General features: G+C 39.7%; 2 protein-coding genes across 2 annotated transcripts; both read right to left on the bottom strand.

Annotated features, from left to right (window-relative positions):
* Positions 1 to 416: 416 nt before the first annotated feature.
* On the bottom strand, positions 417 to 1,484 carry LOC119811875 (POU domain, class 5, transcription factor 1-like). Its single transcript, XM_038326020.1, has one exon. It carries the CDS (start codon positions 1,482 to 1,484, stop codon positions 417 to 419), a length of 1,068 nt encoding a protein of 355 aa, XP_038181948.1.
* Positions 1,485 to 20,360: 18,876 nt separating this feature from the next.
* Positions 20,361 to 52,422, bottom strand: LOC119811870 (zinc finger protein 431-like). Its single transcript, XM_038326016.1, has 7 exons — positions 52,315 to 52,422; positions 27,277 to 27,403; positions 25,275 to 25,335; positions 23,257 to 24,167; positions 23,074 to 23,178; positions 22,645 to 22,993; positions 20,361 to 21,495 (listed from the first exon to the last, which is right to left on the bottom strand). The coding sequence occupies exons 1-7, from the start codon at positions 52,360 to 52,362 to the stop codon at positions 21,486 to 21,488; spliced, it is 1,611 nt and encodes a 536-aa protein (XP_038181944.1). The 5' UTR covers positions 52,363 to 52,422; the 3' UTR covers positions 20,361 to 21,485.
* Positions 52,423 to 72,089: the final 19,667 nt, after the last annotated feature.

The raw sequence follows: 72,089 nt of genomic DNA, 5'->3' as shown, positions 1-72,089 counted from the left end.
TTTACCTATAAAAAGGCACAGGCTAAGAGATTGGATACGAAAACAGGATCAAACATTCTGCTGTTTACAAGAAACATACCTCAACCACAAAGACAGACATCTACTCAGAGTAAAGGGTTGGGAAAAGGTTTATCAAGCAAATGGACCTAAGAAACAAGCAGGTGTGGCCATACTAATTTCTTTTTTTTTTTTTTTTCATGTGTCCCAGGCTTTATTTATTATTTAAGAATAATGATGAGTGAGTGACAGGCTCACGATCAAAACAGCATCACTGAACTTCATCTTCCCCACCCTTTTTGTGCTTGCGACCCCTCGGTAAAGGAGCTTCACCCCAAAGCTGTGGTGGCTCCAGGTTCTATTTACTACCTCTCTCCCCCTTGCCTCAGCTCACCTCATTCCCAGGCAGGGCTGGCGCCTCAGTTTGAATGCATGGGAGAGCCCAGAGCAGCGATGGGAACAGTAGGAAAGGCCTCGCCCTCAGGAAACGGGACTGGAGAGTAGAGTGTGGTAAAGTGGGGGCTCCCATAGCTTGGGGCACCAAAATGGGGTCCTGGAGGTAGAGGAAAAGATACAGGACCCCCTGGGAAAGGGGACCCGGCAGCCTCATACTCTTCTCTTTGGGCATAATCAGCGCTTGATCGTTTGCCCTTCTGGCAACGGTTACAGAACCACACTCGGACCACATCCTTCTCCAGGCCGAGCTGCTTGGCGATAATGCTTATCTGCTGTAGGGTGGGCTTCGGGCACTGCAGAAACATGCTCTCCAGGTTCCCCCTCACGCGGTTCTCAATGCTCGTCCGCTTTCTCTTTCGAGCCTGCACCAGGGTCTCCGTTTTGCATATCTCCTGAAGGTTCTCGTTGTTGTCGGCTTCCTCTACCCACTTCTCCAGCAGGGGGCGCAGCTTGCACATGTTCTTGAAACTCAGCTGCAGAGCTTCAAAGCGGCAGATGGTGGTCTGGCTGAACACCTTTCCAAAGAGAACACCCAGGGTGAGCCCCACGTCGGCCTGGGTGTACCCCAAGGTGATCCTCTTCTGCTTCAGCACCTTGGCAAACTGCTCCAGTTCCTTCTGCAGATCTTTCATGTCCTGGGACTCCTCGGGACTTGGTTCCACCTTCTCCAACTTCATGGCACCCGGGCGGACAGTGCTGGGCTCAGGGGAGGCCCCCTCCGAGTTGCTCTCCGCTCCTGCCTGATCATCGGGCTGCGAAGTTTCCAGGCCAACTTGGGGCACTAGGCTCAGTCCAACCTGAGGTCCACAGTATGCCATCCCTCCACAGAATTCATATGGCGGGAGACAAGGGGAGATCCCCAACACCTCTGAGCCTGGCCCAACCCCTGGCCCGATTCCAGGCCCACCTGGAGGCCCTTGGAAGCTTATCCAAGTCCGAGGGTCCACCCAGCCTGGCTCCAGCCCTCCCGACCCATCACCACCACCAGGTGGGGGTGAGAAGGCAAAGTCTGAAGCCAGGTGTCCAGCCATAGGGAAGGCAGGCACCCCAAGCCAGGGGCCTGACAGAAGGAGGGCTCACCTAGGGACTGCTTAAACCTCTCTCCCTCCCTCCTTCCCCATCCCACCCGCCGGCCATACTAATTTCTAACAAAGTTGACTTCAAACTAAAATCAATCAGAAGAGATGGAAAGGGACACTTTATACTCATTACAGGAAAAATCTATCAGAATGAAGTCTCAATCCTGAATATCTATTCCCCTAATATAAAAGCACCCACTTATGTAAAAGAAACATTACTAGAACTCAAGAGAGCAATCAAACCACACACTCTGATAGTAGGAGACTTCAACACTCCTCTCTCACCAATGGACAGGTCAATCAGACAGAAACCTAACAGAGAATTAAGAGACTTAATGGAGGTAATGAACCAAATGGACTTAACAGACATCTATAGAACATTCCACCCAAATAGGAATGATTATACCTTCTTCTCTGCGGCTCATGGAACCTTTTCGAAAACTGACCACATACTCGGTAGCAAAGAAAACTTCCACAGTTACAAAAACATATTAGTAACCACCTGCATCTTATCGGATCACCATGGATTAAAATTAGAATTTAACAACAATGTTACCCCCAGAAAGCCTACAATCTCATGGAAACTGAACAGTCAACTACTGACCCACACCTGGGTCAAGGAAGAAATAAAGAAAGAAATTAAAGTCTTCCTTGAATTTAATGAAAATAAAGACACAACATACTCAAACCTATGGGACACTATGAAAGCAGTGCTAAGAGGAAAATTCATAGCACTAAGTGCCCACTTTAAAAAAAATGGAGAAAGCACACATTGGAGACTTAACAGCACACCTGGAAACTCTAGAAAAGAAAGAAGCAGACTCACCTAGGAGGAGTAGAAGACTGGAAATAATCAAACTGAGGGTGGAAATCAACAAAATAGAAACACAGGAAACAATCCAAAGAATCAATGAAACAAAAAGCTGGTTCTTGGAGAAAATCAACAAGATTGACAAACCCTTAGCCAAACGAATCAAACGACAGAGGGAGAACACACAAATTAATAAGATCAGAAATGAAAAGGGGGACATAACCACAGACACAGGGGAAATTCAGAGAATCATTAGATCTTACTACAAAAGCCTGTATGCCACAAAATTGGAAAATGTAAAAGAAATGGACACTTTTTTAGATAAGTACCATATACTAAAGTTAAACCAGGACCAGGTGAACAATCTAAATAGTCCTGTTAGTCGCGAAGAATTAGAAACTGTTATCAGAAACCTCCCTATCAAAAAAAAGCCCAGGACCAGACGGTTTCAATGCAGAATTCTACCAGAACTTCCAAGAAGACCTAACACCTATACTCCTTAAGGTATTTCATAATATAGAAACAGAACAGTCATTGCCAAATTCCTTTTATGAAGCTACAATTACCCTGATACCTAAACCACACAAAGACTCAACCAAGAAAGAGAATTACAGACCAATCTCACTCATGAACATTGATGCAAAAATTCTCAACAAAATACTGGCAAACCGAATCCAAGAACACATTAGAAAAATTATCCACTATGATCAAGTAGGCTTCATCCCAGAGATGCAGGGCTGGTTCAACATATGAAAATCTATCAATGTAATCCATCATATAAATAAACTGAAGGATAAAAACCATATGATCATTTCATTAGATGCTGAAAAAGCATTTGACAAAATTCAACACCCCTTTATGATAAAGGTCGTGGAAAGATTAGGGATACAAGGGTCATTCCTAAATATAATAAAGGCTATTTACAGCAAGCCAACAGCTAACATCAAGTTAAACGGAGAGAAACTCAAGGCCATCCCACTAAATTCAGGAACATGACAAGGCTGTCCACTCTCTCCTTATCTCTTCAATATAGTGCTTGAAGTTCTAGCAATAGCAATAAGACAACATAAGAGGATCAAGGGGATTCGAATTGGAAAGGAAGAAATTAAACTTTTGTTATTTGCAGATGATATGATAGTGTACATAAACGACCCGAAAAACTCCACCAAAGAACTCCTACAGCTGATAAACTCCTTTAGTAATGTGGCTGGATACAAGATCAACTCCAAAAAATCAGTTGCCCTCCTATATACAAAGGATAAGGAAGCTGAGAAGGAAATCAGAGAAGCGTCACCTTTCACGATAGCCACAAATAGCATAAAATATCTTGGGGTAACTCTAACCAAGGAAGTGAAAGATCTATTTGACAAGAACTTTAAGACATTGAAGAAAGAAATTGAAGAGGATACCAGAAAATGGAAAGATCTCCCTTGCTCTTGGATTGGGAGGACCAACATAGTAAAAATGGCAATTCTACCAAAGGCAATCTATAGATTCAATGCAATCCCCTTAAAGGTCCCATCAAAATTCTTCACAGATCTTGAGAGGACAATATCAACTTTATATGGAAGAACAAGAAACCCAGGATAGCCCAAACAATCTTATACAATAAAGGAACTTCCGGAGGCATTACCATCCCTGACTTCAAACTCTATTACAGAGCTACAGTATTGAAAACAGCTCGGTACTGGCATAAAAACAGAGAAGTAGACCAATGGAATCGAATAGAAGACCCGGATCTTAACCCACAAACCTATGAATACCTGATTTTCGATAAAGGAGCTAAAAGTACACAATGGAAGAAAGAAAGCATCTTCAACAAATGGTGCTGGCATAACTGGATGTCAACGTGTAGAAGAATGAAAGTAGATCCATATCTATCACCATGCACAAAACTCAAGTCCAAATGGATTGAAGACCTCAATATCAATCTGAACACACTGAACCTGCTAGAGGAGAAAGTGGGAAGTACTCTACAACATTTGGGCACAGGAGATCGCTTCCTATGTATAGCCCCAGCAGCATAAATATTAAGGTCAACATTGCATAAATGGGACCTCCTGAAGCTGAGCAGCTTCTGTAAAGCAAAGGACACTGTCACTAAGACAAAAAGGCAGCCTACTGACTGGGAAAAGATCTTCATCAACCCCGCAACAGACAAAAGTCTGATCTCTAAAATATATAAGGAACTCAAGAGACTAGACTTTAAAATGCTAATTAACCCAATTAAAAAATGGGGCACTGAACTGAACAGAGAATTCTCAACAGAAGAAGTTCGAATGGCCAAAAGACACTTAAGGGCATGCTCAACCTCCTTAGCTATCAGGGAAATGCAAATCAAAGCAACTTTGAGATACCATTTTACACCTGTCAGATTGGCTAAAATCAAAAACACCAATGATAGTCTTTGCTGGAGAGGTTGTGGGGTAAGGGGAACACTCATCCATTGCTGGTGGGAATGCAAACTTGTGCAACCACTTTGGAAAGCAGTGTGGAGGTTTCTCAGGAAATTTGGGATCAACCTACCCCAGGACCCAGCAATCCCACTTTTGGGAATTTACCCAAGAGATGCCCAATCATATTACAAAAGCATTTGTTCAACTATGTTTATAGCAGCATTATTTGTAATAGTCAGAACCTGGAAACAACCTAGATGCCCTTCAGTGGAAGAATGGATGAAGAAACTGAGGAATATATACATATTAGAGTACTACTCGGCGGTAAAAAACAATGACATCTTGAATTTTGCATGCAAATGGATGGAAATAGAAAACACCATCCTGAGTGAGGTAACCCAGGCCCAAAAAGATGAACATGGGATGTACTCACTCATAATCGGTTTCTAGCCATAAATAAAGGACATCGTGACTATAATTCATGATCCTAGAGAAGCTAAATAAGAAGGTAAATCCAAAGAAAAACATATAGTTATCCTCCTGAATATTGGAAGTAGACAAGATTGCCAGGCAAAAATTGGGAACTTGGGGGTGGGGTGGGATGGGGGGATGGGGAGAGAAAAGTGTGAAGTGGAGGATGGGGTGAGCTTGGTGGAATGGGATGGTTGGGATATAGGAAGGGTGGATGTGGGAACAGGGAATTATATATGTTAATTAAGGGAGCCATTCTTGGTTTTGCAGAGACTTGACTCTAGAGGGGTTCCCAGGTGTCCAGGAAGATGCCCCCAGCTGGTTCCTTGGGCAGCTGAGGAGAGGGAGCCAGAAATGTCCAGATCCTATTGCCATACTCATGAATATCTTGCATATCACCATAGAACCTTCACCTGGCGATGGAAGGAGAAAATGACAGAGCCCCACATTGGAGCACTGGACTGAGCTCCCAAGGTCCTGATGAGGAGCATAAGGAGGGAGATCATGAGCAAGGAAGTCAGGACCATGAGGGGTGCGTTCACCCATTGAGACAGTGGGAAAGAACTAACGGTAGATCACCAAGTCCAGTTGGAATGGGACTGATGGAACAGGTGACCAAACCGGACTCTCTGAATGTGACTGATGGTGGAGGAGGACTGAGAAACCAAGGACAATGGCAATGGGCTTGGATTCTACAACATGGACGGGCTCACTGTGAGCCTTGTCAGTTTGGTTGCTCACCTTCCTGGACTTAGGGGGAGTTGGGAGGACCTTGGACTTAACATAGTGAAGGGAACCCTGATGGCTCTTTGGCCTGGAGAGGGAGGGAGTGGGGGTATGGGTGGAAGGGAGGGGAGGGAAGGGGGAGGAGGGGGGAGGAGATGGAAATTTTTAATAAAAAAATGAGAAAAAAAACCTATTCAAAAATAATTTATCCATAAACATCATTAACTTTATTACTAACCAAAGAGGAGTAGTTTCAAAAGTAAAGATAGGAATGGATCCTGAGATTGTAGAGAATTAGCAACTTTATCATATATACTCACTAAGGTCTATCTATCTATCTATCTATCTATCTATCTATCTATCTATCTATCTATCTATCATCTTTTATCTCTTTTATCTACATAAACACAAGTGTGTACATATATATGTACATGTGTATGTGCTTGCATATGCACATATATATTAATATATATGTGCATATACATTTGTACATATACCTGTATATATATATATGTGTGTGTGTGTGTGTGTGTATCTAGTAGTATCCTTACTGAAATAAATAAAGTTGTGAATACTTGAAGTTACATGTTTGCTAAAAATGGTGATGTACTTTCAGAGGAGAGTATAGAAAAAGATATTAATTGGTCTACCAAAGCCAGGGGGAAATTATTTCATAACCTTCAGTCCCACGAGACAGCTGGCATAATAAAATAGTGCAGTGTTCAGGCAACTAAGAACAGCTCTTCTCAGGTGGGTTTCTACATGTCTGTATGCTCAGAAACAGGGTAAAAATGAAGCAGTTTCAATTTTGCTTAGTTAGAAACATTTTTTTAGTGATGATTTTATTGCCTGCTCAATTTAACAGACTATTAAAGCCAATGAATAAATATTAATTTTTAGTCAGAATCAAGATTCTCCTAAAACTTTTTAGTATCAGCAACATAGAATTTTCACTATCTTATTCTAACCTCACAACATAAGATAGAACTACTTCTATTATTTTATGGCCATTGATGTGGATTCAAGTGATTTAAATATCAAATAAATGTTATTGGCTTATGTGTCACAAATAATGCTTGCAATGTTTCTACATAATGAAATACTCTTCGTATTATTTACACAATCTAAATAATGCAAAATATCTGTCTTTGAAATTCTATTGCTCACTAAAAACGTAGAAATATGCACATACATATAAGAAAAACATACATGAAAGTGCACATATGCATATAAGAAAGCATCCTGATTGCATTTTTTAATGTTAAGAAAATGTAAATAGTTAAACCGAGCTGTATGTAATAAATTTTTTGGATGCTGCTTGGTTTTAGCCATCTAACTTGTCAAAAGAATTATGCTTTGGTACCATACCACTGCTAATGATGGGTAAGGAGTCCTATTGCAATCATACCATATTCTAATAGCAATGATCAAATAAATGTTATGTTGTGTCTCAGTTAGTTATAACATACGATAGCATAGACCAAGAAAAATGACTAGTCTTAAACTATATATATACAACCAACAACAAAGTCAATAGATTGTATATTTATGTATATTTGAAATGCACTTGCACACACACACATAATATAGTAAAATTCTGCTCTCAATTAGAGAGTTGGGGCATGGAGTGGGGTAAACAGGGAGAGTAAATAGGGTTGGTGTAGCTTGAGAAAAGGGAGGAGGAACTGGTGTAATTTTATTTCAATTAAAAACATTAAAAAATAAAACAAAAAAGCTGTCTTAGTTGTTACTAAAAATATTTTTTTTTCATTTCTACAACTAAACCTATTTATTCATTATTAAAGTTATTGTCAATGACTGTTTATAAATCAATGAAATGAAAAAAAAGAAAAAAATATATCTTGATTGAAGAAGCCATTATGGGGCTAACAAGAAAACTGGCATTAGAGAAATTCCTAGGAATCCACAAGGATGACCCCAGCTAAGACCCTAAGCAATACTGGAGAGGGTGCCTGAACTGGCCTTGCCCTGCAGTCTGATAGATGACTATCTTAAATGTCATTATAGAACCTTCATCCCACAACTGATGGAAGCAGATGTAGAGAGCACTGGGCTGAGGTCCCAAAGTCCAGTCAAAGAGTGGGAGGAGTGAGAATATGAGCAAAGAGGTCAAGACCATGATGGGGACACCCACTGAAACAGCTTTTGAGCTAATGGGAGCCCACCAACTCTGGCCTGACAGTGAGGGAACCAGCATAGGATGAAAATAGGCCCTCTGAATGTAGGTGGCAGTTTTATGGCTGGGGCAGACTGGCAGTGAGACTAGGATTTATTTCTACTTCTTGTACTGGCATTTTAGGACTAATTCTCTCTGGACGGATACTTTGATCAGCCTAAATATGGTGGGGAGGGCCTTAGAGTCACTGCCTCTTGGTTTTTTTTTGACACATTCTTTCTATATGTCCCTGGCTGTCCTGGAACTTGCTATGAATGATTCTTAATTATTCTAGATAAATTTTGTGTTGGGAATGAAACCCAGGCAAGGCTCATTTTAGGTAGCTGCTCAACCACATAGCTTCTCCCTTCCTTAGAAATATTTGATGTCTGAAAATATTCTTTTTTGGTATGATTTCAGTAAATAGATAAAGCCTTTTACTTAAAATACTTCTGTATTAGTATTTACTTCATCTGTGGGTTTTCTCACAGCAGGATAATTGTGCAGTTTGATTGTAAGGTTAAACTTCATTTCTAGTTTTTAGTGTTTGTTGATTTTATATATCCTATCTTTGTTTTTTTTTTTTTTTTCCTCATGGTTTATTTTTTTTATATTTAAAAATTTCCATCTCCTCCCCTCCTCCTCCCCCTTCCCTCCCCTCCTCCTCCCCCTTCCCTCCCCTCCTTCTCCCCCTTCCCTCCCCTCCCCTCCACCCATACCTCCCCTCCCTCCCTCTCAAGTCCAAGGAGCCATCAGGGTTCCCCACTCTATGCTAAGACCAAGGTCCTCCCAACTCCCACCAGGTCCAGGAAGGTGATCGGCCAAGCTGAGAAGGCTCCCACAGAGCCCGTCCATGCAGAAGAATCAGAGCCCAGAGCCATTGTCCTTTGCTTCTCAGTCAGCCCCCGCTGTTGGCCACATTCAGAAGGACGGGTTTGGTCGCATGATCCATCAGTCCCATTCCAACTGGAGTTGGTGATCTCCCATTAGTTCTGTCCCACCGTCTCCATGAGTGAACGCACCCCTCACGGTCCTGACTTTCTTTCTCATGTTCTCTCTCCTTCTGCTCCTCATCAGGACCTTGGGAGCTCAGTTCAGTGCTCCAATGTGGGGCTCTGTCATTTTCTTCATCTATCGTCAGGTGGAGGTTCTTCAAATACGTGGCACAATCAGTAGGAACTCTGTCAACAAATGATGCTGATGCTGAGATTCACCAATAGCCTGGTGCCTTCACAATGAACACGACTGGGGTGAACCTGACAATTCCAGTAGTTAAGACACTGGCAACTTGGTCGTGTGCACAGACTCCTGGGAAATTCAGCAACATTCTCAACCTTCCAATAGCCAAGTGAAATCTCGTTGGCTTCATTGCTTCTTCTTCTTTCCCCTCTCGTTCCTGACTTTCTCCCTCATGTTCTCGCTCCTTCTGCTCCTCATCAGGACCTTGGGAGCTCAGTCCAGTGCGCCAATGTGGGGCTCAGTCACCTTCCCCATCTGTCGCCAGATGGAGGTTCCCTCACGGTCCTGACTTTCTTTCTCATGTTCTCTCTCCTTCTGCTCCTCATCCGGACCTTGGGGGCTCAGTCCGGTGCTCCAATGTGGGGCTCTGTCATTTTCTTCATCTATCGTCAGATGGAGGTTCTATGGTGATATGCAAGAAATTCATCAGTATGGCTATAGGAACTGGCCTTTTCAGGCTCCCTCTCCTCAGCTGCCCAAGGAACTAGCTGGGGGCGTCTCCCTGGAAACCTGGGATCCCCTCTAGGGTCAAGTCTCTTGACAACCCTCAGGTAGCTCCTTAAATTAAGATATATGCTTCCCTGCTCCCATATCTACCCTTCCTATATCCCAAGCACCCCATTCCTCCGAGCTCCCCCCGTTCTCCCCTTCACACTTTTCTCTCCCCATCTTCCCTTGGCCCAGTCTTGCCCAACCCTCAAGTTCCCAATTTTGCCTGGCAATCGTGTCTACTTCCAATATCCAGGAGGATTACTATATCTTTTTTTGGGAGTTCACCTTCTTATTATCTTCTCAAGGATCCCAAATTTATAGGCTCAATGTCCTTTAATTATGGCTAGAAACCGACTATGAGTGAGTACATCCCATGTTCATCTTTATGGGTCTGGGTTACCTCACTCAGAATAGTGTTTTCTATTTCCATCCATTTGCCTGCAAAATTCAAGATGTCATTGTTTTTTACCGCTGAGTAGTATTCTAGCATGTATATATTCCACAGTTTCTTCATCCATTCTTCCACTGAAGGGCATCTAGGTTGTTTCCAGGATCTGGCTATTACAAATAATGCTGCTATGAAGATAGATGAGCATATGCTTTTGTTGTATGATTGGGCATCTCTTGGGTAGATTCCCAAGAGTGGAATTGCTGGGTCCTGGGGTAGGTTGATCCCGAATTTCCTGAGAAACCGCCACACTGCTTTCCAAAGTGGTTGCACAAGTTTGCATTCCCACCAGCAATGGATGAGTGTACCCCTTACCCCACAACCTCTCCAGCAAAGGTTATTATTGGTGTTTTGGATTTTAGCCAATCTGACAGGTGTAAGATGATATCTCAAAGTTGTTTTGATTTGCATTTCCCTGATAGCTAGGGAGGTTGAGCATGACCTTAAGTGTCTTTTGGCCATTCGAACTTCTTCTGTTGAGAATTCTCTGTTCAATTCAGCACCCCATTTTTTAATTGGGTTAATTGGCATTTTGCCGTCTAGTCTCTTGAGTTCCTTATATATTTTAGAGATCAGACCTTTGTCAGTTGCAGGGTTGGTGAAGATCTTTTCCCAGTCAGTAGGCTGCCTTTGTGTCTTAGTGACAATGTCCTTTGCTTTACAGAAGCTGCTCAACTTCAGGAGGTCCCATTTATTCAATGTTGCCCTTAAAGTCTGTGCAGCTGGGGTTATGCGTAGGAAACGGTTCCCTGTGCCCATTTGTTGTAGAGTACTTCCCACTTTCTCCTCTATCAAGCTCAATGTGTTCAAATTAATATTGAGGTCTTTAATCCATTTGGACTTGAGTTTTGTGCATGGTGATAGATATGGATCTACTTTCATTCTTCTACAGGTTGACATCCAGTTATGCCAGCACCATTTGTTGAAGATGCCCTCTTTCTTCCATTGTGTACTTTTGGCTCCTTTATCAAAAATCAGGTGTTCATAGGTTTGTGGTTTAAGATCCGGGTCTTCTATACGATTCCATTTGTCAACTTCTCTGTTTTTATGCCAATACCAAGCTGTTTTCAATACTGTAGCTTTGTAATAGAGTTTGAAGTCAGGGATGGTAATGCCTCCAGAAGAACCTTTATTGTATAAGATTTTTTTGGCTATCCTGGGTTTCTTGTTTTTCCATATAAAGTTGATTATTGTCCTCTCAATCTCTGTGAAGAATTTTAATGGGACCTTGATTGGGATTGCATTGAATCTATAGATTGCTTTTGGAAGAATTGCCATTTTTACTATGTTGATCCTCCCAATCCACGAGCAGGGGAGATCCTTCCATTTTCTGGTATCCTCTTCAATTTCTTTCTTCAAAGACTTAAAGTTCTTGTCAAATAAATCCTTCAGTTCCTTGGTTAGCGAAACTCCCAGATATCTTATGCTATTTGTGGCTATTGTGAAAGGTGATACTTCTCTGATTTCCCTCTCTGCTTCCTTATCCTTTGTGTATAAAAGGGCGACTGATTTTTTGGAGTTGATCTTGTAACCTGCCACGTTACTGAAGGAGTTTATCAGCTGTAGGAGTTCTTTGGTGGAGTTTTTGGGGTCGCTTATGTATACTATCATATCATCTGCAAATAATGAAAGTTTAACTTCTTCCTTTCCAAATTGAATCCCCTTGATTCCCTTATGTTGTCTTATTGCTATTGCTAGAACTTCAAGCACTATATTGAAGAGATAAGGAGAGAGTGGACAGCCTTGTCGTGTTCCTGAATTTAGTGGGATAGCCTTGAGTTTCTCTCCATTTAATTTGATGTTAGCTGTCGGCTTGCTGTAAATAGCTTTTATTATATTTAGGAATGACCCTTGTATCCCTAATCTCTCCAAGACCTTTATCATAAAAGGGTGCTGAATTTTGTCAAATGCTTTTTCAGCATCTAATGAGATGACCATATGGTTTTTTTCCTTCAGTTTATTTATATGATGGATTACATTGATAGATTTTCGTATGTTGAACCAGCCCTGCATCTCTGGGATGAAGCCTACTTGATCGTAATGGATAATTTTTCTAATGTGTTCTTGGATTCGGTTTGCCAGTATTTTATTGAGAATTTTTGCATCAATGTTCATGAGTGAGATTGGCCTGTAATTCTCTTTCTTGGTTGAGTCTTTGTGTGGTTTAGGTATCAGGGTAACTGTAGCTTCATAGAAGGAATTTGGCAGTGACTCTTGCGTTTCTATATTATGAAATACCTTAAGGAGTATAGGTATTAGGTCTTCTTGGAAGTTCTGGTAGAATTCCGCATTGAAACCATCTGGTCCTGGGCTCTTTTTGGTAGGGAGGTTTCTGATAACAGTTTCTAATTCTTCGCGACTTACAGGACGATTTAGAGCATTTACCTGGTCCTGGTTTAACTTTGGTATATGGTATTTATCTAAAAAACTGTCCATTTCTTTTACATTTTCCAATTTTGTGGCATACAGGCTTTTGTAGTAAGATCTAATGATTCTCTGAATTTCCTCTGTGTCTGTGGTTATGTCCCCCTTTTCATTTCTGATCTTATTAATTTGCGTGTTCTCCCTCTGCTGTTTGATTAGTTTGGCTAAGGGTTTGTCAATCTTGTTGATTTTCTCCAAGAACCAGCTTCTTGTTTCATTGATTCTTTGGATTGTTTTCTGTGTTTCTATTTTGTTAATTTCTGCCCTCAATTTGATTATTTCCAGTCTTCTACTTCTCCTAGGTGAGTCTGCTTCTTTTTTTTCCAGAGCTTTCAGGTGTGCTGTTAAGTCACCAATGAGCGCTTTCTCCGTTTTCTTTAAGTGGGCACTTAGGGCTATGAACTTTCCTCTTAGCACTGCTTTCATTGTGTCCCATAGGTTTGAGTATGTTGTGTCTTTGTTTTCATTAAATTCAAGAAAGACTTTAATTTCTTTCTTTATTTCTTCCTTGACCCAGGTGTGGGTCAGTAGTTGACTGTTCAGTTTCCATGAGTTTGTGGGCTTTCTGGGGGTAGCATTGTTGTTGAATTCTAATTTTAATCCATGGTGATCCGATAAGACACAGGTGGTTACTAATATTTTTTTGTAACTGTGGAAGTTTGCTTTGTTACCAAGTATATGGTCAATTTTCGAAAAGGTTCCATGAGCCGCGGAGAAGAAGGTATATTCTTTCCTATTTGGGTGGAATGTTCTATAGATGTCTGTTAAGTCCATTTGGTTCATTACCTCCATTAAGTCTTTCAATTCTCTGTTAGGTTTCTGTCTGATTGACCTGTCCATTGGTGAGAGAGGAGTGTTGAAGTCTCCAACTATTAGTGTGTGTGGTTTGATGGCTGCCTTGAGTTCTAGAAGTGTTTCTTTTACATAAGTGGGAGCTTTTATATTAGGGGCATAGATATTCAGGATTGAGACTTCATTCTGATGGATTTTTCCTGTTATGAGTATAAAGTGTCCCTTTCCATCTCTTCTGATTGATTTTAGTTTGAAGTCAAGTTTGTTGGAAATTAGTATGGCCACACCCGCTTGTTTCTTAGGGCCATTTGCTTGATAAACCTTTTCCCAACCCTTTACTCTGAGTAGGTGTCTGTCTTTGTGGTTGAGGTGTGTTTCTTGTAAACAGCAAAATGTTGGATTCTGTTTTCGTATCCAGTCTCTTAGCCTGTGCCTTTTTATAGGTGAATTGAGTCCATTGATATTAAGTGATATTAATGACCAGTGGTTGTTAACTTCAGTCATTTTTAGTAGTAGAGTTTGTGTGTTTCCCTTCTTCTAGTTGTGCTGGTGAAGGGTCGCTAGATGCCTGAGTTATTGTGGGCATTGTTGGACTCCTTGGTTTGTGATTTTCCTTCTATTACTTTCTGCAAGGCTGGATTTGTGGCTGCGTTTTGTTTAAATCTGTTTTTGTCCTGGAATATCTTGTTTTCTCCATCAATGGTGAATGCAAGCTTTGCTGGGTATAATAGTCTAGGCTTGCATCCATGTTCCCTTAGTGTCTGTAGCACATCTATCCAAGCTCTTCTGGCTTTCATGGTTTCCATTGAGAAATCAGGTGTAATTCTGATAGGTTTCCCTTTATATGTTACTTGACCTTTTTCCTTTGCAGCTCTTAATATCTGTTCTTTATTCTGTATGTTTTGTGTTTTGATTATTATATGGCGTGGGGATGCTTTCTTTTGATCCAGTCTATTTGGTGTTCTGTAGGCTTCTTGTACCTTCATAGGAACATCCTTCTTTAGGTTGGGGAAGTTTTCTTCTATAATTTTGTTGAATATGTTTTCTGGGCCTTTGAGTTGTAATTCTTCTCCTTCTTCTACCCCAATTATTCTTAGGTTTGGTCTTTTCATGGTGTCCCAGATTTCCTGAATGTTTTGTGTTAAGAATTTGTTAGATTTGTTTAATTCTTTAATCTGTGAGTTTATTTCCTCTATAGTATCTTCAGAGTCCAAGATTCTTTCTTCCATCTCTTGTATTCGGTTGGAAATACTTGTCTCTGAAGTTTCTGTTCGTTTACTCAGAGTTTCCATTTCCAGTCGTCCCTCAGATTGTGTTTTCTTCAGTACCTCCATTTCATTTATCAGGTCTTGTACTGTTTCCCTTACCTGTTTGATTGCTTTTTCTTGTTTTTCTTGTTTTTCTTGGGTATCTTTGAGCGATTTATTTATTTCGTCTACCTTTTTGTTTGTCATCTCCATTTCTTTATGGCAGTTTTTTACCTCCTGTTTAAGGTCCTCTACTATTTTCATAAAGTACTGTTTAAGGTCGGTTTCTTCTATATCTTCTGGGGTAGGGTGTTCAATTCTTGTTGTTTCGGGATGTCTGGCTTGTGGTGATGTCATATTGCCTCTCATGTTGTTGGAGGAGCTCCTGCATTGGCGTCTGCCCATCTCTTCCTTCAAAAGGAGCCCGGAGGCGTTTGGTGTCCTAGACCAATCTTTGCTGTGACTGAAACTGGTTGGATCTCCCCAGTGCCAGAGGAGGACCTATTCCTTGCGTCACAATCTGAAGAAGCCCGCACTCCCTTAAAGGAATCCTCAGACCTGCCTGGAGGCCAGAGTCTGACCCCTTTGGGTGGATGGCCTTAGAACAGGAGCAGGACACCTGAGAACACTAAGGAAAACTTGGGAGACACAGGGACCGGAGAACCTACACAAGCCTGCAGAGGGAAGTGGGGGTAGGGGGGTCTGTGCTCTCTTCCAGGGCAGGTTGCCCCAGGGTCCGCATTCACTCACCAGTTCAGATGGAATGTCAGGGCACAGGATCAGGGATTCCAGGCAGCCCAGGGTCGCAGCCCAGACAAAAGGGCCAAGGTGGGGGCAGGGCGGGATGGAATACCACACAGCGAACCCGGCAGCACAATCTGAAGGAGCCCGCACCCCTCCGCAGGAATCCTCAGACCTGCCTGGAGGCCAGAGTCTGACCCCTTTGGGTGGATGGCCTTAGAACAGGAGCAGGACACCTGAGAACACTAAGGAAAACTTGGGAGACACAGGGACCGGGGAACCTACACAAGCCTGCAGAGGGAAGTGGGGGTAGGAGGGTCTGTGCTCTCTTCCAGGGCAGGTGGCCCCAGGGTCCGCATTCACTCACCAGTTCAGATGGAATGTCAGGGCACAGGATCAGGGATCCCAGGCAGCCCAGGGTCGCAGCCCAGACAAAAGGGCCAAGGTGGGGGCAGGGCGGGATGGAATACCACACAGCGAACCCGGCAGCACAATCTGAAGGAGCCCGCACCCCTCCGCAGGAATCCTCAGACCTGCCTGGGGGCCAGAGTCTGACCCCTTTGGGTGGATGGCCTTAGAACAGGAGCAGGACACCTGAGAACACTAAGGAAAACTTGGGAGACACAGGGACCGGAGAACCTACACAAGCCTGCAGAGGGAAGTGGGGGTAGGGGGGTCTGTGCTCTCTTCCAGGGCAGGTTGCCCCAGGGTCCGCATTCACTCACCAGTTCAGATGGAATGTCAGGGCACAGGATCCTATATCCTATCTTTGAAAGAGGACTCAAACTCTTCTTGTGAATAGTAATGAGAATGAGGGAAAGGAAGTGTCTTTCTTTTTATCATCCAACCTAAGAAGTGTTTTAGCTAAAATACATTCTTTCTGTTTTAAGATATTAACTAATGATAAATTTTCTGAACTAATTTTGCTGGATTTCCTGAAAGTCATCTATGGAGACCACACTGGCCCCACACTTGGGATTATTCTGTTCCCTTCAAGAGTTGAGATTACAAGTGGGTGCCTAGTAAAATATCATTTATCTTCAAGTTATTATCACCACCTATATATGCCTAAATTATTGTGCATTGTAGCAAATGAGACATCTGCCTTCAGCTGTAGATCTTGCTTACAAGTAGACAACCATTGGGATAGATGTTTCCTACTCTTTACTTGCAAATTAGGATTCTTGAGTTCAGATTACTTCAGTGCAGAATACATTTTAGTCCTATAGAAGTATGGAGACATTATGTGTGTTTATGTTAAGTGAAGCTATTATTACTTTTCTCCAACAGTAACAATGTACCAAGAAGGTCCAGACAAATACAAATTACGGAATAAAGTTTTCCTACAGTCTGAGACTATTTTCCTTTAGGGCACTGAAAACAGGTTGTGCTCCTTGTAGGGACCATCAGTGCCCTGTGTGGTCACAGCAGTAGACCTGCTTAGACAGTTTGGCTTTTAGGATCAGCTTGCTGTTTCTTGCGAATGTAGGGGTCCGGGGTTAACAAAGAGGTAAGAGACTGAGCATAGAGGAGTCCCTTTTCTCTAATTCGGCTGAGTCACACTATGTATGCAATCCTGGTGTTTATTTTTGTACTCTTCCCTCTTTATGCTTAGAGCCCGATCCATCATGTAGCCACTACTACCCCATTTTTTCTTGGCAAATTTCTTGGTATAGTAGGTTTTATTTAGGTTTGCCTATGTTTGTACTTTGCCTACATGTATGTCTCTGCACCACATGCATATCTGGTACCTATGGGGACCACAAGTGGATGTCAGAGTTCCTGCAACTGGAATTAAAGATGGTTATGAGCTGCTTTGTGGGTGTTGATAATCATATCCAGGCCCTATAGAAAAGCAACCAGTGTTTTTAATTGCCGAGCATCTGCTCCAGTCCCTCCTCAGTTTGTCCCCATTGTAGGACAATCTTGTTTGATCTTGTCAGACTTTATAGCTGTTGTTTGGTTGCTCATTTGTTTGTTTAGTTTTGTGAGACAGATTCTAAGATGGCCTAGACTGATCTTGACCTCATTGAGAATCCTTGTCCTTTTGATCCTTTTCTATGTTTCAAGAAGTTCTGGCCGTACAAGTGAGCACCTCTACCATAGCTGTTACACCTGTTGGTAACATGAATGCAGGGCAGACACACCCCCAACTAGGAGCTCCATCTCCAGCCCCTATCATAATGCTTTAACAGCAATCAGTGGTTTACATATGGGGTTAAAATACAATACCATAGGCTTCTGGTAATCACAGATTTTTGCCATATGTTGTTCATCCCTAAGAATGCTGACACACTGCTTGAGCAAACTTTACTCTTGTACATTTTTACAATAAACTGAATTTTGAAAGTAAACCCATGAAAGCATTAAAGTGTTCCTCATTCAGCAGTAGCTCAGTGTTTAAAAGTCACGGAGGCTAATTGACTTATTTGGCAAAGGCAATTCACATATAAGCCAATGTCTCTTTAGTCACATCTGATTTTCACTTGAAACATGAAGGGATGCAGTGTGCTGACACTGGCAGCTAGACTGTCATTGCCAAGAATAAGTAATGAAAGGAAGAAGGGTGGTGACTAACCCATCACAGGTGAGCGAACACATAGAGCATAGCAGGAGCCAGCTTGTCCTCAGGTACACCCTGAGCAGTGTTCTCTGGCCATCTGACCCTCTGGATTTCACACACAAAGTTCCCTCTGTGTACCTTCCTCCATATTACACAGCTCTTTTTAAATATCAGTAGCCTTAGAATGACTTTTTTTTTTTGAGTTTCAGGATCTCCAGACAACCTGGATGCCAACTGAAGTCACCATCACATAGGCTTCCTGAGGGTTTTGCAGGCACCAGGGAAGCAGAATCCCACCCCTTTCAAACATGTAGTTCTTTATAGGAGACATAATTTTCAAAAGGAGTACACCTGACACATGCACTCATTAGGTTTCCATTGTTGCTTATTTACATTTGGAATAAACTCAATCTTGTGGCTTTTGTCAATTGGTCAGCTACTTTTTAAAGACTTGTAGGCCGATTTTGTAGAGATCTTAGGCTCAGAAAATTCTTGAAGCACCAAGACTAAGTTAATCCAATGCTATCAATCTTATATTGCTTCTGGGTCATCAGGGATGAAGATAAACTTATCCATTCACACCTTACTGCTATTAGTGACATATTCATGGGGCTAAAAAGATGGTTGGGTAGCTAAGATCAATGGTTTCTCATTTACAGAGTTGGCCTGTGATTCCAAGCACCCAAAAGACAGTTCAGAATGCTCTGAAACTTCAGTCACAGAGGGCCTGATGAGATCTTCTGCTTTCCACTAGAATGGACCTGATATACATTTTGTATGTATGGTGGCAAAACTTATAGCCCTAAATTTTAATTCTTTTAAAATATCACATACATGAAGAAAACATTTTTTTACAATCTGGAATGACATATAAGTGTGTGTGTGTGTGTGTATTTCATTTGCCTCTCATTTGAATATCTGGTGACCTAAGAGGCCAGAAGAGGCATCAGATCTTCTTGAACTGGAAATACAAGTAGTTCTGAGCCAGCTGATGTGGGTACTAGGAACCAAACATGGGTACTCAAGAGGAGCAGTACTACAGAGAAAATCTTTCAGCTCTGAAATATGTCATTATAATTACTCCTATCACTTAAGGGACTCTCCACATTTCTTTTGTTTCCATTGTTAACATGGTTCCCTTAAAGAATGCAAAGATAAAAAGGTTTTGATGAAAACAGTCGGAGTCCAGTTAGATTACAGTAAAATTCCATAACCTGAGACATGCTCTTTTTTTCTGGAATTTCTTAATTGTTTAAGACAGGATATCTCTACATGGATGTCCTGGAACTCACTATGTGAACCAATCTGGCCTCAAAATCAGAGAAACTGGACTGTTACTGTCTCTCCCTAGTGCTGGAATTATAAACATGCACCTCTAAGACCAGCTATGTTTTAAAATGACTTATGAATGAGAAAATAAAAGGGTAAAATGAGACTTAAATAAGAATCATTGCTTTGAAATTCTATAATAATAATAACAAACTGATAAATCATTATGTTCTCAACAATTGGGTTATTTTCTTTGCTTTGTTAAATTCATCCACTAAAAATGTTGAACTATGTGTGTATTCACCTGTGCCATGGCGTGCATGTAACAGGGTAACTTACAGGTGTCTATTATATACTTCCCCTATGTGAGCTTTAGAGCTGAAACCTAAGGAGTCCAGTTTGAATGCAAATGACTTCATATGTGCATTATTTTGGGTATAAACTTTTTTGTGTATGTACTGCTATGTGGCTGTGCATATGCTACAGCCCAAGTGAAGAAATAATAGAAAATTTATATGAGTAATATGTGTCTCCCAGAACGTGAACTCAGGTTCAGTTACCTGAACTCAGGTTCAGTTACTTTAGCAGCAACCAATTTTACCCACTGACAAACTTTGGCCTTCATTTGTCATTCTGTGGAAGTGTTTGGAACAAATGCTTAGTCCTCAGAATAAACTAACACATCCCAAAATTAAGAAAAAAGAGAACAAGCCGGGCGGTGGTGGCGCACGCCTTTAATCCCAGCACTAGGGAGGCAGAGGCAGGCGGATCTCTGAGTTCGAGGCCATCCTGGTCTACAAGAGCTAGTTCCAGGACAGGCTCTAGAAACTACAGGGAAACCTGTCTCGAAAAACAAAAAAAAAAAAAAAAAAAAAAAGAAAGAAAGAAAAAAAGAAAAAAGAGAACAGAAAAAGAGCTAGCAGCACATCACTTTCATTTACAAATAAGATTTATTATTCAAATTGTCCTGTTTTCTTCAGCCTTTAGGTAACAATATGTTTACATACCAAAAGACATTTTATTGTTACGGTGTTTCAACTAATCTTATTTGAGCATCACTGAGACAGTTAAGTGGAAAATGTCTGTGGTGTGTAAGGCTGGATCATGAACTTGATATTCATATAAAGATGGCAAAAAGTGGACTGTGCAAAGTTGTCTTCTGGTCTTGACATATCTATCATGATGTCAAACCTATAATCACATCTCATAACACACACACAGAGAATTTTTAAATAAAACTCATTGCTGTTACATTATCTGGCATCTCTTCATAATTCCCGTAGAAGGCAGTGCTTTAAGATGAATTGCCAAACAGATAACTAAGGAGAACACAAAGAGCATGGAACATCAAATAATATACGTATATGCATATCAAATCAAACTCTGTTGTGAGATATACAGTAAATTATTATTTATTCAATTTTATTACATCTCTACCAGAGAGATGAAAATGCTGCTTTGGATACACACATGAGGTATTTATTGATTATTGTATCCTCTTCTATTAAGCATTTTAATGCCAACATTGTTAAAATGTTTAAACAAAATAGCACATGCAGTGGGCACATCTTCTATCCTTGGACTTGTACCCAAGCGTCTGATACATGAGAAACAAGAGTTGAAATGTATCCCTGACTAATTACTGACATCCAAACCTAGGTGGATAACAAACATCTCAAAGGACTTTGTGAAAATATGAAAAACAAAACTGGAACAACAACCCACCACCATTTCACAGATACCATTGCTTTAAAAGTATGATCACATATTGCCTGATATTTAAATAAACAATGGACTACTTGGATGGTAGGTATTCCATTCTATACAATGAAGTAAAAAAAAAAGTATCTACCAATCAACCGAAAGTCCAACAGAAGATGAGCAGAAGCCACAGTAGTAATACAAGAACAGCTTAACAAAATGGAACAAATAGATCAGCCACACACACAGCAAACTTCATTACCTATTCCCAGAGTTTCAAAATACAATCCACAAACACAACTGTTAGTCGTTAACATGACACTAGTTTGAACATGGCACATAATTTACTTCTTTCAGGCACTGATGAAAAAGAAGAAAAAGACTTTTTCTTGAAAATGTAAACAACTGTGATGTTTAAAGTCTCTATCAAATTGTTTACATAAATAGGGTTTTTCTCTCAAATGTTTCCCGTTTCCTAATATCAAGATGATATATAAAGGCTATAAAATATTTACAGTGTAAGAGACATGTTCAAGCAGTAAAGACAAGTCCATTCCCAGGGACCAAGGTCAGGATTTTGATAACTTCCTAAAATTTTTGCTACTAGAAAATTAAAAGGTCTAACCTTCTTGTGAACCAGGATAAACATGTACATACCCACAAAGACACATTGATACCACAAAATTAAAGCTAAAACAAGTCATTAAGCAAATTATCACTTGTGAATGTTTGTCCCATTTATACCAGTAAAACAGCAATTTTCTTCATCATGGATTGGTTCGTGTAACAGAAAGCAAGTTAGTAGGCTTGAAGTCAGAGAAATCAACCCTACTCCATAGATGGTATCATTTGGGATGATTTAGGAAATGTTGCCCTGCTGTAAAAGGTTTGCCACTCAGGTGGGCCTGAGAGTTTACGTCCTCACACCATTTCCATTTCGAACTGCAGGCTGGGGAAGTGAATTCCTAGCTTCCTGCTCTGGTTGCTATGTCTGACATTAGGTGCCATGCCACTTTCATGGTGATCCTGTATCCCTCTGGAATCAAGGACCCTTTTGTAAGCTGCCTTAAACTTGTTTTCACTACAGCAACAGAAAAGGCACTAGGTTACATCCCTAATGTTTAATACCTGGATGAGTCATTTCATACAGTTGAAGAAGTATGAATGTGAAAGGGTAACCTTTTCATTTAAATTCATAGGGCTTTTGTCCATATGAGTTTGAATACACAAACAAAATGAAGAGGGATATCACGAAGCTTGAACAGATTGTTGACAACTGCCAGATTTTTCTCCAGAAAAAGTAATCTTCTGTATCTAAATGTTAAGTGTGTTGGCTAAATATCTTGCCAAATTCTTTGTAGATAGATTCCATTCTGCATTAGTTTTTTTTTTCAGGTCCTCAAAGAGCATTGTAATATGCAAGAGCTATATTAGATCAATTACACATTAAGAGTTTTACTCTTGTATGAAGACTACCATGAAATGCATAACTTTACCACACTGACTACATTTAAAAGGTTTCTCTGCAGTATGATTTTTTCTCATGGATTCGAAGACTGCTGACACACGCAAAGGCTTTATCACACTGATTACATTTGTAAGGTTTCTCTCCAGTGTGTGTTCTTTTATGTTTCTGGAGATTACTGTGTTGTGAAAAGGCTTTACCACATTGATTACACTCATAGGGTTTCTCTCCAGTATGTGCTCTTTTATGAATTTGAAGATGACTGTGACGTGCATAGGCTTTACCACACTGAACACATGCATAAGGCTTCTCTCCAGTGTGTATTCTTTTATGTATTAGAAGATCACTGTGATATGCAAAGGCTTTACCACATAGGTTACATTCATAGGGTTTCTCTCCAGTATGTGTTGTTCTATGCATTTGAAGATGTCTGTGACATGCAAAGTTTTTATCACACAGTTTACATTCATAGGGTTTCTCCCCAGTATGTGCTCTTTTATGTATTAGAAGGCTACACTGATATCCAAAGGCGTTACCACTCTGCATTCATAGTGTTTCTCTCCAGTATGTGTTCCTTTATGTTTTTGGAGACTACTGTTATATGCAAAGGCTTTATTGCATTGATTACATTTATAGGGTTTCTCTCCAGTATGTTTCCTTTTATGTTTTTGGAGGCTGCTGTAATCTGCAAAGTCTTTACCACATAGATTACATTTGTAAGGTTTCTCTCTACTATGTGTTCTTTTATGTATTTGGAGAGTACTGTGATGTGCAAAGGCTTTATCGCATTGATTACATTTGTAAGGTTTCTCTCCAGTATGCGTTCTTTTGTGTATTTGAAGATAACTATGATATGCAAAAGCATTACCACAGTGATCACATTCATAGGGTTTCTCTCCAGTATGTGTTCTTTTATGTATTTGGAGACTCCGATGACATCCAAAGGCCTTACCACACTGAATGCATTCATAGGGTTTCTCTCCAGTATGTGTTCTTTTATGTTTTTGGAGATTACTATTATGTGCAAAGGCTTTATCACACTGATTACATTTGTAGGGTTTCTCTCCAGTATGTGTTCTTTTGTGGTTTTGGAGACTACTCTTTTGTGCAAAAGCTTTACCACACTGATTACATTCATAAGGTTTCTCCCTACTATGTGTTCTTTTATGTATTTGGAGAGCACTGTTGTGTGCAAAGGCTTTACAACACTGATTACATTCATAAGGTTTCTCTCCAGTATGTGTACTTTTATGTATTTGAAGATTACTGTGATAGGCAAAATCTTTACCACACTGATTGCATTCATACGGTTTCTCTCCAGTATGTGTTCTTTTATGTATTTGAATATAACAGTGATATGCAAATGTTTTACCACACTGGTTACATTCATAGGGTTTCTCTCCAGTATATGTTCTTTTATGTGTTTGAAGATGACCAAGTCTTGAAAAGGCTTTTCCACACTGATTACATTCATAGGGTTTCTCGCCACTATGTGTTCGTTTATGTATCTGGAGCATACTGTGACATTCAGAGGCTTTATCACACTGAATACCTTTATAGAGTTTCTCTCCAGAATGAATTCTTTCATGACTTTGAAGAGGACTGTAATATAGAAAGGCTTTAAGACATTGAGTATATTCAGAGGGTTTCTCTCCAGAATGACTTCTTTCATACCTACAAAGATAATTAGTACATGTTAAAGCTTTACCCCATTAATCACTGACGAGTCTTGACATCTGCATCAGTTAATTTACAATTTAGTCTAATTGTAAAGAACAAGGCTTTTACATTCTACAGGGTTTATACTCATGGCACTCCCTTCATTAAGGGCTGTTTTCTGTCTCTGAAGATGCCTATGATGGTAAAAGCCTTTATTACATGGCTCACATGTAATTTACAGCATCTTCCTTTTATATAAGATTTTTCACAATTTAAACAGAACTGAAAGAACTCAGAGCCTTACCATACTTATTGCATTCCTAAGTTTTCATATGGTATGAGTGATACTGCATTTGCGGGGGGAACCAGGACATACAGAAGTATTTATACATTCCAATACTCATAGAGCATTTCCACAGTGTGAGTTTACTGATATAGTCCAATGACATTGGGAAACCAAGTAATTGTAAATTTGTTTCACATTTAACAATTCTGCTCAGATGGAGGACTACTTCATATGCCCTGACTGTTCTGGGAAAGAGTTATGTAGCTTCTTCCTATGTCTAGGTGCTCTCATGGCTTGTATACAGAGTGACTATGAAATACCTAGGTTTCAATATTGCATGCACACACTTTGACTTTCTGTTCCTGATAGACATGCAGTATAGGGATTAAGGTTACTTCACAACAAACTTTCTGACTCATAAATGGCCAATCTTAACTGAACAGACTCACAGAATGTGAGTAACAATAGCTTTACTGTGGACTATTTACTTGTTAGAAGGTTTTGGACATAATACTTATCACCTATTCAATGTATATACTCTGCAATATCTGAGTAGGATGAAACTAAATGGATTTTTAGTTCAAGAACATAGCTTCCCTAAAGATATGAATCAAATAGTGATATCAGTTAAAGCAGTTAATTCCTTGTTTTCTTTCTTAGAGGAATGTCTTGGAAATATAGATCAACTACCTGAAATTGAGGTGTTTTTTTTTAATTTCATGATCATCATTGCAGTTTAACTTGTGCTTATTTGTATTGTTGCTTTTCTTTGAAATTTCCAGGACACATTAAAATTTCTTCAGAGAACATTTGTATCAGCTTGCACATAAAATTACCTTCCATGTCTTCTAGAATTTTGGCAATGTTCTTCAATGTTATGGTTTTTCCGACTGTAGCCTAAAATATAGTTCAAAAAATGTATGATATATTATTAGAAATTGTTCACAATTTAATTTACTAGATTCAGAGAACCTTAGACGCTTGCCTAATTATTCACTTCATTCTTCCTCTTTCTCAACTAGAATTATACACACGAACCAATAAACAAGAAATGCGGTCCCCTTATTTTGAAACATAAAGGAAAATCCCCAGTCTTACCTCCTGAAACTGAGAAGCTTCTGTAAAGCAAAGGTCACTGTCATTAAGACAAGAAGGCATTCTACTGACTGGGAGAAGATCTTCACCAACCCTGCAACAGACAAAACATATGATCTCCAAAATATATAAATAACTCAAGAAACTAGACTTTAAAATTCTAATTAACCCAATTAAAAAATGGGGTACTGAACTGAACAGAGAATTCTCAACAGAAGAAGTTCAAATGACCAAAAGACACTTAAGGTCATGTTCAATCTCCTTAGCGATCAGGGAAATGCAAATCAAAACAACTTTGAGATACCATCTTATACCTGTCAGAATGGCTAAAATCAAAAACACTAATGATAGCCTTTGCTGGAGAGGATGTGGAGTAAGGGGAACACTCAGCCATTGCTGGTGGGAATGTAAACTTGTGCAACCACTTTGGAAATCAGTGTGGTGTTTTCTCAGGAAATTGGGAATCAGCGTACCTCAGGATCCAGCAATACCACTCTTGGGAATATACCCAAGAGATGCCCATACTACAAAAGCATTTGCTCAACTATGTTCATAGCAGCATTATTTGTAATAGTCAGAACCTGGAAACAACCTAGATGCCCCTCAATGGAAGAATGGATAAAGAAAGTGTGGAATATATACGCATTAGAGTACTACTCAGCGGTAAAAAACAATGACATCTTGAATTTTTCAAGCAAATGGATGGAAATAGAAAACACTATCCTGAGTGAGGTAACCCAGACCCAACAAGATGAATATGGTATGTACTCACTCATTAGTGGATTCTAGCCATAAATAAAGGACATTGAGCCTATAATTCATGATCCTAGAGAAGCTAAATAGGAAGGTGAACCCAAAGATAAACATATATACATCCTCCTGGAAATTGGAAGCAAACAAGATCCCTGGGCAAAAGTTGAGAGCATTGGAGAGAGGGGAGGGATGGGGATGGGGTTGGCAGAAGGGGAGACGGGTAAGGGGAGAGGGGGAGAGGGAAGGGAGAAGGGAAAGACTGGGGAGAGCTTGGGGAACTGGGAGTGTGGAGATGGAGGAAGGGCAGATATAGGAGAAGGGAAGAAGATATCTACATTAAGGGAGCCATTTTAGGGTTGGCTCTAGAGGGGATCCCAGGTGTCCACAGTGTTGTCCCCAGCTAGGGCCTTGGGCAGCAGAGGAGAGGGTGCCTGAACTGGCCTTGCCCCACTATCACACTGATGATTATCTCGAATATCACCATAGAATCTTCGTTTGGCAAGGAATGGAGATAGAGACACAGACCCTCATCAGAGCAAGGACTGAGCTTCCAAGGTCCAGTTGAAGGGCAGAAATTCAGGGCTGCGAGGGGTTGGTCCACCCACTGAGGCAGTGTGCCTATTCTAATGGGAGTTCACCAAATCCAGCTGGACCGGGACTGAAAGAGCATGTGATCAAATCGGACTCTCTGAATGTGGCTGACAATGGGGGCTGACTGAGAAGCCATTGATAAAGGCACTGGGACTTGTTTTTACTGGATGTACTGGCTTTTTGGGACCCTAGTCTATTCAGATGCACAGCTTCCTAGGCCTGGATGTAGGGGGGAGGGCCTTGGACTTCCCACAGGGCAGGGCTCTGTGCCCTCTCTCAAGCAGGGAGTGGGAGGGAGGAGGGGAAGTGGGGGAGTGGGAGGAGAATGGGAGGAGGGAAGGAAGTGTAAATTTTTTAAAAGGAAAAATAAAAAGAAGAAAAGAAAATCCCCAATCTTACCTATAGCAGTTAGGTTCCTGTAGGTCTCCAGCATTACATCTCTGTACAGGCTCTTCTGGGAGGGATCCAACAAAGCCCACTCTTCCCAACTGAAGTCGACATGCACATCATCATAGGTCACTGCATTCTTAAATGCCCCATACATGTATACAAAAGAAAGCATGACACCGACAGCATTGAAAATGTATACTTCTTTGACAATATAGTCTCATAATTCTGGTGCTCCCCATACTTATTGCATGACACTGAATTTTAATGTAATCATCAAGTCACTTTAGAAGTAAAATGAATAAGAGATGCACTTGTCATATCTGCATCCTTTGAAAGCTAAATGCCAATTAACAGAGACAGAAGAAGATCAACAGTACTGACTACACACCAAAGAAATTGAATGATCAATTGTTAATTACAAAAAAGACAGGCAAGCTGGGTGTATTGGCTTATGCTTTTAATACTAGCGCTCATGAGGCAGAGGCAGTTGAATTTAATTGAGTTAGATGCCACTGTGGCCTATTTAGTGAGTTACATATTAATAGCACCCTATCTCCCTCAGAAAAATCAATCAAAGTTCTGTACTGAAGTGCCCCAGTTTAAACTGTACCATTAATAAAATTTGTACTAAAAGGGATGTGTAATTTTACAATTAAAATGGACAATAAGGGCTGGAGAGATGGCTCAGCGGTTAGGAGCACTGACTGCTCTTCCAGAGGTCCTGAGTTCAATTCCCAGCAACCACATGGTGGCTCACAGCCATCTGTAATGAGATCTGGTGCCCCCTTCTGGTGTGCAGGTATACATGGAAGGAATGTTGTATATATAATAAATAAACAAATCTTTAAATAAATAACTAAAATGGACACTAAAACATTAGCAATGTAAATATTGATCATAAGTAAAAACAATAGGACAGTTAAGATGGCTCAGTAGTTAAGCGTGCTTGCTGGTCTTGCAGACGGGTGTGCTCAACTGCCACTACTTACTGAAGGGCTCCCAATTACCCATTACTCCAAGTTGTGGGGTTCTGAGGTGATCTTATAACTACTGGGGGAACACACATATGTGGTGTATAGACATGCATACATGCAGAAGACTCATATCTGTTCTAAAGGATTCAAAATAAACAAAGTAGGTAAGAAGAATATAACACACCTGTCATCCAATGACTCGGAAATTGCCATCCTGGGAAAAAAGAATGATACCCTCTGCCAAATTTGATAATTCAAGATTATGGGTGGTGTCCAATACAACAGCATATGCTTGATACGTACATAAGCCTGTATTTCAGGCCCATCAGTCAATAATAATAATAAAAAAATAGCAACAACAACAACAACAAAACCCAGGCGTGTTTGCCCAGCTTTAATTCCAGCATGTAGGAGCCAGAATCATATGGATCTCTGGGTTGAGGCTATAAAAATGCAAACTCAGTTCACCTATGAAAAGACACAGTCTAACAGAATGGATACTAAAACAGGAGCCGTCCTGCTGCTGCATACAAGAAACACACCTCATCTTCAAAGACAGACATTACTTCAGAGTAAAAAATTGAGAAAAGACTTCCCAATCAAACAGACCTGATAATCAAGCTGGTGTAGCTATCTAATATCTAACAAAATATATTCCAAACTAAAATTGATCAAAAAAAGATGGAGAATGATATTTCATATTCATCACAGGAAAACTCTATTGAAATGAAATTTTAATTCGAATGTTTATGACCCAAATATGAGGGCAAAAACATTTGTAAAATAACATTATGAAAGCTTAAATCACACATCAAACCCCACCACTAGTAGGAACAAGACAAGGCTACAACTCTCTCCATACCTATTCAAAACAGTACTTGAAGTTCTAGCTAGAGCAGTAAGACACAAAAGGAGATAAAAGGGATACAAATTGGAAACGAAGTCGAACTTTTGCTATTTGCAGATGATATGACAATACACATAAGTGATCCCAAAAATCTGATGAGGTTACTCCTACAGCTAATAAAGTTTCAGTGATGTGGCAGAATACAAGGTCAGTAGCCCTCCTGAATACAAATGATAAAGGTGCTACAAAGAACTCAAGAAACTGGTCATCAAAAGAACAAATAATCCAATAAAAAATGAAGTGCAGACCTAAACAGAGAATTCTCAACAGAGGAATCTAAAATGGCTGAAAGACACTTAAGGAAATGTTCAGCATCCTTAGTCATCAGAGAAATGCAAATCAAAACAATTCTGAGATTCCATCTTACACCTGTAAGAATGGCCAAGATCAAAAACACTGATGACAACTTATGCTGGAGAGGTTATGGGAAAAAGGGAACACTTCTGCATTGCTGGTGGGAATGCAAGCTGGTACAGCCCCTTTGGATGTCAGTGTGGTGATTTCTCAGAAAACTAGGAAACAACCTTCCTCAAGACCCAGTAATACCACTTTTGGGTATATATCCAAAGGATGCTTAATCATGCCACAAGGACATGTGCTCAACTATGTTCATAGCAGCATTGTTTGTCATAATCAGAACCTGGAAATAGCCTAAATGCCCCTCTACTGAAGAATGGATAAAGAAAATATGGTACGTTTACACAATGAAGTACTACATAGCAAAAAACAAATAAACAAACAAACAAAAACCAAAATTTTGAATTTTGCAGGAAAATGGATGGAGCTAGAAAACATTATTTTGAGTGAGGTAACCCAGACCCAGAAAGACAGTTATCACATGGACTCACTCATAGGTGGTTTTTAAACATAAAGCAAAGAAAGCCAGCCTACAAACCACAATCCCAGAGAACTTAGTCAGCAAAGAGGACACTAAGAGGGACTTACATAGATCTAATCTACATGGGAAGAAGAAAAAGACAAGATCTCCTTTGTAAATTGTAAGCATGGGGACTTTGGGGGAGGGTTGAAGGGAGAAAGCAAGAGGCAAGGAGGGGAGAAGAGAAAAATGTAGAGCTCAATAAATAAAAAAAGATCTAGACATTATTAAATTATATCTAGAAAACTTAAATTATTTCTAATGATCACTACTGAGTATTTTTTCAAGGTGTTAGTGTGTTGCACACAAAAAAATTCAGTACATTTTGAGGTCTGGAGTGTCTCTTTAGACATTACCAGCTAAGCATGTAGCATCCATAAGGCTTTTCAACAATTTGACAGGATTTCAGATTTTCTGATGAAGCATACTCAACATACCCAGTGAATATATTAGAAGATAAGAACACTTAGAAGACTAGAAGAAAATCACCAGATAGGCAGAAACTTCAGAATCCGTAGAAAAAACACTTACTCTCTAAAACAAGCACGTTTACTATCTACTAAAGACAATATCAAAATTTAAGTAATAAAATATATAACTACTAAAGTCCCACAAAGTCAGAAACTAATATTCAATTGAGACATTGATCAACATTAAAAAATGGCATCTGTCATGTATTCCAAATATTCTTTTCACACTAATTACTGGAAATCCCAAGACTGAAGTTCTGTGAACAGATTTGTAGAATTCCTACAAAGATACCCCAGCCTTCTCCTTAGCTATTTGTACCATTCTTATGTTTCCTTTTAAAGTTTTTTAAAATTTTAAAAAGAACCTCTGAAGACCTTTTTTGTTAAGTTCGTTTGCTTGTTTTTGAGATAGTTTGTCTGTTTAACAGTCCTGGCTGTCCTGGAACTCTCTCTGTAGATCATGCTGGCCTAGAACTCACAGGGATCTTCCTGCTTCTGTCTCCAGAGTGCTGGGATTAAAGGTGTGCTCCACCACCACTTGGCAAGACTTTTTGTTTGTTTGTTTGTTTTTGAACACAATGAAAATAAAAACAGAAGCCAAAACTGTGGATCATTCCTCTAATCTCCTAATTCAGGAGGCTGAGGCAAAGTGAGAATCACATGGTAAGAGCCTGTTTCCAAGAAAGACAAAAGAAAATTATACATTACATATACATGTATAACTTTCAAGATGTACTTTCAATTCTAGAATAAAGAGTAATTTTATTAGAAACAGGGAGTTCTCTGTGGGTTTGGCCCAGTCTAGTCTACAACATCAAGATCCACTCCAGCCATTTCTATAGTAAGAACCAAAATCTGAATAAAAAATAAAATATAAGATGAAAAGATTTTTAATGGTGTTTTTTGTCTGCGAAGTCCCTGGCCAGCAAGGGGCCCTGATCCTGTACCAGAAGATCCGTCAGAGAGGTGAGTGAGTTCCTGACTGGTGGCATAAGCCTGGGAAACGGAGCACAGACATTCCTCAACCTCCTAAACTCCCTGGTCATTCTGCAGGGGCTTCTATCTCCTGCTACTGCCTCTCTCATCCTATCCCATCCCAGCTTGCACCCAGGCAACCCCTCCCTTCTTCCTCCTTTTTTGGGGGCCATAAGATCCCCCAGCTCAGCCTGTTTGGGCACCAGGACAGGGTGGTGGGTGCAACCGGGCGGGAGTTCCTTTACTTCAATAGCCTGCTGGCAGCAAGGTAGGCCTTTTGTCTGCGAGGTCCCTGGCCAGCAAGGGGACCTGATCCTGTACCATAAGATCCATCGGAGAACATTTGAAGGAAGAGATGGGCAGGCGCCAATGCAAGAATTCCTCCAACAATCTGAAAAACAAATGAAAACACCAGAACCCAGCGAACTTACAACAGGAGGACTTGAACACCCTAATCCAGAAGAAGTAGAAAAAAATTGACTTTATGAAAGCGATAGAGTCCCTTAAACAGGATGTGAAAAACTCCCTTAAAGAAATGGATGAGAAGAATAACAAAAATTTCAAGAAATGAGTAAATCCGTAAAAGATAGCCTAGGTTGAAACCAAGAAAAAACAACCAAACAGATAATGGAAACAGTTCAAGACCTGAAAACTGAAATGGAGGCAATGAAGAAAACACAAACCAAGGGCCGGCTGGATATGGAAAATCTAGGTAAACAAACAGAGACTACAGAAACAAGCATAACCAACAGAATACAAGAGATATAAGAAAGAATCTCAGATGCTGAAGACACCATAGAGAAAATAAACACACTGATCAAAGAAAACAGCAAATCCAACAAATTCTCATCACAAAACATTCAGGAAATCTGGGACAAAATAAAAAGACCAAACCTAAAAATAATAGGGGTAGGAGAAGAGAAGAATTACAACTCAAAGGCCCAGAAAATATATTCAACAAAATTATAGAAGAAAATTTTCCCAACCTAAAGAAAGATATTCATATGAAGGTTCAAGAAACATACAGAACACCGAATAGACTGGATCAAAAACAAAAAACAAAAAACAAAACACCCCATCGGCATATAATAATCAAAACACAAAACATACAGAATAAAGAAAGGATATTAAGATCTGCAAAGGAAAAAGGTCAAGTAACTTATATTATAAAGGTAAACCTATCAGACTTACACCTAACATCTCTATGGAAACCATGAAAGCCAGAAGGTCCTGGATAGATGTACTGCAGAAACAAAGAGACCATGGATACAAGCCCAGACTACTATACCCAGCCAAGCTTTCGTTCACTACCAATGGAGAAAATAAAATATTCCAGGATAAAAACAAATTTAAACAATATGTAGCCACAAATCTAGCCTTACAGAAAGTAATAGAAGGAAAATCACAGCCCAAGGAATCCAACAATGCCACAACAACTCAGACATCTAGCGACCCTTCACAGGCACAACTCAAAGAAGGGAAACACACAAACTCTACTACTAAAAAAATAAATAAATAACCGGAGTTAACAACCATTGGTCATTAATATCACTTAATATCAATGGACTCAATTCACCTATAAAAAGGCACAGGCTAAGAGATTGGATACAAAAACAGGATCCAACATTCTGCTGTTTACAAGAAACATACCTCAACCACAAAGACAGACACCTACTCAGAGTAAAGGGTTGGGAAAAGGTTTTTCAAGCAAATGGACCTAAGAAACAAGTGGGTGTAGCCATACTAATTTCTAACAAAGTTGACTTCAAACTAAAATCAATCAGAAGGGATGGAAAGGGACATTTTATTCTCATAACAGGAACAATTCATCAGGATGAAGTCTCAATCCTGAATATCTATGCCCCTAATATAAAAACACCCACATTACTAGAACTCAAGGCAGGCATCAAACAACACACACTAATAGTAGGAGACTTCAACAGTCCTCTCTCACCAATGGACAGGTCAATCAGACAGAAACCTAACAGAGAAATAAGAGAATTAATAGAGGTAATGAATCAAATGGACTTAACAGACATCTATAGAACATTCCACCCAAATAGGAAAGAATATACCTTCTTCTCTGCAGCTCATGGAACCTTCTCGAAAACTGACCACATACTCGGTAACAAAGAAAACTTCCACAGTTACAAAAAATATTAGTAACCACCTGTGTCTTGTTGGATCACCATGGAATAAAGTTAGAATTTAACAATAATTCTATCCCCAGAAGGCCTACAAACTCTTGGAAGCTGAACAGTCAACTACTGAACTACCCCTGGGTCAGGGAAGAATTAAAGAAAGAAATTAAACTCTCTTGAATTCAGCGAAAATAAAGACACAACATACCCAAACCAATGGGACACTATGAAAGCAGTGCTAAGAGGAAAGTTCATAGCACTAAGTGCCCACATTAAAAAAAATGGAAAAAGCCCACATTAGAGACTTAACGGCACAGCTCAAAGCTCTAGAAAAAAAAGAAGCAGACTCACCCAGGAAGAGTAGAAGACTGGAAATGATCAAACTGAGGGCTAAAATCAACAAAACAGAAACAAAGAAAAGAATCCAAAGAATCAATGAAACAAAGAGCTGGTTCTTTGAGAAAGTCAACAAGATTGACAAACCTTTATTCAAACTAATCAAAAGGCAGAGAGAGAACATGCAAATTAATAAGATCAGAAATGAAAAGGGGACATAACAACAGACACTGAGGAAATTCAGAGAATCATTAGGTCTTACTACAAAAGCTTATATGCCACAAAGTTGGAAAATGTAAAAGAAATGGACTTGTTCTTAGATAAGTACCATTTACCAAAATTAAATCAAGACCAGGTGAACAATTTAAATAGATCTATAAGTCGTGAGGAAATAGAAGCTGTCATAAAAAACCTCCCAACCAAAAAAAAAAAAAAAAAAAGCTCAGCTGATGGTTTTAATGCAGAATTCTACCAGAACTTCCAAGAAGAGCTGATATCTATTCTCCTTAATGTGTTTCACATAATAGAAACAGAAGAGTCATTGCCAAACTCTTTTTACAAAGCTACAGTCACCCTGATTCCAAAACCACACAAAGACCCAACCAAGAAAGAGAATTACAGACCAATCTTACTCATGAACATCAATGCAAAAATTCTCAATAAAATTCTGGCAAACAGAATCCAAGAACACATTTAAAAATTATCCATTACAATCAAGTAGGTTTCATCCCTGAGATGCAGGTCTGGTTCAATATACGGAAATCTATCAATGTAATCCATCATGTAAATAAACTGAAAGAAAAAAACCATATGATCATTTCATTAGATATGGAAAAAGCATTTGACAAAATTCAACACCCCTTTATGATAAAGGTTTTGGAGAGGTTATGGATACAATATAATAAATATATAAAAGCAATATATAGCAAGCCAACAGCTAATATCAAATGAAATGGAGAGAAACTCAAAGCCATTCCACTAAATTCAGGAACAAGACAAGGCTGTCCACTCTCACCATATCTCTTCAACACTGTTCTTGAAGTTCTAGCAATAGCAATAAGACAACATAAGGAGATCAAGGGGATTCAAATCAGAAAGGAAGAAGTCAAACTTTCGTTATTAGCAGATGATATGATAGTATACATTAGTGATCCCCAAACCTCTACCAAAGAACTCCTACAGCTGATAAATAACTTCAGTGAAGTGTCAGGCTACAAGATCAACTCAAAAAAATCAGTAGCCCTCCTATACACAAAGGATAGAGAAGCAGAGAGGGAATTCAGAGAAACTTCAGCTTTTACGATAGCCAAAATAGCATAAAGTATCTTAGGGTAACTTTAACCAAGGAAGTGAAAGATCTATTTGACAAGAACTTTAAGACATTGAAGAAAGAAACTGAAGAGGACACCAGAAAATGGAAAGACCTCCCATGCTCGTGGTTGGGTAGGATCAGCATAGTAAAAATGGTAATTCTACCAAAGGCAATCTATAAATTCAACGCAATCCCCATTAAAATCCCAACAAAATTCTTCACAGACCTTGAGAGAACAATAATCAACTTTATATGGAAAAACAAAAAATTCAGGATAGCCAAAACAAACCGATATAATAAAAGTACTTCCGGAGGCATTACCATCCCTGACTTCAAACACTATTACAGAGCTACAGTATTGAAAACAGCTTGGTATTGGCATAAAAACAGAGATGTTGACCAATGGAATCAAATCAAAGACCTGGATATTAACCCACAAACCTATGAACACCTGATTTTCGACAAAGGAGCTAAAATTATACAATAGAAGAAAGAAAGCATATTTAACAAATGGTGCTAGCATAACTGGATTTCAACATGTAGAAGAATGAAAATAGGTCCATATCTATCACCATGCACAAAACTCAAGTCCAAATGGATTAAAGACCTCAATATCAATCTAAACACACTGAACCTGATAGAAGAGAAAGTGGGAAGTAGTCTACAACATATGGGCACAGGAGACCACTTCCTACATATAACCCCAGTAGCACAGACAATAAGGGTAACATTGAATAAATGGGACCTCCTAAAACTGAAAAGCTTCTGTAAAGCAAAGGACACTGTCATTAAGACAAGAAGGCATCGTACTGATTGGGAGAAGATCTTCACCAACCCTGCAACAGACAAAGGTCTGATCTCCAAAATATATAAATAACTCAAGAAACTAGACTTTAAAATGCTAATTAACCCAATTAAAAAATGGGGTACTGAACTGAACAGAGAATTCTCAACAGAAGAAGTTTAAGTGGCCAAAAGACACTTAAGGTCATGCTCAACCTCCTTAGCAATCAGGGAAATGCAAATCAAAACAACTTTGAGATACCATCTTATACCTGTCAGAATGGCTAAAATCAAAAACACTAATGATAGACTTTGCTGGAGGGGATGTGGAGTAAGGGGAACACTCAGCCATTGCTGGTGGGAATGCAAACTTGTGCAACCACTTTGGAAATCAGTGTTGTGGTTTCTCAGGAAATTGGGAATCAGCCTACCTCAGGATCCAGCAATACCACTCCATGAAATATACCCAAGAGATTCCCAATGAAAAAAGCATTTGTTCAACTATGTTCATAGCAGCATTATTTGTAATAGCCAGAACCTGGAAACAACCTAGATGCCCCTCAATGGAAGAATGGATAAAGAAAGTGTGGAATATATACGCATTAGAGTACTACTCAGCAGTAAAAATCAATGACATCTTGAATTTTTCATGCAAATGGATGGAAATAGAAAACACTATCCTGAGTGAGGTAACCCAGACCCAACAAGATGAATATGGTATGTACTCACTCATTAGTGGATTCTAGCCATAAATAAAGGACATTGAGCCTATAATTCATGATCCTAGAGAAGCTAAATAGGAAGGTGAACCCAAAGATAAACATGTAGTTATCCTCCTGGATATTGGAAGTAGACAAGATTGCCAGGCAAAAATTGGATACTTGGGGGTGGAGGTGAGGTGGGGGTAAGAAGAGATGGGGAGATAGAAGTGAGAAGAGGAGGATGGGGAGAGCTTGGGGGAATGGGACAGTTGGGATGGAGGAAGAGTGGATATGGGAACAGGAAAGTATATATCTTAATTAAGGGAGCCATCTGAGGGTTGGCAAGAGACTGGACTCTATAGGGGTTCCCACGTGTCCAAGGAGATGTCCCCAGCTAGTTCCTTGGGCAGCTGAGGAGAGGGTGCCTGAACTGGCCATATACTATAGCCACACTGATGAATATCTTGTACATCATCATAGAAACTTCATCTGGCGATGGATGGAGATAGACACAGAGACCCACATTGGTGCACTGGACTGAGCTCCCAAGGTCCAAATGAGGAAGAAGGAGAGAGAACATGAACAAGGAAGTCAGGACCACGAGGGGTGCGTCCAGTCACCGAGACAATGGGACTGATCTAATGGGAACTCACCAAGGCCAGCTGAATTGGGACTGATGGAGCATGTGATCAAACGGGACTCTCTGAACATGGCTGACGAGGAGGGCTGACTGAGAAGCCAAGGACAATGGCACTGAGTTTTGATCCTACTGCATGTACTGGCTTTGTGGGAGCCTAGTCTGTTTGGATGCACACCTTCCTAGACCTGGATGGAGGGGGGAGGACCTTGGACTTCCCACAGGGCAGGGAACCCCTACTGCTCTTTGGACTGGAGAGGGAGGGGGATGAGGAATGGGGGAAGGGAGAGGGAAATGGGACAAGGGGAGGAGGTGAATATTTGTAATAATAATAATATAAAAATATAAACATTAAAATTAAAAAAAGATTTTTAATGGCATGTTTTGTTCCAGTTGAAAAGGACTATGAAAGAATGGAGTCATGGTATCTGTTTCATTCCAGGAAAAGGCAGATACATGGTGAAAGTGAATTGCAAAGTGAGGTATAATTTAGGAAATGAATATGACAAAAATTACTAACAAACTGCTTGCTTGGAACTAATCAAGAAAGATACAAATGAAAAAGAAACAAAAGCCTACAAGTACTTATTGTTAGGAATATTTCCTAAGCGAGCTCTCTAAATTCCAATCAAGCCAAATCAAAACAAGCCAAATTAAGAAATATCCACGTTTAATGGGAGATCTGCGCTCTCGGGTGGCCCTGAGGGGAAAACTGGGAAGCCGTGGAAACACAAACCCCAGGGAGGGAGAAAGAGAGACCAAGTGTTCTTCTTTTGGGGGATCACTTAAGTACCCTGGGGAGTGGTCCTGACCCCTCCCCCGACCTGGTTTGCTGGGATTTGAAGTCCAGACCAGGCCTGGGGGTTGGGATAGATGCGAGGGACTGGGACCTCAGCTCCCAACCTAACACTTATGAGTACATTCATGAACAAAATTAAAAATCAAGAAAGAAATAGAAAAATGTAAGCAAGCAAACCAGCACTAAGCCCACGTCCAGCCAAAAATTATAAGGAAAGCTTCCAAGCAAACATCAAACTTTAGCTTGACTTTTAAGAGGATCACACAACTCTTAGCACAGGATGCATATTCAACATTTATTGAATGATTAAGTAATAGAATGCAGTGAGAATAATTTCAGCTGTAAAGCAACTCACTGCCTCACTAAAAATTGGTGAAATCATTTATAGATGTTTTCTTAAGTAAACATTTAGGTAGAATGGTAATGGGTGGCAGGGACCACATGGTGACCATTGCTGTTGGACCAATTCTGGCATTTACACTTTGCAGACCACAATTCTCCAGCACTTTGTTATGTCCCCTCTCAATGATTTACACTATGCATTTGTGAGTTTCCTTATGCCTTTTCCTTTGGGATATTTTGTGAAGGCTTTGAAAGATAAAAATGTATAAAATGTAAACAAAATAATTCTTTGGAAAAGGTACCCACCACAGTGGAAACACATCTGTGTATGACTACACACAGGAATCCCCACTGTGCCCTCCTGATTATACCAAGAACAGTTAGAGATTTAAAGCATAAAATCAAGATCCAGAGCCCAAGGACAGTAAGGGCAAGAGCTCAGTTAATAATTATAGAGGAGTTCCAGCACGAAGGTCACGGACAAGATGGTGCCCCCAGTTCAGGTCTCACCGCTCATCAAGCTCGGCAGATACTCAGCCCTGGTCCTAGGCATGGCCTACGGCACCAAGCACTACAGTTACCTAAAGCACCAGGCAGAGGAGGAGAGGAGGGTGGCAGCGGAGGAAAAGAAGAGACTAGATGAGCTGAAACGGATTGAAAGAGAACCGGCAGAAGCTCAAGTGAAGCGCCAGTGAGCTTGCCTTTCTTAAGTCACTGAGGATGAATAAAGCTTTTTGTGTGATGCTCCGGCAAAAGTAAAAAATAATAATAATTATAATTATAGAGGAATCAGAATGGTACAGTATAATTAAAAAGGAGTAGGATATCAGGACCTTCCCTTTTGGAAGCATATGAGAGAAACAGGCCCATATACTAACACTAGAACACAAAGGAAAGCAATTAGGGAACAACTCAGTGCTAAGGCTGCAGCCTGCCTCCTGAGGAATGAAAATTGCTCTTAAATTAGTGTCTGGTCCCCAAGAAAGTCCTTGCCCCTAGGTCAGACATTTGAATAAGAGCCTCCAGTACCACAGGGGCTTGAAGAAAGTATTTGTTTGATAAAAGCAGTCATTCTTCTTAGTTCTGGCAGAAGGAACTTGTGACCCTACCATCCTCATAAAAGGACACCTGGTGGAGTTACTGAACCTTTGAGAATGAAAGGCATTTAGATACTAGCTCAAGGGTGGATTGGATCTGCTTAAAGGCAGACTCCTTTGTGAATTTAGCTATACTAGGAAAGGTGTAACAGTGGAAATGGTACCTACCTGAACTCCATGATGACCAGGATGTGGTAGCAAAGGTGTCTGAGCCTTCAAGCACTAAGGAAACAGCTCAGTTGCCTGTAGTTCCCATCCCTAAACTTCTCAGCCATTACCCAAAAAAGGTACCTATTGGACTGTGCAGACCAATGGAATGGTCACAGCATTTGGCTAACAAATGGTTTGGAACAGATCATGAACCACAGATAGAAGCAAAACTGAATGGAAAGCAACAGCCTTTAGACCAGCGATAGGGAATGGAGGTTTGAGGGAGGGAGTGAAGGTTGGGGGGGGGGGAGAATATGGCTGTTACTGAGGAAGGAACCAACACATCAGCACAACATACTGAAGTAATAACAAAGCTGTTAGCTATAAAACCAAAAGCTAAGCAAGGGAAAAGGGAAATCTATATCTCTTTAATTCATGGTATGTTTGCATTGGTTTAGCTATATGGTCATCAAAATAAAAACTACTAACTGACAGATGAATGCAAAACCATTTGGTCAAGGGAGGCATGAATGTAAATGACAAAAAAATAGCAAATGCATCAAAGTTTATGTAACCCACGTAAACGCACACATATGCAAGACAGCCAAGACATCTAAAAGTAATGAAACAGACAAACTGTCATCATGTTCAATTAAGACTAGAAGATTAAAAATTCCTAGGAAACAAATTCAGGATGGTTTATCAGGTTTATCAAGGATGATAGATCACAAAGTTGGTAAATTTGAAAGCTTATACCAACACTAAAAAATGAGGGAGAACTAAATTAAATCCATATAAATCTTTGAGAATAACTATTAAAAGTAACCCATAACAGAAAATTAAGAAACTAGAGAATGTTACCATATTTAGCAAAGAAGAAATTGTAATGGTAAAATTAAAAAATGCTACAGGATCCCTGGCAGTGGCAGGCAGCAGTGAGCAGGGGGTCCTGAGAGCAGCCAGTCCCAGGCAGGGATGGCTGCAGGTCCCCAAGTGAGCAGTGGCTGGTCCCAGGCAGGAAGACACACAGTGGCTGGCAAGAGAGACATGGATAGGCATGCCATGAAGAGTAAGGTTGGATATTTATTACAGAGGGGGAAGGGAGAAGGGGAGAAGAGCAGACACACACACACACACACACACACACACACACACACACACTCACACACACACTCACACACACACACACACACACAGAGAGAGAGAGAGAGAGAGAGAGAGACAGAGAGACAGAGAGACAGAGACAGAGACAGAGACGGACGGACGGACAGACAGACAGACAGACAGACAGAAAGACAGAGAAGAACAAGCCCAGGCTGGAAGCTGAAGGTCAGCCAGCCTGTTGGGGGTGGGAAAGAAGGGAGGGAGTGGGCGTGGCTTGTCTCTTAAAGAGACAGAACAGATCATTACAGAAATCCTAAGATTACATAAAGCATTAGGACATTTAAGGACTTGTGCTTTGTTCCAAAGGTTTTATAAAAGGAATCTTAAGTTATCTTGCAGGCCTGTAAAGACAGGGACACCTTTATCCAGCACTTAAAACTAGATTCAGACATGAAGTACCATTTGTAATATGGTCTCCTAAACAATTTAATTATAAACTGAAAAGAGATTTCATTGGACTCTTGAATACTCACAGATGCCTATATGCCTGCACCCTTGTAGATGTAAGAAAAGAGCTTGGATTAGCTAGCAAAGTCACAGACCAGACCAGTCGGCAACAAAATACTTACTCTAGTGTTGCACAGTCAGATATTGCTGCCCAATAATTATTGGTTCACATCAAGGAACATACTTTATAGGTTTAAAGTCCAGAAGTGGTTCCAGACTATGAACATACAGTGGGTCTTCCATTTAGCATATAACTCAACTGCAGCTGGCAATATAGAAAGATGGAGACTGCTTAAAACCAACTTATTACAACTCAAAGATTCCCCCTTGGAAAAGGCTATTGAAATTGTATGCTATGAGTTAAATACCAGACAAAGATTGACTAGAGCTTCTCCCTTAGAAGACATTAGTAAGTCAGACTTAGAGATGGAACAACAACCAGATATTTCCTGATCATGCAGAGTAATTTCCCAAAATTTGCTTACTAGAATGGAAATACTCAAGACTTAAAGGAGACCTGGAAAAGACAATAAAATCTGGACCACAGACAAGGGAAATGTGAACCTTAGAAAATTAGATGACCTACAAGTATAATGTGCCTAGGACCAAACCCAATATATTGGATTTGCATTTTCATCAGGATAGTAATAGTCTTAGCATTAATTAACTCAGCTCTGGTGCTAACTGGACATTTTATCTTCTGCCCAGACAGAGAAGGAAATAGAAAGTGGCAAGGCAGTGCCCTAACAAATTAAGCCTTATGCCTCACAGAATGTAATAAGAAAATAAAAAGAACACAAGATGGAACAATGCCATGGTATGTATCTGCTGGTCTAAGGCACCCAGGACACAGTCCCTGGGACAACTCCTGTTAAATTCTATAAAGTTAACAATACCCATCGAGTCAAGCTCAGGCTCTTCAACACCACCATTGTGTGCTTCACCATCACATCACCATTGAGAAGTCAGTATCAGAAACATCATCACCTTGATCAACAACCTTATCTATAGCAACAGGAACAATAAATGGAATAACCACAATACCAACAGCTAACAATACAAACAAACCAAGAGTAAAGGGTGACATTTTGACATACCCTACTACATCTTATATGAATTCCTACCATAACACTGGGGTCATGAACACTTCATCCTAAACCTCACATACACCAGGAATGTATTCTAATTTCAATATGATCATTGTGAAGCTATTGGAAATACAGTTTGTTATAGTTATTGTGATGAATTAGAAAGGAGTCCATAGACCTATCTCAGTATTTTTCTAAAATATTTGGAACAAAAACAGTGATCTATAAGTCTCTACTAGACCCAAGGAAAACTTCTTGGTGTGAGCATGGATTCTGCAAAACATATTTACTTTATCTTAGTTTGTACGGACAATGAAGTACCAGTTTAGCACATACACCCATTGTCTAGGAAACTGGGGAAGGATTTTTTGTTCCTACTGATTCTTTCCTATGGACTACTTGAACTAATACAGCAGGTATCTGCTACACAGAGAAACATACCATTTCACTTGGGGCTAACATCTTTGTGACCACGCATCCTCTCTCTGTCTAGTGAGTTCCAAATGTTAGAACTGACCCCTTAGGTCTTTGCAAGCCCACTCACAAACCTTGACAATGGAGTCTTTTAAAAAAATATTTATTTATTTATTTATTTATTTATTTATTTATTTATTTATTTATTGTGTATACAATATTCTGTCTGTATGTATGCCCGAAGGCCAGAAGAGGGCACCAGACTCCATTACAGATGGTTGTGAGCCACCATGTGGTTGCTGGGAATTGAACTCAGGCCCTTTGGAAGAACAGGTAATGCTCTTAACCTCTGAGCCATCTCTCCAGCCCTGGCAATGGAGTCTTAACTGCATGCTCTATGAAGATCTTCCAACTCATAGATAACATCTATTACACCACCAGAGATACATTGGGCCTCACTTTTTATTCTGAAGAGCCTGTCTGGCTATATAAAATGCTACTGGAGTTACATCTCCTTTATAAGGACAGTCTAACATTTGAACAGAGACATGTTTTTGACTCAGGTACTCTATTATAATAATGAACTGAAGATGACTTGCTAGGAAAAGCTAGGAAAGTCATTAATGACATTTCCACTGTTCTTTCCTTTAACATGCCACCATTACAGCCAATGGATTATAGGGTTACTAGGGATACTGAGCCTGTTGGAAGAAAGATTGAAACATTTATCAGCTGTACTCAAAGCAGACACTATTGCCTATTTCCATGAGGTTAGCAAGTTTAAAAATGCTCTTTATTTCATGTGACTGATAGGATATTTAGATTTGACTATTCTTGCTTCCCTATATAGATAATATTCTGCTGGATTAAGCAGAGCTCTTGTTTTTGTATACATCATGTTGGCCCCTTTGGAACATAAATTTCTTATTATTTTGGCTTGTTTAGTAAACTTCATTTTAGGAGCAACTATGAAAATGATCATCAGAGACTACTATCACCTCAAAAGAAACAAACCAGCTATATTTGATTCTGGAAGACATATCTGTGCAAACCCTGATAAAAAAAATTTCTTCAAGAAATGTTTCATCTCCATGATGACACCTCAGGCCAGAAATACTCTATCCCAGATTATTGGTTCTGCCTTATTACATCATTATCATTTTGCAAAAAAAAAAAGAGAGTGTATATGCATTGGTCAGAGATGAATGCCTCTAGAGACTCAGCAGACTTCCTGATGCTTTCTCATCATTTGATTTTTCATAATATTAACATACAAAAATCTGAGAAACAACATTGTAAGGTAATTATGAAGCTTACTGAACTCCTACTTCCTCTTTCCTTTAATAAAAGAAGAAATACCTGGTCCACGGCTATGGCCAAATGCTGCTGCTTGGCACTGACCAAGTTAAGATGATGCTCTACTAAGACCTGCTTAGCTCCATGTCCTACAGTTAAAATCTTGTTATGTTCACCTTTATAATATTTTTGGTTTGAAAGTGATTGCATTTCCTTTTACTTCTGAACATATTTTCAACTTGGTGCATACCAAACCTGAAAAAATATAAATTTAGGAAAATATATGTCAGAGGGATCACAGCAATATCCTGTATTTTACATTGTTTCAACCATTTTAATTAATTATTCTTTTACTTTCTGCCATCTATTTTTCTGCATTTATTTGCCTATTAGTAACATGCTTTCTTCTTTTCCTGTTGTGGCCCAAATTTACAAATTCCTAATAATTCTTGTCTGTGGTTACCATTGTCATTGTGTATGCCTCAAGAAACGGAAGAAATGTAATGAGCATAGGAAAAAAAAGCCTTTTAGGTGTGTAAAAATAGCCTAGTCAGGCATCCCTCTACACACAAGGCTGTACCTCATAACAGGAGGCCATTGATAACTCACTCAAGATAACCAGACACAGCACTAGAATGTCAGGATGCCCAGTGGAGATTATATAATCAGAGACCAAGAGCAATGCTCTTGCATATCTGGAGAAACGTCACCTTGATCTATACTGCAGCTAGAGCATCTCCCCCAGGATCCAGAGACCTGTTAGAGTTTGGACCTGACCTTAAGCTAAGATACATCTAACGTGGGAAAACGGGCTTAGGATCTTAGTTTGGAATTTAGAGTGTGAATCTTGTGTAATGAACGTCAGCATAATAAAACATGGCTTTTGTAATACTAATTATGCATGTCTCCCTTCTTGCTCATGAAAGTTGGGATCATTTTCCTATGATAGATGATTAAAGTCTGCATCAGAGTGAAGGAATAAAAACTTCTCCTAATCAAATGCAACAAATAACAGATTTTAAAGGAAACATGATATGACTTGTATTATACTAGAAGCAACTTGTTTTGCTGCAATTGTTTTATAAGTAAAAAAGCAGTTCTGAAAATAAACTTACCCCATTTTTATGTGCATGTTTATGTGTTTGAGAGAATGTATTCCCTGTGTGTAGAGGTTATATACCAGAAAAGATGGTATCAGATCCCCTGGAAATAGAGTAGCACGTGGCTTTGAACCTCTGAACTTGGGAGCTGAGATCCGAACTCAGATCATCCCTAAGAAGAAACATGTGCTAAGTGACCTACCAAGCCCCATAATACTTTTTATCTAATAAATTACAAGTCTTTCACAGGTTAACAGCAACAACAACAACATCTAAATAAATAAATATAGTAAATAAATCATTCTTGGGAACATGATGCATATTAAGAGGTTATATATGGTCAGTTTATAGTTTGCACCATAAATTGAATACAATCCAGCAACAATGCCCAAAAATTTATTAACAGGAAAGAGGATTCCAAAGCTACATGCAAAGTGGAAATACTAAGAATGCTCAATTGTATTAGTGAAATGAGTACACAGGTTGACACAGTGTGACTTCTATTTTTACAATAAGAGGTACACTAATCAAGAAAATGTACAATATTTCTGATAGAATAAAGGTAATGGAGAGAAAAAGCTAAGAACAAAAGCAGAAAAATATAGTTAACTTGTAATCAAAGGAAACTCAGACAGGAAATGTGTGATCTTGGTCAATGTTACCCAATTATCTATGATTCTATACATACAGAAATTAGTAAACACATACTTTATAACTCATACAAAATTAACTCAATGTGACCTTTAAAACATGTGTGTTATGTTTCTTACCCTCCAACTGATGATATTTCTTCCAGAGAGGCTCTATTCTCTCGCGTCGTACTCCAAACTCCCTCTGTAAATGGAGGTGATCTTCTGCAGAGCCACCAATGGCTCTACAGTCACTCATGCTCCCTTGGGGTTTCAGGCAAACCCAGATCCACTCATGCCCAATCAAAATACAATATACAAAAATAATATCTGCTTCCTGCCACATTGGATTGTGGCATAAGACATGGAATCTGCCCTGTTCACCTGCTTATCACACCTGAGATACCTCTGCAGCTCAGAAACACCTTTTGCCCCCTCTAACTGAGCCTCACTGACTCACACCCTGGTGGCTGGCAGTAGCAGCAAGCATTCTAGTTCTGTGTGCTGAAGGGTGATCCCCAGCACCACTTTTCTAAAATTTTCTACTATCTGCAACATTTATAAGACAAACCTGAATGTGGAATGCAATATTCAGAACTTCTAGAAACCAGGCCTTCAGTTTTCCAGTCTGTCTTCCAGTGCACACCAAAAGCAGTGCCTGTGTGTGTGGACACTGGACGCTAATATTACAAGCACCATAGCCTACCATGCCAGGGTGGCAGAGCCTCCGCCACCCATGGAATCCACATTCACCGAGGCTCAGAATGCAACAGTCATTGCTCAGATCACTTAAAGGGCCAACAGATCTACTGTCTGGCTCATGGTTCATCCCAGTGCCAGTAGCTTGGACTCTGAAAGCTCAATCTGCTCTTTCTGCCTGGTCTAGGGACAGTCACCCCCACACTCACCATGGCATGGCTTGTGGTCTTCCTTACAGCTCCCTACAGCAGAACCAGAGAAGAATCCTGGAAAGAACCTGTAAGCTACCTCCCACTGGTGCTCCTAATTGTTAAGACTTCCAGAGTCCCTCATTAGCAAAGATCACCCAGCTTGGCCTCAGGAAAGTATCAGCTCCACTACTAAGATAAGCAAAGATCAAATAACTCAGATAGCACAGGCTTTCCCAGATCTGGCTTCCAACCTAGGGTCAGTCAGGGCTCTAGTCTGGAAAATCTGTAATTTAGTAGAATCTTCCATTCTCCCAAAGCACTTCCTGTTCCCTCTTCCAAAAGCACAGGGTCATTTGTGTGCACATTCCATTACAGACTCAATGTCCAGTGCAAACAACCCTTATTTAATAGCTAGAAGGTCCTGTAGTCAGACACAGGTCACATTCAAACAGTAACTGTTGTTAAAGCCAAAAGAGGCCATTGATTAGAAAACAATAAAGGGTCTATCGGAGGTCTCAAAGAGATACTAGAAATCATGTAATTACAATTCCAAAAAAATATTTGTTAAAATGTTGAAAGAGGCATTATGGGCATGTGTTTCAGAGACTAGGGATTTATATTAGAGCACACCAGGTTCTACTCATAACATTTCTCTCAGGTTATACATCTTAAACCTGGAAAACACAGTCATGTTAGGTAGGGCCACACCATTTTATATAGTTCTTGTATTTGGGTTGAATTAGTGTAACTAGAGTAATTTGGTTTCAGAAAAGTTCAGTTCTTTTCCAGATTTTTGATTGCCTAGTCTCTGAACGCAAGAAATGGCCAGTCAGGACACTTACAGATCATCTAAGATTACCTCACTCTACATTGCTAATGTCAACTGCTGTCGCAGCAGGAAAGCTTTTCCCCTCCTTCTTGTCCATCCCTTTCTGTTCTGTGACTACACCTGCTTTACAGTTGATCGGTGAACTCAATTCTTACACAGTTCTGGTATGGGATGTTCTTCTGTATATGTGTTAAAACGCTCGGCAATGTACATCCACATAAAGCCTAAGAAAGCTTAAAAGGGGGCTTCTAGACCCACAAAAATGGCAAGCATAGTTTCTTGGTAGCCACAATTATCCTTTTCTGGATGGGCTCACAGTGAGCAGGGGCATCATGGGTCCTTAAAGAGAGGTGCAGTTAAAAACTGCACAGCTTCTTTAAAAACTGCGGCTTGCTGGTTCACCAACATAAACACCTCTGACTCTTTCGGGAGGTCCAGCTTTGAAGCATTTAAATGGGTTTGTGAGCAGAGTGCTACAATTTGCTTAATGGCAACATAGACTTGCTGTGTGCCTGAAAATGGGGCAATGTGCATGACTCTCATAAGCAGCAAACATGCCTCCTCCATGTTGGACTAGGCAGAGCCAACAGGCAGAGTTCATACTAGCCATACCCACTTAGTATTAAAAAGAAAAAAAAGTTCTCCTGGTCAGAAAATAATTACAGATACACAATAAAGGCAGATTCAGATGAAAAAGACATCTAAGTTGGTCATAATGTTGGGAAATGTATGTAGGCTTGTAATAGAGAAGAAAAAGAGGAGAGAGAGTTATAAAAAGAAATAAATCTTTAGAGACTGTAAAAGTAATATAAAAGAGTACAGACAGTCACGAATTAAATGAATAAAGAAAAATAAGCCACATAAAGATGAATATACACAAAGAGTCTGGATTATATATATTATTGTGTTTTCTTTTAACTGTTTGACTGTGAACAAGCTAAGTACAGAGAGACATTTCATTGTACAAGCTACTAATCTAATCTAACCTAATATATTTTAAAGGTATCTTGACTTCAAAATTTGAGTCTAAGGATATGTTGCTTTGGAAAAGAGATTCTGTTTTTGTTTCCAGAAGAAGAGAACCTGTAGATTCCTTCCAGACAAATGTGGTTCAATGGACCAAGACCCTCTGAAAGGTCTCCTTAAACCCCAAAATTACTTCACCCAATAAAAAGCAGGAAGCAGTTTGGAGAGAACTATGCCCAAATTCCAAAATATTGTTTGTAAATGATTATTTACATGTAAAGGGGAAATATGCTATAGAGATGAATATGTTGAATTGGTATGAATCTTGGTCTATTGATACAAATTTAAGATCAATTTGTTATATGTATATTTCTGCTCTTGATTAAGGTATTGTATTTGTGCAGCTCATTTAAAAATGTAATGTAAAATTAAGAAATAGAAGTTAATAGATAGTCGTCAAGCTTGTAGTCATGTTACAGAGAAATATTTCAGATGGATAGGTATTCTTCAATTCTTTCAAAGACTAACAGAATATGACATTTAAAATGTTTTAAGAACTTAGGACTTTTCATGACAATAAGACACATCTACTCCTGGCAGCACCAATCTGCTTCAGGAGGATGATGGGCATCGAAGAGGTTCCTTCTGGAGTTGGTTAGCCATATGGGCAAGAAACAGCTCTTGCCTGGACTACTTGATAATATGCTGTATGAACTGGACATGCAGGACCCACAGAAAAATGACTGCTGAAGTTGCTTAATGAAGGTGAGACAGTTCTTCAGGGTTCCTGCTTTATGAAAGAGTTTGCCAGACATTCTGTAGGACACAGAAAAAAGTGACTGACAAACTGCCAATATAAGTGGAACTGTCTTTGAAATTTCCTGTTGCATGGGAAAGTCTGCTGGATACTATGGCCCTATAGGCTGAAAACTGGATGCCCCAGTGTTACAGAAGAACATTGGGTGACTGTCCAGGCAGCAAGATGTCTCTGTCATTTCTAGTGTTTTCGAAGTTGCTTACAATGTTTACTGGGTCATTGATGGAGTTGAAGAATAGATATTTATAATTATAGTTTTCCTTAGTTATGATAAAAGATAAAGTAGATATAAATATTGCAACTGCAATTCTTGTTTGATACCTGTTGTGTTATATGTAATTTTACTATGTTAAAGTTAAAACCATCCTGTTTATTTAGACAAATAAGGGAAAATGGTGTGGGAAGTCCTACTGTATATGTGTTGTTTTTATTGGTTAAGAATAAAGAAGCTGCTTGGGCCTATGGCAGCAGAATAGAGCTAGACAGGGAAAACTAAACTGAATGCTGGGAGAAAATAGGCAGAGTCAAGAGATGCCATGTAGCCACCAGAGGAAACAGATTCTAGAACCTTGCCAGTAGGCCACGACCTCATGGTGATACACAGATTAATAGGGATGGGTTAATTTAAGATAAGAGCTAATTAGAAAGACACTTAAGCTGTTGGTCAAACAGTATTGCAATTAACACAGATTTCTGTGTGATTATTTTGGGAGTCTGAGCAGCCAGGAAAGGAACAAGCAGTCTCACCCAACACAATTTTGCCTTCATTTGAAAGTCCCAATAAAAGACAGAGCAATTGGAGGACACTCATTCACTGGTCTACTTTTCGTTCTCACAAACCAGTCAAGGCCCAGCCTGGAAGGCATAGCAGGACTCTCTTCCTAGCCCTGGGCATCAGAGGCAGGATTAAATGTTCAAAGCAATTCTCAGTTACATAGTGTGAGGCAAGCCTGAGATACAGAAGACACTGATCTAAATCAGTTGTTCTCAACCTCCCTAGTGCTGTGACTGCTTAATACATTTCCTCCTGTCGTAGTTATTCCCCAGCTATAAAATTATCAGCCCTGCTGCTTCATAACTATATTTTTCCAATGTTTTTGAGTTGTAATATAAATATCTGTGTTTTCCAATGTTCTTAGGTCACTCCAGTGATAGTGTCATTTGATCCCCCAAAGAGAATCACAACCCCACCAGTTGAGGAAAAATTGCTCTAAACTGATATAAATAAGTAAAAATAAACATTTAGCACTTAAGGAAAGCTACAATGAAATTCTTCATGCCGAGGAAACACTGGGAAATGAAAACAAATAGAGATGAGAACAGCAAAGCATTTAAAGAAAAGGAAATGTAAAAAATGATACCAATAATTGACTTTTTAAAATGACAAACAGAATTAGAACACTTAGCTATGCTGACTGGGAAATAGAGTGGGCACTTCTCTGGTAGAGAGAATGCATTAATAAGACATTGTATGACTTTGTAAAATATTAGCTGCTGAATGTTGTATCCTGACTGAATTTACAGCCTGTGTCTCAAACCTCTCAGCTGACTAAGCAGTGTCAACTGGGATTGCACGTTTGCATAAGAAGGAACCCTAACTGAAAAACTGAATACTCAGTCGTTCAAGTTACCCTCCATAAATTGTACACTCACCAATTCTCTTGGCTTTCATTCACACAGATAGAATTAATACATACTGGGAAATTACACAGACAGTCACTCACCCTGCCCCACCAGGTCCTTCTTTATAACGGAGACCCCTGCAGTCTTAACTTCGGTCTGTGATCTGGCTATTGCTAGTCTGTTACCCCTGCAGTGTACACAGTACATTGTTCCTCCTCTTATGGTCTGAAGAGAGAAGCCATGCTCCACACACAAATTCTTTTTCCTGTTACTGCAAGAGATAGCCCACTATGTGATTCAAACTGGCAATTTCATAGCTCTGTCATTCTACAGACTTGCAATCCAAGAATTTAGGGTGGTTTGCAAGAGAATAGCAAGGGCAGTGCCCTATGGGGCTAGAGACAGGGTTCAAGTCCACTACAATCAGCATAGGAGAACGTGACTTAAAACCACTGTTCAAAAAGTCTGGAGTAGCACCCTTTCTAGAATTAATATATCTTTCTGGCATACAGGACTAAATGTTGGTAGTGACCCTCTGTCATCCCCTTGAGCAGCATGTTAGAGGCCTTTGACTGGGTCTTTCCAGTGGTTTTAAGTCAGGATTGTCTCCTTTGTTTAGAGAATGTAGTTTAACAGATGATTAATTCTGGTGAAGACACATTTACATCTTATCATATTGATCTCTAACAGGCATGGTAACATACTACTTATCTTTGGGGCATTTGGAAGGCGGCTCTTCCTTACCTAAATTCTACTTTGTGTGACTTAATGTACCCTAAGAATTGGTAAGTCTTTATACATCAATTCTATTCCCATCAGTTCTGCTCTTCTACTTCACAATTTAGCAGGGGATGCTATTCTACACGTGATACCATTTACAGGCTCCACAAAATTAACTCCAGATGGGTCCTAAACCTAAATGTTAAATGTTCTGTTATATACTAGAGAGATCAGAACTTTCCGAGTTTGGCAAAGCTGCCTTCCTTGGTGACAATATAAGCTCTGCAGGCACCAACATTTCACAGTGATGTCAACAAAAGAATACTCATTTCTAAGCACAGTCCCTCTCCCAATGCTCTCCGCAGATGCAGCGTGCAGAGTGACGTTATTCAGAGGCTGCCGCCCTGGCCCGGGGACTTACAAGTACCACAAAGGGCCATGCAGGGTCAGCAGGAACAAATCAAACTCTCTGGCCTCTCGCTCCCACCCAGCCCAGGACAGACAGGGTTGTGTGGAGTAGCCGGCCGCTCCACCCAGTCTGGGGATTGTGGACCCTCACTCACCATGGCCGGCCACTCCTCGTCTGTGGACAGCCACCCGTCTCTCACCATGGCACGACTGCAGAGCTCACACACGCTTTCCCCAAAACAGAGTCCACAAGACACAGGCAAACAAACCACTGACTTCTCAGCTGAGCACAGGCACCCGGAAGAACCCGCCCATCTGACAGGCGGGGTCCGCTGGAGGCTTTGATTGGGTAGTGAGGCCCGAGTGACAGGACTGGGTGGGCTGAAGGAACACAGCACAGTGGTTCCCAGTCCTGGCTTGCACCCTAAGCACAGACCTATCCCAGATTGGCAGGAGATTTGTGCCAAATTCAACAGCAAGTCTCTTGTTAATATAAACCAATGGGTTCAGTTTTAAAAGGAAGTATATAAAAAAGTGTATAAAAAGGAAGTGTATAAGTCTCAGAAAGAGACTTATCAGACAATGGTGCACAAGAGGAACACAGAGTAATTCAAGAACATTAAAAACAAAGTCCACAGCGGTGTGGGGACTGATAACCACAGCCCTTGTGTGGAATGAGCTGGGTTCTCAGGGTCTGAACAACCTCTCCCAAAGTTCCCGGCCCCAGACGTTTACCAGCTCTCCCAAGCATATTCCTGATTCGGGAGAAAGAGTCTATTTTCCCTTTATTCCATCAGGTTCTTAGAGACACTTCCCAAGACCTAGGCAACTTGCCAAACATGGACAGGACTAGTTTCTCAATTATCTTCTAGAAGTTCTGTGCTTCATATTTGACTTTTAGGTGTAAGATCCATTAGAAGTTAATTTTGTGGAGGTTATAAATGGCATCTCATATACTGGGTAGCAGTCCACTACAGAGTTGTTATGTAGAAGAATAGAATTGTTGATATAAAGGATTTACCAGTGCTTAGGAGATAGTAAATCACACAATGGAGAATTTTGTTGAGGTAGGGCTGCCTCTAAAATACAAAGAGAAGTAGGGTACTATAATGTAAATGTTTATTCATCTTTTAAGTATACTGCTACGGTCACATGAATGGTAAGAAGAGTTAATGGGATGTTCATCCATGGAGAGGAGAGATCTTCGATGTAAAGATCTCTCTAGAGTAAGCTGGAGCATCATAGTTTTAAGAGGGATTTCTTAATTGTATTGTACTGGATGCTGTACATATCAACGTGATGATGTTTTGTTATATATTTGCTCTTTCTTTGTATCACCGAAATACACCCATAAATATCCAAAAGCATAGTTATAGTATTGATGCCATGTACTGTAACACGACTGTCTTGTGTTTTCTCTAAGGTTTTGTTTAATGAATTATAATGAAGAAATGGCAATTTATTACATTATCTCATATACAGTTTCTATTCAGCTTTCTATTATTTAACTCTTGTTTTTTAGTGCTATCTTAAGACAAGCAAATAGCACCTTCCTTTGATCAGTTATGCCTGCTTACATAGGAAGACGACCACCAGGTTTGCTGAGTGTTGATATTCCATTATAGAAGGAGGTAGCCTCTCCTTCTGAGTATTCAGCCTCTTTCTCGTGCAATGGTAAGCAATTCAGCCCTAATGACATGTGACCTTGTGGTTTTGGGAGGAGCTAGCTGGGAAAGGCTTGGGAGGAGGGGAATCCTACATATGCACCTATGAGAGAGCTATCATAATTTTCCTTGAGGGCTATCAGGCTTAACTCCTATGCACAATGGGAAATGGAGTGTAATGCTGGACTGTGTGGAGAGCAGAGAAAAGGTGAGCTCATCATATGTAGCTATGGAAGAGCCATTGTACATACTGTGTGTAGCTGCTTTGGGGTACCTGTCTTAGAATTTCTGTTGCTGTGAAAAGACATCATGACTACAGCAACTCTTTTAAAGGAAAACATTTCATCAAAGCTGGCTTACAGTTTCAGAGGGTTTAGTACATTATAATCATGGCAGGAAGCATGGTGGCATGCAGACAGACATAATGCTGGAGAAAGAGCTGAGAGTTTCAAATCCAGATCAGAAAGCAGCAGAGAATGTCTGCGACAGACTTCCTGCAACACGGCCATAAACACTCCAACAAAGCAACATCTCCTGTTAGTGCCACTCTCTATGGGACTGTGGGGTCCACTTTGATTCAAAGCACAACAGTATCCAAACTCCTGTATCTCCTCAACCATGTTCAGTAAGTAATCTCAACAAACTCATTTGTTCCCCATGGTGGAATTTGGTGAAACTGTACTTTTCATTGTCATTAGGACTTATGAGGATGGGAAAAATATTGCCTTGACCCCTCTTCCTGAAAGAAAAATCTCACAATAGATCATAAATATATTTTCTAATGTTTCTAAGCCTCATAGAATTAGAAATAGGAAACAGTACATAAAAGAATATAAATATGGAAATGGCCTTAGTAAAGAAGGACATATATATATATATATATATATATATATATATATATATGAACTTGATAACGACTGAATGGCGACAGAATGAAAGACTAGAAACATTTGGAAGTTAGGAAGGGCTGACTAAGTTGATTCAGGTACATAAAGGATGAGATGTAGAGGTCATATATTTTATTAAGTTGACAAAGTCAGATATAAACTGTTTCAGAGATCGACTAAAACATATGTCTATCTGAAATGTAAACTTTTGTGATTGACTAAGATATATGTCTAACAAAAGTTTATTGAGTTATGTCTGGCTATTGAAATAGTATATAATAATTCAAAGTACCAAAGTGGTGTAAAAACATAATCTTCTCAAGTTTCACAATCTTTCCCGGAGGCTATTCTAATGTGGTTATATGGAGTATAAGGGAGAATATTTCTCTCATTTTCCTGTGAGGTTACTGAGGTCCTGGATGGGAACTAAGGCCTTTGATCACATGGTATCTTATTCATAGTGGCCATGAACACCACTCAATGAAATTGAAACATTGTCCAGTTTACAGAACGAAGATCAATGTGGGCAAGATTTACTCAAGATTCAAGGAAAGCCACGGTACTTAAAGCAAAGCCTTTGATTATCCTCACATTGATGGACATCTAGTAAAAGAAAGGCTAAAAGAGGCTGACAATCTCATCAAGTCCAAATGACACTGAAGAATAGTTAATCCACTGGCCTTGACAGCATAGAAAGAAAATTTAGTTTTGGCCTCCTGCATGATCATCAGCACTTAGCAGGAACATTTAACCAAAGACTAAGAGAATTGGTAACAGCCCAAGGGATCACAGTCTAAAGACATAAGACTTAAGTCTATGTGAGATGTTATTTGGACAGACAATTTTACTATTTTCATTTTAACAAAAAGACACCATGTAGACGGAAGACATCAGACCTTGGTTCACTGAGCAAATGCTGACAGCCAAGGAAGACAGGTTCATAATTGTTTTAACTCAAATTTAAATCATGGCTGGATACCCCTTCTCTAGGAAGGGCATCATGCTGACTTTTAGCTGACGAAATAGCTGTGAAAAGGTATAAAAGCTGATTGTGGGTTCATCATTCTGGAGACCAACTGTAGAGGTCAAAGGGAAACATCGAATAGACAGGGGCTATTGTGAGCCCATCAGGAATGTATTATGAACTTTGGGCATTTTAGTCTTTTCCAGACACCGGTAAAGAAATTTCTCTCCTGTCTATATCTGAGAGTTCAGCCTTTATGAGAGGGCCTGTGGAATGGTATCTCAATATTGCCACTTGATACCTAAATTTGGCTGGATAATCCGGATTGTTCATCATCCCAATCCCATAATGGCACTGTAGTTACCTCTTTAGAGGGAGGTGGGATAAGAATTAGAGGTATAAATCATCTTGGCATTTTTGTTAAAAAGACCCCAAAGAAATGTAATTAGTCACTTTCTTGTCTGAAATGCAGAAGTGTCACTGAGACTCTTAGCAGTTTTATTTTTGCCAAGAAAGAAAGAAAGAAAGAAAGAAAGAAAGAAAGAAAGAAAGAAAGAAAGAAAGAGCCAGGCGGTGGTGGTGCACGCCTTTAATCCCAGCACTCGGGAGGCAGAGCCAGGAGGATCTCTGTGAGTTTGAGGCCAGCCTGGTCTAAAAGAGCTAGTTCCAGGACAAGCTCCAAAGCTACAGAGAAACCCTGTCTTGAAAAAAAAAGCTCAAAAGAAAGAAAGAAAGAGAGATAGAGATAGAGAGAGAGAGAGAGAGAGAGAGAGAGAGAGAGAGAGAGAGAGGAAGAAAGGAAGGAAAAAAGGAAGGAAGGAAGGAAGGAATAGAAAAACAGAAAAAAGAAAATTTTAATAAAAATAAAATTTTAATAAAAAGTGGTTTACTTAGTTTGACTAATTTGGAACAGTGCTGAATATATAACATAAATAGTTCATCCTTGGGATCCTGATAGGTTCAGACAGAAGGCAAAAAATATACAAAACTAGCCGGGCGATGGTGGCGCACGCCTTTAATCCCAGCACTCGGGAGGCAGAGGCAGGCGGATCTCTGTGAGTTCGAGACCAGCCTGGTCTACAAGAGCTAGTTCCAGGACAGGCTCTAAAGCCACAGAGAAACCCTGTCTCGAAAAACCAAAAATAAAAAAAATATATACAAAACTAAATAATTTAATGAAGTTATGTAATGAATTTTTCACCTCTCTAAAAACTTCCCCATTCTCAGCTCCTGTCTCTTCTGCAAGATGGTCAGATAAGGAGTAAATGTGTCTTCAGTAGAGACATTCTCATCGGAGGACTGGGTTTTTTCCCACAATAAGATTCCTGGGGAAAGGAGAATTCCATGGAGCCCTCTGTTGCACTAGCATAAGCCAAAGTGTGAGATATGAATGTCTCCTTAGAATATCTTTATTCCTACTAGGCAGACAGTTTTCAGAGATTGACAGGGTGGCAACTGAGGAGTTTTAAGGTCCAAGTGGGGACCACAAAGTACTGGCCTGTGGGGTGCTGTCACTGACAGTTACCTGAAGTACCAAAAATTGAAAGTGTGGAGAACCCGGAAGGGCCTGAGGAACCACAGCTGAGTGGATACTGAGAACACAGTAGGAGCCAACTTGTCCTCAGGTCCACCCCAAGCATTGCTGTCTGGCCATTTGATCCTCTAGGTTTCCCACCAGTAAGGTCTCCAACTCTCAGAGATCTGCCTGCCTCTGCCTCCAGAGTGCTGGAATTAAAGGTGTGTGCCACCATCGCCCAGCTCAGAGTTTTTTTTAACTGAAGTTCATACAAAGAGATAAATCCAGTTCTGTATTTATCTTCCAAAAACCTGAAGTTCCCATGTTTAAATTGCAGTATTACTACGATCTTACTAAAAGACAATGCATGTTTAAACAGTAACAAATGGACAGATGAAAGCATTAGCAATGTAAATATTGATCATAAATAAAAAGGCATAGGGCAAGAGAGATAGCTCAGCAGTTAATAACTCTTGTGGATCTTGCAGATAAGTGTTTTCAATTCCCAGTACCTACATGGGGGCTCACAAGTATCTATATTACTTCAAGATTGGGGGATCTGAGGTCATCTTATGACTAATGTGACAACCAGACGCATGTGTGGTGCATATCCATGTACACAGGCAAAAGACTCATATTCATTTAAAAGAATTCAAAACAAACACTATAGATAGTAAGAATGTCACACATCTGCAATCCAATGTTTCAGAAGGCTTGACAGTATTGTCATGAATACTGCTATCCTGTGAAAGGCAGTGAAACCCTTCGCCTAATTTTAGGATTTAAGATGTAGGTGAATTAGCACAATGGTATATGCTTGACATGTACAAAAAAACTACATTCCAGGCCCACCAGTCAAATAATAATAATAATAATAATAATAATAATAATTAATAATAATAATAATAATAAATAATAATAAATAATATAAAAGCATTAAAAAACATGCAAGAATGTTGGCCCACCTTTGATCCCAGGACTCAGGATCCAGAATAATTTGGATCTCTGAATTTGAGGCCAACCTGTGATACATAGCTACATTCAGGAGAGCCAAGGCTATACAGAAAAAAACCTTGTCTTCAATAAATAGATAAACATTTTTTTAAAAAAAAGCAGGTTAGCAAAATGGTTTAACATTGAACAGTAATTGTTTCAAATGTATCTCTCTGTGTGTGTATGTGTGTGTGTGTGTGTGTGTCTGTGTGTGCATGTGTGTTTGGAATCTATTTTAAATTTTCTGACATGTTATATGGATATATGTGGCTAGATGTTGGTCTCCCTTTGTAGATGGATTTTTCTTTTTTCTTTTTTGTTGTTGTTGGTTTTCTTTTGTTTTTATTTTTTATTGTTTTTATTGAGCTATATATTTTTCCCTGCTCTGATAACTTCCTCCCCCCACCTCTAATGATCCTCATACTCTGAATTTACTCAAGAGATCTTGTCTTTTTCTACTTCCCAAGTAGATTAGATCCATGTATGTCTCTCTTAGGGTCCTCATTGTTGTCTAGGTTCTTTGGGATTGTGATTTTTGTAGGCTGTCTTTTCTTTGTTTTATGTCTAAAAGCCACTTATGAGTGAGTACATATGATATTTGTCTTTCTGGGTCTGGGTTACCTTGCTCAATATGATGTTTTCTAGATCCAACCATTTACCTACAAATTTCAAGGTGTCATTTTTTTCCGCTGTGTAGTACTCCATTGTGTAAATGTACCACATTTTTTCTTTATCCACTTTTCAGTCAAGGGGCATTTAGGTTGCTTCCAGGTTCTGGCTATGACAAATAATGCTACTATGAATACAGTTGAACACATGTTATTGTGGTATAATTGAGCATCCTTTGGGCATATACCCAGAAGTGGTATTGTTGGATCTTGAGGAAGGTTGTTTCCTAATTTTCTGAGAAATCCCCATACTGACTTCCAAAGTAGCTGTACAAGTCTGCTTTCCCACAAGAAATATAGGAATGTTCCCTTTACCCCACATCCTCTCCAGCATAAGTTGTCATCAGTGTTTTTTATCTTGGCCATTCTCACAGGTGTAAGATAGAAACTCCGAGTTGTTTTGATTTGCATTTCTCTGATGACTAAGGATGTTGAACATTTCCTTAAGTGTCTTTCAGCCGTTTTAGATTCCTCCATTGAGAGTTCTCTGTTTAGGTCTGTACTCCATTTTTTTATTAAATTATTTGTTATTTTGGTGACCAATTTCTTGAGTTCTTCGTATATTTTGGAGATCAGCCCTCTGTCTGATGTGGGGTTGGTGAAGATTTTTTTCCCATTCTGTAGGCTATCATGTTGTCTTGTTGACTGTGTCCTTTGCTTTACAGAAGCTTTTCAGTTTCAGGAGGTCCCAATTATTGTTTCTCTCAGTCTCTGTGTTACTGGTGTTATATTTAGGAAGTGGTCTCCTGTGCCAATGCGTTCAAGTGTACTTCCCATTTCTTTTTATGAGGTTCAGTGTGGTTGATTTTATGTTGAGGTGTTTGACCCATTTGAACTTGAGTTTTGTGCATGGTGATAGATATGAATCTATTTTCATTCTTCTATATGTTGATATACAGTTATGCCAGCACCATTTGTTGAATATGTATTGTTTTTTTCCATTTTATATTTTTTTTGCTTCTTTGTCAAAAATCAGGTTTTTGTAGGTGTGTGGATGGATATCCAGGTCTTCTATTCAATTCCATTGGTCCTCCTGTCTGTTTTTATGCCAATACCAGGCTGTTTTCAGTACTGTAGCTCTGTAGTAGAGTTTGAAGTCAGGGATTGTGATGCCTCCAGAAGTTCTTTTATTCTACAGGATTGTTTTGGCTGTCCTGGGTTTTTTTCATATGAAGTTGAGTATTGTTCTTTTGAGGTCCCTGAAGAATTTTGATGTAACTTTGATGGACATTGAATTGAATTTGTAGAATGTTTTTGGTAAGATTGTCATTTTTGCTATGCTAACCGTACCTACCCAAGAGCTCTTTCCTTTTTCTTGTGTCTTCAATTTCTTTCTTCAAAGATTTAAAGTTTTTGTCATAAAGGTCTTCTACTTGTTTGGTTAGAGTTACTCTAAGGTATTTTATGTTATTTGTGGCTATTGTGATGGGTGATGTTTCTCTGATTTCTCAGCCCATTTATCATCTGCATAAATGAAGGTTACTAATTTTTTTTAGTTTATCCTGTATCCTGACATAGTCCTGAACATGTTTATGAGTTGTAGAAGTTACTTGGTAGAATTTTTGGGGTCACTTATGTAAACTATCATATTATCAATAAATAGTGTGAGTTTGACTTCTTCCTTTCCAGTTTGTATCTCTTTGATCCCCTATTGTTGTCTTATTGCTTTAACTAGAATCTCAAGTACTACATTAAATACATATGGAGAGAGTAGACAACCTTGTGTTGTTCATGATTTCAGTGAAATCACTGTTTCAACTGTATCTTAAGTGATTTAGTGATACCATTGATAATAATGTTGAAGACATGGCAGAAGAAGGGAGGTGTCTTATCAGTTTCAACAACACAGTAGATTCAATGAAAAGAAAGTGAGTTGAGGCTATAGACAAGCAAATACCATTCCCAGTGAGGTATTTCATTTAGAAAGGATCCTCCTAAAAGGGGTTCCCCAAGCATCACAAAGAAAACCGCCAAGGAGAGACAGGTGTTCAAATGCACCATCCTGTCTGGGAGCTTTTCATTCAATCAACTACGTTCTGACCCAGGTTACTATAGATTCATTGTCATCCCTGCATGAAAATGCATTTAGTCAAACGTCAATCATCCTTGTGGTCTACAACAGCTCTTACACTGCTCCAATGTGAAAAGTCCCTTCTGACATCATTCATAAGATGATGTAACATCTTATGAAATAAGAAAACAATTTATATCTTTCCAATGTCCAATAGCACAGAACACCTATTCTCTTTCCAGAGGAGAAGAATAGGGACAGATGGAATATTGGACAAGTCAAGACTGAAACCCAGCAGGTAGAACACCAAATCCTGTAGCTCTGTTTCAGACACATGAAACTTCAGTTTCAAAGGGTTTAGATGGCACTATCCCTGCAATCTCTCATATATCTCTCTCCTGGGTTACTTCCACTTCCTATATGCAGCTCTCCATGGCTGATGTCTCATAGTTTATGTATCTCAACATCTTGTGGTCTCAAAATGCTTTATCTTCACAGCTTCATGCAATGAACACTGTCTTCTCACTGGGGCTCAGACTCTAGCAAACATAGATGAATGCAACAGTGCTGAACTGAAACCAAAGAGTAAAACTCCATGACCTTAATTTTTGCATCTTTCTTTTTCCAGAACCAGTACAACATCGATGAATTTGGCTTAGGCCAAATTTGGACCAGAGTTTCACCAGGCTCTATCGGCAATTGCTTTCTGGGACTAGAAATCACTTTGCCTATTCTTTTCATAAGTTGAAGGCTTAGCTGGATGAAGTCTTACCCTTAGGAACCTTCCTAGGTTACCAGTGCAGAGCAAGGGCCTTCTCTTGGTGCTAAGTTCCTTGAAAATTCCTGCCTCTGTTTCAGCACTGGACCGCTATCTGAAACTACTGACTACTGTTTTTCTCTACCACAGACTTTTCATTTCTCTCTGCCCCTCTTGTTCCTTTTTCACTATCCCCCTAAATGAGTAATCAGTACTAAAATCCAGCAAAATCAATTCTTTATCTAAGAGATCAGTCCGTTCCTTTTTAACACTGCTTCATTTAATTTCTCAGGGAATGGATAAAATAAAACTTTGGCATCAAAATATTATACAAATGACTTATAGATAATTTTTTCCATGGAGTTTATTTCCTGCTGAAATCTTATGACCTCAACTTCCATTGTCTACATTTCTCTCAACATTTATATTCCAAGTCCTACAAGAATAGCCAATTATGCTCTGCATGCAATTTTCTATGTATTTTGCCATCTAAAGTTCTGATATATTAAAAATTTCTAGGTCCTTTGCAGCAACAAAATCACTTTGGTATACCACATTTTATCTTAATTTGCTTGTTTCTTTCTGGGACTAAATCTATAAGCAAAAGCATCTCTGATAATTAATGGGTTTTTTTGATTGACACTGTCAGATTATAACCCACAATTGTGGGAGCTTAGTATAGAAGCTCAACCTAGCAACTGAAGGCAATAACCAAAGGGTTTACTGGTTCTCTCTCTTGTTTGATCCCTGTCTCATGCTCAGCTAGCTCTCTTATCTATCTCAGGCAAACTTGCTTAGGTATCGTAACCTCAGTGGAAGAACCTTTCCATATCAATCATCAATCAACAGAATATATCACAGACACAGGAACTAGAAATTCTGGGCATGCCTTCAATTGATATTTCCTCAGATGATTCTAGGCTATATCATGTTGACAGCTGATGATAATTAAGAAAAAGATGCAACAATATAGGTGAAAATTTAAAAACTCAAAACCAATGTATTATCATACCAATCACTTAAGCAACAAAACCCACGTATGAAAACAACAACAGCTGGAAGACAGAGATATGCTTAGAAATGAGGAGAGGCAGGCCTGTAAGATCAAGAAACTACTACTGTCTCTTCATAGAAAGTTCCCAAACCAACAAAATTTAAGAAACTTATTACATAATATAGTAAATTTTATGAGTATAAAAATTGGTAAAGGTTCATTGATTTTCCAGGAAAACAATAACATATTTAGATAAAAACTAATAAAATCAACAACATAGATAATACCAGTGCAAAAAATTAGACCTAAAGACAGACTTACTACTACATACTATCGTCCTTTACATAAGAACTACCAAATGTTAATCAAACTCAAACTCCAAGAAATACCTGGATAGCACTCATTCTGGTTCTCTTTCTCCAATAATAGAAAACTGATTGTGTGAGAAGGGTTGTTCCACCAAAATTGGAGAGATTAGCTCGAAGACTCCTGATGTTTAAACTTTGGAGAAATAGTTTTGATACTAAAAAAATCTTATTCTCTAATGAAAAAGAAAAGGATATTTGTTAGGATCACTTAGACATCATTTTGTTATTTTTGATTGAAGATTCTCTGTAAGTCTGCATCAGAGTAAGGAAATAAAACTTTTTCAAACAAAATGCAAAATAAAAGGTTTGTTAAAGAATCATTGTATGATTTGTAGTATACACATAAAGCAACTTGTTTTGCTATAATTGCTGTGTAAATCACAAGAACTTTTAGAAACAAGTTTATCGCTATTTTTATGTGTGTTTTTGTGTTTTAGAGAGAATGTCTTCCATTTGTAAACAGGTTTCACATCAGATAAGAGGATGTCAGATCCCGTGGATCAGGAGTAGCAGGTAATTATGAGCCTAATAACTTGGCTGTTGGGATATGAACTCAAGTCATCCCCAAGGAGAACACGTGCTGAGCCACCAGCCAAGACCCATAGTACTTTTTTATCTAATAAACAAAAAGTCTTTCACAGATTAAAAATAGCAACTACAAAACCTAACTAAATAAAGATGTAAATAAACAATCCTCAGAAACCTGATGCATCAATATTAAGATATTTCACATGTTAAATTTGCAGCATGAATTGAATCTAAATCCAAAGAAAATTTCTAAAAATTTTTAACAGGAAAGCTGATTCCAAAGCTGCATGCAAAGTGGAAACTCTCAGAATGTGCAAAAGGAGTCTGAAAAAATAGCACACAGATTGACACAACAAGACTACTGTACTTACCACAAAACAACAATCATGAATGTACACAATATGTGTTAAACATAAAGGGGGTAGAGAGAATAAAAGAAGAACAAAAGCAGGAAGATATAGTCAACTTTTAATCAAAGGACCAAAGGAAATTCTGCCAGGAAAAGTGTGATTTTGACCAATGAGTGTCCATGTATATAGAAATTAAATAAACACAAAATTCATAACTACCACAAAATTAACTCAAAGTGACCCTTAAACAGTTTTGTTTCTGATCCTCCAGCTACTGATATTTCTTACAGAATAGACCCATGCTTCGAGCTGTCTCTTAAATGGAGGTGATCTTACACATATCATATACACCATACCCAGGGTGGTAGACCCCTTTTCTTTCCAGGGAATCCACATTCTGTGAGGTTAGGAGGGGCAGAGCCATTGTCCAGGTTACCACTTGGACCAGTAGAACCATATCTGGCTCATGGACAATCCCAGTCCCAGCATCTTTTGTCAGCTCAGTAGTCTTGCTCCAGCTGGTCTGGAGTCAGTGGCCTCCCCACATATTATGGCATGGCTTGTGACCTTCCCCACAGTTCTCTACAGCAGAACCATCAGAGAATCTTGGAAAGAATTTATAAGATACCTCCCACTAGTGCTTCTGATTGCTAAGTGTTCTCGGAGTCCTTCATCTGTTAGGGTTAGCCAGCTGGCTCTCTGGACAGTAGCAACTCCCATACTGGGTGAGCAGAAACCAGATGATTCACATGGCACAGGCCCTCCTAGCTCTGCCATTCCACACCAGCAGACAGGGCCCTTGTCTGGGATATTGCACTTTAACAGAAATTTGATGGAGGAAGGTCATCTGTCTATGTGCTACTTTCATTGGTTAATAAAGAAACTGCCTTGGCCCTTTAATAGGACAGAAAATTAGGTAGCCAGAGTAGACAGGACAGAATTGTGGGGGGAAAAAAGCAGAGCCAGGCAGACATCTCAGGCAGTCGCCATGCCTCTCCTCTCTGAGACAGACACAGGTTAAGATCTCTTCTGGTAAGCGACCACCTTGTGGTGCTACACAGATTACTAAATATGGGTTAAAGAAAGATGTGAGAATTAGCCAATAAGAGGCTAAAACTAATGGGCCAGGCAGTGTTTAAATGAATACAGTTTCCATGTAATTATTTTGGGTAAAGCTAGCTGGGTAGCGGGACGCAGCCCTGCCATTCCTTCTACAGAAATTCTTCCAACCTCCCTGCACACTCCCTGTTCCTCTTCCAAGGCACAGAGTCCTTTATGTGCACATTCTATTACACATTCAATGTCAGTGCAGCCTACCCTCTGCTTCTTAGACCTGCAGCCAAGCTTAAACAAACTTCAAACTGTAATTGCTGTTAAAGTTAAACAAAGCATGGATTATAAAACAATGAGAAGTTGTAGAAGGACTCAGAGGCAGGAAAAAGACTGAGTATATGATGAAGTCATAAAGTCAAAGAAATCATTTTTAAAAGTTGAAACTGTTTTATGACTATGTGCTCCAGAGACGGGATTTGTGTAAAAGGATACTAAGGACTATTCACATCTTTTCTCTCAGGCTATATATCTTAAAACAGGAAAATAACAGTCCTGTTAGGCAGAGCTACCAATATTTTACCCAGATCTTACATTTTAGTTGCACTAAAGAACTACAGCAATTTGGTTTCATAATAAGGTCAGTCCTTTATCTACATTCTTGTTTGCCCTGGTCTGTGGACCCATGACATGGCCAGTCTGGACATTTCCCATCATCTAAAATTGATTACCCGACTCCACATTGCTAATCTCAACTCTTACCAAAGCAGAAAAACCTTAATCTTCCTTTCTACCCAACCTTGAGGTACAGGCCCTGAGATAATTTTCGCCTGACACCCAGAGGACACAAGTGTCTTCCTAGCGTGCAACCTAATGTGTTTATAATCAACAAGAATGTCACTTTTGATGGTTATTGGATAATTTCACATTCATAACAATGTTTCTTCTTCTAAATTCAAAACGAATGGCCAAAAATGCAGAGACTGCTCTGTAGGATAGGCTTAAAGTTAGTCTGTCATTTTCTACTTTACATACAGTCCCTGAGAGAGTTGATTTCAGGGCATGATGATTCCCATACATGCTTGACACGTGTAGCTGTGTGCATATGTTTAAAATCTCCAGCTCCTTTATATAGGTCCCAATATATAGTTCCCATTTATAACAAACTGATCAAACATTCAAGGGACAATTACAGCAGCAATGTGATAGCAGGAACAGTTGTCATCGCCTTCCCTGTGCTGTCTGAATGCCTTTTCAAAGACTATAAAGATACTAAATATTTCTTCAAAGGTCTTGGTTTATCATAGTTTTGCCCAAGTTTCAATGGCTAAGTAGCTCAGTGTTTCACATAGTTGTGTATTACTATCGTGAATATTTTGGTGTTGATGTGTGGGTTCACACTGTTAGGGGAAATGAAGACTTAGAGGCATGTTGAGAATGAACTTAGCCTCTGAGATTCCAGGGACTCAATCTTCCCTTCAGCTCTCAATATCTTCATTTGTTCCTATGTTTGCACTCTCTCTAGCCAGTAGATATCCTTATCTCAAAGCAAACTGATAAAAGCTTCCAACAATACAATGCTGATTCAGAATGTGCCACGATTTTCCTCTAGAACAAGTTTTGCATAGGCTTTGTATCCTCTGGGAAATTCTCACTCAAGATTCACATAGAAACAAAAGGTATTTGTAACACAAAGGCAAGCCTAGGGGCTATGTGAAAACTCTGGAGCCAGGCCAGGTTTAATCCAGAGGGTTTTCATAGCTACTGGAGGTTGCTTGCTATCTATCCCTCTGGTGCCAGGCCAGCAGGACATTATACCACATGTAACAGGTGAAAAAAAAAACGATTAAGGTGATCATCCTATGCAATGATTTACATTATATTGTCGTACGGTACTTAAGTGAAATAATTTTCTGTGATATTTATTTGACTTGAGCTCTCTTCTGCTTTTGGAAAACAGTGATGGGCCAAGAGACAATTTTTGTCTTTTTGTTTCTAATTCTCTCTTCTCAGTGGCTCTCCTGAGGAAAACTGATAAAAGCACACCACAGTACTTTGTGGGACTGGAATCTCTTGGGGACAGTTTTAGCTGAATCTGTCTCCCTATCCTGTGTTTGCCTTCAGTTTGGGAACTAAAGTGTTTGTGGGGTTTTAAAACTCTATTCCACCCACACCAGTCACCACAATCACGCTGACAATAACCTGAATGCTACTGCAGACTGGTTGTGGTCAGCTTTTGGGTGAGTTCTTTGGTCTCCCCTCTCCTGGCAGGTTTATTGCTCTAATCTTGCTGGAGCCACTGGAAGCAAAGGTATCTCTGCTTCATCCAGAATAATGACAGGGTTGTGTCAGAGGTTTCCCTAGGAACAGACCCAATGTAGTGTGCAGAAAGACAACTGGGTATTTTTTACTTTTTTTTGTTTTTTCAAGACAGGGTTTCAAGACAGGGTTTCTCTGTAGCTTTGGAGCCTGTTCTGGTACTAAAACTCTTGTAGACCAAACTGGCTTAGAACTCACAGAGATCCACCTGTCTCTGCCTCCTGAAATTTTTTTTTAAAAGATTGCATATAATATAATTTTATCATGTTTTCCCTTCCCCAATTTCTTTCAAAACAGAGCCTTGATGAGCCTGGCCTGGCCTATGCCTAGAGTCTGAGGAGTCCTATAGTAGCCAACTCTAGGCTGGAGATCTAGGGAAAATCACAGCAGCACAGGCCAAGAAGCAGGAAACCTCAGAACAGGAGGGGCTAGAAATGCAGTACCAACTGATGCTGAAATCTGAAAGCTGAGGATAGGATTAGCAGTCTGAGACCATGCTAGACACACAAGTCAGATGTCTACAGTTGATGGAGAAGCTAACCAAAACCCCAATGCAGGCAAGCAAAGCTTACGCTCCTGCATAAGCTTCTCCACTCTTTCCATATCTGTTCCATCTGTGCCTACAGCCCGCGGGGTGTGGACCACTGCACTCCTTCCCGAGTTGTCTCTGGAAATTCTCTTACATTCACATGCATTAAATGTTCAAAAGTGTCTCAAGATAATTAAAGTGACACATTATAAAACTGCTTCTTTTTATTGACATGGAAAGTCTGAAGATTGAATCTTCAACCTACTATTGGCCTCTAAAGGAAGTAAATGCAAACCAGAGCACAGGATGACAGATGTACATGATGTCATCACCTGCCAGTCCAAGCACTGCTGTAAAATTAGGAACACAGTCTCTGGGCAGAATACAAACCTGAGAGGATGCCTTGATCCTCTTCTTACCAAAGCTCTTTGATTCTCCCTAATACTGTCTCTGAAGGTATTTCCCAAAATACACAAACATGGTCTTCAACAAATAGACAAGTAGAAAAGAGTGTGGTGAACTCATGGGGTAGAGGGCTCAGTGTCTAGCATTCATTCCTACTGACTTGCTGTTTGAAAAGTGTATTTACATATTGAAAAAAAAATGTACTGTGTGCACTAGCGGTTCCCAAGCAAAGGCAGACTCCTCAGAGGGTGGCCACTATGCACTAATACCTAGGTAGTTTCCTTCTGCAGCAGTACTGGAATAAACCATGCTTTTCATGGGCATGGTTTTATTCTGTGGTTAGTATTCTACACCCAAAAATAGTGCATTCATATTCTTCGGTCTGTCTAATGATGGTCTATTTTAGCCTTTCATTTGTTTGTTTGTTTTGAGGTGGAGTCTCACATAACTGTGGCTGACTTTAGAAAACATTATACAGTTGAGTGTGACCAGGAACTCTACTCCCAAAGATGTGAAGCACTGTAGTGATGAGATGAGCAGGCCTGCCTTTCATCCCGACTGGCTCCCACATGGCTAGCTTTACACCCGAAATAACAACACACAAATTGGATTCATTTAAACACACTACCTGGCCCATTAGCTCTAGCCTCCTACTGGCTAACTCTCACATCTTGATTAACCCATTTCTATTAATGTGTGTAGCACCACGAGGTGGTGGCTTACAGGGAAGATTCTAACCTACCTCCATCTTGGGCTGGAGCTTCATGGTGACTGCCTGACTCTTTCTTTCTCCCAGCATTCTGTTCGGTCTATCCCACCTACCTATGTTCTGACCTATCAGGCCAAGCCGTTTTCTTTATTAATTAACCAATGAAAGCAACAGATAGATAGAAGACCCCCCTACATCAAACCACCCCACCAAATTTTTGCAGTTCCATAGATCAAATTTCTCAGGCAAACACTCTAATTCTGAGCTATGTCTACAGTCTCACAGATGACAGAAAATGAGGTTACTTGAAGAATTACAGATTTCATTGTGTATTCTTGGATTTGGCAGCAGTCATTATTATTCTGTGATAACCTGAAGTATAACATTAGGAGAAATATTGTAATCTGCTGACCTGATCTGTCACTTGGAAACCCTGTCCCTTTAAGAGACTGGACTGAGGGAACTCCCAGGGGAGGGCTGCTGGAATGGAACTTTTCACCAAACATTTCAGACTCCTTGGATATAGGTGTATCCAGGGGCTGGAGTGAAGCCTGGACCCAAACATTCCAGACTCTTTGGGTATAGGGTTGCCGGCTTAAGTTTGGCTACTTCCTGTGGGCAGGGGGTGACATGGGAGAGGGTAGAGTTGGGAGTTGGTGGGTTCATGCTTAGCAGGAGATGTGGCTGGAAAGGCATCCAGTTAACTCAGGCATCTGTTTCTTAAGGGAGATAAGAAGGCAGGCTGCTAGGGAAAAAATAGATTGTTATGACTGACCCTATGAATGGGGCTAACCATGGGGAGGGTCATTAACTACCAGAAAGAATGGGACAGAGAAGTGCCCTGTTTGTACAGGAGAGGCACAGATGAAGAAGTGAGACAAGAGAGCAGATATGTCCTTTAAAACCAGATTTTAGTTGGTAGGTGTCCTTTTGAGCCAGGAGACTTAGTACCAATGGTGAAGTTCCAAGAGCTGGTGCAGGTGTTGGTGTTGTCTGGAAGGCCCTCTGTAACTTGGTCTTGGCTCAGAAAGCAGGAGTGACTTGTAAAATATGCTTGAAAATGGATGGGGTTAAAACAGTGAAGACAAAGGGAGTTTGGGAACTCTGGATTTCTGAAAGTACATTTGAAACCTGTTAATCCTGGACTTCAAAGCCTGTGAAAGAGACATATCTGTTTGTATTTTTATTTTTTTGCCAGTACTGTAAGTCATCAAATGTGATTAGACAGATCTGGGAGTGATAAAATGAGCAGAAAGGAAACAGCTTTTTTTTTTTCTTTTTGCTACACAGGCAATCCCAAGTCTCTCCCTAGTCTTTGGCAAACACCAGTCTTAGAAGCAGTAACTGCCATTAACTGCTGAGTCCAGGAGCCCCAAAGATTTCCTGTGGGGAGAGGATTTAATATACCTGTCTTGGCAGGAAGAGACAATTGATCCCCCAGTGTAGTGTCCTGGAAGCTGATGAGGTGAAAGGCTGCTTTTTGCTATGTGGGTGGCTTTGCCATATTCCAAAGGCAAGCTTCTAGGCCAGAGGTCTTTTGTAACCACACATCTTCTTAGAGGAGCTATAGGATGTTGCAAGAGCTGACATGTCTTTGTGTTAGAAACCCTTTTGTTAAATGCCATACTCTCAGATCTGTAAAGGCACTTGAGAGTCAGGGTACCTATTAGGTATACTTAAATTAGACATATATATTAAATTTAAGATATATAGTTACCCAATCAGTTACAGGTTACCAATGCTAGTAGAAGCAAGAAGATTAGAAGGAATATTTTAATAAGTCAAAGAATTTTGGAGGTGGAATGTCTCCTTGGATGGTCCAGCACACATGGGTACTCTTACCAAAGATTGCACTGAGGTCAAAATGGTGGCTACCCATGTGTTTGTATTTTTCCAGAGCTGTTGTAATCTGGAGTTACAAGTTTTACAGATTTTAAAACAAGCACACACAGAGACATAAAACAAGCATACTATGAAAACAAACACACATACACACACAGACATAAAATAAGCATAGTGTGGAAAGAAACACACATACACACATAGACATAAAAAGCATAGTGTGGCTACATTCTTTTTTAAATTTTTTTTAAAGATTTATTTATTTATTTTGTTTACAGTGTTCTGTCTGCATGTGTGCCTGCAGGACAGAAGAGGGCACCAGATTTTTTTTACAGATGGTTGTGAGCCATCATGTGGTTGCCTGGAATTGAACTCAGAACCTCTGGAAGACCAATCAGTGTTCTTAACCTCTGAGCCATCTCACCAGCCCCAGATACATTCTTTTAACAGACAGACAAACAAAACTTTTTTATAGGAATCTATGTCAGCTGACCAACTTAAAATTCTGGTGTAGGCTGCAGAAGCCAGAGAAGTACACAAGTGGTCTCCTTAAGGACCAGATTAGCAGATACTGTAAGGGAGAACAGAAACAAGAATGGAACACCTATACGGTTTTAGAGTGGAAGGACAGTGGAAAACTTTTCCATTGTAGAGAGCAAACAGATAGAGAAGTGGGGAGGGAGGCTGGGGAGGAGAAACAGGAACATAAAGTCTAGAAAGCATGGGCATATGGGGGCTTGTTTGTTTTACATTAGGCATTAAGAGATGTATGGTGTCAGATAGCCCAAATTTAAAAGTTGTTGTTTTGTTTTGTTTTGTTTTGTTCTGTTTTTTGTAAAAAGCAGCCCAAGGGCATTTGAGGATCCGGCTTCGGATTATAGGCACCCATATTACAAGCAGTTTGATGTGTGATTTAAGTTTTAGTTATGTTTCTTTTACATATGTGGGTGTCCTTATATTTTTGGTTGAAGTATTTGTATGTCTCCATTCTTTGGAATTTGCTAGGGCATAGAAATATTTTCAAACATGAGCTCTCTGCCAACACAAAATAATCCCAATCAAATCAAATCAGACCAAAGTAAATGATATCCAGTTTTAATTGGACTACTGTGCTCTCGGGTGGCCCCAAGGGGAACCAGAAAGCCATCAATACTACCATCAGGGAAAAGAGGGAAAATCACGTATTTATTTTTGGGGCAGCAGTTTAAATAGCTTGGGGGAGTTGTCTTAACCTTTCCTGGGGAGGGGTTGAGGCTTGGCAGGCTACCTTGACCCTCCTTGAGGAGAGGTCAAGGTTCAGGGGACACAGGGGCAGGGCCTCCAAAAATGGAGACCAGAGACTGGGATTTACATAGGGTGAGGTTTTCTACTGCCTA

This window comes from Arvicola amphibius, chromosome 4 (assembly GCF_903992535.2).
Source record: "Arvicola amphibius chromosome 4, mArvAmp1.2, whole genome shotgun sequence".
In the NCBI taxonomy this organism is placed as follows: Eukaryota; Metazoa; Chordata; class Mammalia; order Rodentia; family Cricetidae; genus Arvicola; species Arvicola amphibius.
This window is presented reverse-complemented; position numbering and strand designations above follow the sequence as displayed.

Coding starts and splice junctions, on each gene's coding strand:
- LOC119811875 (XM_038326020.1), bottom strand. CDS start 1,484: ATGGCTGGACACCTGGCTTCAGACTTTGCCTTCTCACCCCCACCTGGT.
- LOC119811870 (XM_038326016.1), bottom strand. CDS start 52,362: ATGGTGAGAGACGGGTGGCTGTCCACAGACGAGGAGTGGCCGGCCATG. Junction 27,404..52,314: donor ACGAGGAGTGGCCGGCCATG/GTGAGTGAGGGT, acceptor GGGGCATTTAAG/AATGCAGTGACCTATGATGA. Junction 25,336..27,276: donor CAGGAACCTAACTGCTATAG/GTAAGATTGGGG, acceptor ACTATATTTTAG/GCTACAGTCGGAAAAACCAT.